Genomic DNA, 53,230 nt, shown 5'->3' with positions numbered 1-53,230 from the left:
GTAAAAGTAAAACATCTAATTAATTAATTCGAGTAAAAAAGTAAACGTAACTCAAACCTTGGACTAGACATTCACATTTACAAAAGCGCTCACAGTCCTCGTCTATAGTGTAATAAAAAGCAAAAGTATCTCAAGAGGATCAATCTAGACGCAAAGAATTTAAGGGAGTCAAAGAGCATTTCGACATCAGAATACCTTATCAAGTATAAATCCAAAATAGGCAGAAGCGTAGTAAAATACAGATACGAGTCGCTTTTGATTGCAGAGTAAGGAAGAAAATTGAATCCTACACAGCCAAGTAGCTGAGCTGGGCTCTTTATGACACTGAAAGCATAATACTTGTTTCCTAGGAGGCAAGCTTCATTATATCCAAGACAGGCAGGGCGGTGGGGGCAATATAACCCATAAGGGTGTGTTTGGAATAACTCTTTTGGTGGGGTTTGGTGATGAGGCAATTAGGGTTAGGTAGTGATTGCCAAAAACTTTCGCAGAAATGGCGTGGGATAGGGGAGCAACCCATGCTAAATGACCCTCCATCATAGATAGCGTTTCGTGAGGTCCCCTAGCTATCTGCCTCGCCTTTGATATAATATTAATAACCCCTTTGATTTTCGTTTCATGGCACGGAGAATTTAACCAAGCTAAGAACCTTTATTTGTGGGACAAGAGGCCCATACTGTGTTTGCTTCTTGTGACTTTCTTCGCCTCTGCAAAAGATTGCCGACACGTCTGGATGGGTGCGTTTTAAGCTAATCATCTCTCTTTCTGCAGTGTCTGTGTGCAGAATAATTCTGATGGACTCTCTATTTTTAATTGAATCCTGACAGTGGTTGGTGAGAGAGAAAAAAATAGAAGAAAACGACTTCTGTTAAATAGGTTATTAGAATATAATGTGGTCTTCTTGCACATCAGATTCATTCATCCCCTGACTACATCACCCATGCTCGAGAGACTTCTTAGCTGAGAAGAAGAAAATACACAAAAATGTTGCGCTATTGTAGTACAAGCGCAATGAACGCAGAGTTTGAAGGAGCCAGCAAGCAAAACGAGAGGGAAACGGTTAAGATTTATCTTGTAACACATTCAGAAGTGTATTGAGGAAGAGAATCTATGTGACACACATATATGAATCTTTTGCATATAATTAATAAGCTAAGTAATTAATTACGTCGGGTAAGGAATTAATACTCGGTCCCCCCCCCCCCACCAAAAAAAAAAGGAAATAGATGCTTGTAGTTGTATTGTAAGGCTCTAGACATGTGATCTTGCTGCAAATCTCCTTGTTCGATCGGCAGACGCAAGATTGATCAGTAGGAAGAGAAGAGAAGAAAAGAAACTGAAGCTCTGAAAAGGATCAGCTGGCAATGTGAAGCTAATCTGGCATTACATGGCCACGGAAGAACGAGAAAAAGAGGTTACAGGCAAATAAAAACACTACTACAAAAAATACTCTAAGAGAGCACTTATTTTTGTCTTATCAAAGTGCTTCCAGAGCTTCCAAGTGCTTTGTAAACACTCCTATAGATTAAATATACAGGAACACTTTGTAAACACTTCTATAAATCAAATGTACAGGAGCACTTTCATTAAAAGTGCTCTAATAGATTTATTACTGTAAAAAAAAAAAAACATACAAGTACTTTACAAGAGTGCTTTTAAGAAGAGCACTCCCGTATGGTGCTATAGAAGAACGTACTTTTTTTGAATGCTCCTCTATCATATAATTTTGAAAGCGCTCGCTTAATGAGCGTCCTCGTATGTTTAAATTTTTGTTGAATAGTTTATGGCTGCATACCTTTGGTCATAACATAGAGCATAGGCCATAGACATTCTTAAAAGTATTATTTCCCTTTTACTTGAACAAACTTCACCATAAAAACTGAGCGAAAGGAAGGAGAAAATGGAATGAGTTTCGGATGATGAAGAACACCAAATTGGACTACATTAGAACAGGAGAGATTTCTTTTCAATTGCAAAGAATGTAGGTGGAGGGAGGGAAAGAAAAAAATTTGGATGGATTCACATATGTCAAGTGTGGCCCACCAACCTTCCCCTAGACCCTATTATTAAAAAAGTCCAAAAGTCAGAAAAAGACACTTGATAAAGTTATCAATTAAGATCTATTGATGAAATGATATATAAAAGAGTTGGCAATAGCACCATATCATTTATGTTGTCCATTTTATTTAATGGAAAATAAAGTCCTATATATTGTTGTTTAAAGCTTGTAATGAATTGTTTTCCTATGAACCATCGTTAAATTAAAGAACAAAAGAAAAAAACAGAGAGAAATAATGGAACATATAAAAAGACATACTTGATATGAAAGCTTATGTGCATTATAATTGTAGAATCGGAGCAATGATTGATAGAAAGATAATTGAGAGACCATCTTTCATTCCTCAAACTTCGTATAACATATGGGATTAATCTAATTCTGAGAGCAAACATTATATTGACATGTGTGTGATTTACTAATTTCATTTCACTTGGTTTTTGTTATTAAAAAAAATATTGTGGATATCCCTGGTGTAGCTTAGCAGATGAACGTGCTCAATAGGAATGAATTTCAACGTAAGAATGAACTGCAAAGTTTTTATTAAGACATGAAAAGTACTGTGGATATCTCCTAGTATATGTTTGGAATTTTTGTTTTTTGTTTTTATTAAAATGATGATTCATTCATAACCAGATATTACGAACTCAAAGCACCTTTATATGACTATTTCTCTCTCTTTCCTTCTCTTCTTGAATAAAGGAGGGAGGATGGTTTATATGTTTGGAATTTAGATAAAGGATTTATTGCTTGTTTAGATGTATACAGTGGTAGAGCTGGACCTTGAATTAGGAGGTGCAGACTGCAGAATAATATAATTTTAAAAATTAATAATTAAAAAAATAATATTATAATTTTTTAAAATTAATTACATTAGGCAAAAATATAGTAACATAAAAAAATTATGCATATTTTTATTTGGGCAAAATATATTGAATTTTTTTGGCCAAAATATGTTGAGAAGGTTGACATATAATTTAAATTTGAACCCCTAAATTTTTTTATTGAATATCTAGAAAGTTCAAAATATTAAAAATATTGATAAATTTTTCATACTCCATATGTAATTTTCTTCATATGAGATGATGCATTTTGTCCCCACGCCACTGGATGTATATATGCCTCCACTCTTTTACAATCTTCTCCGTTTTTAATACATGACATTTTCCAAAAAAACTATATTTGATATAATATATAAGATATTAATTAGTTTTTATATATTTTTAAACTATATTCATATTTCATTTTTTTTAATAAAATGATGCACACAATTATGTAACGAATTCCGTAAGTGTACGAGTCATAAAAATAGTACGCGATAAATCAAAATCGATCTCACAAAAAATCAAGTTAATTGGTAATTAGGCAACAAATTTTTCATTTTCATTTAAATCAAGCAAAACAAAATTTAGATTTAATATTGCAAAATAAGGAATTAAAATTATATGAATACACTAAAATTAAAATTCCAACAACTACAAATAGTCAAGGCAATCTAGGGTATTAATAAATTTACTTGAACTACAAATAGTCAAAGCATGTAATTTCTCAAATAAATTTACTTAATATTAATTTATTAATCTAGAGTATTAATAAAAATAATTATCTTTTGATTAATTACACCGCTCTCTTGAACTAATATGCTATTCCCAACACAATTACTCAAGAGACAAAAATGCATAAATCTACTTTAATGTGATTATATAGGTCCAATAGGTATATTCCTATCTTATTGACAAATTAGAATAAATTTTAATCTCACATTACTCAATCTAATGGTCTAATACAGATATTTCTTTTCCAAGGCAAAACCAAAACCCCTAAATTCACACTCAATGATGGTCAAGCATTAAGTAGACAAATAAATACAAGAATAAGTAAACAAAACTAATATTAAGCTGAAGTAAATGGTTCAAACATGTTCAAGTTAATAACCACCCTAGATTAAGAGAAAAGCAACCACACATGGCTTTCATGACAACAAAATTAATAATATATAAAGCAAAGTAAAGAGAAGGAAAATAAAAGCTTAATCAAAATAATCTTCAGCGAAATCCTTAATTTTCTATTAAACTCAAGCTTCTCCAATTTTTTTTTTACTCTTTTTTTTCTTCCTAGATGTTTTGCAATTGTTGGAGGTGAAAAATACACGAAAATGAGGTGGCCAAGCTCTAAAAGTTCTCTGACAATTAAAATTATACATTTTATTAAAATTGCGCTTCGCTACAACGAACATGGCTTGTTCAAATTTAATTCCTTGAACTCTGAAATTTTTTCTTTGAACCCTTAAATTGAGCCTCTCTACATACATAAAATTCAAAATTAATGCTAGAATTAGTCCACTAACTTTTAACATATTTTCAAGCTCATTTTCATACATATTCATTCACTTACTCATATTTTTACTAACAAAATTTAAATAAATAACTTCTAATTATATTAAAAATATCAATAAATTTAATAAAATATTAAAAGTCATCATAAAATGTCACTGGAATTTAAATGGTCACTATTAAAATATTTAATAATATAACTAAAAAAATTTACAATTTTTTAAAAAGTTAATATTTCAACAAACTTGTTTTGGTAACCGTAAAATAAGTATAAATATCCTGTATTATGAGCATGAAGGATTTTTCTTCTTTTTTTTGGCCAAAAGGAGGGTGTATTGTAAATTGGAGTATTGTTTCTTAATATTATTATTGATATTGATTTTTTTTTCACAAAAAACAAGAAATCATTATAATTGAAATAAAAAAATGTAAGGGCATCCATTCGCAGGTGTCCGTCACGTTGACCCCACTCCTAGTGACGATTTCCCAAACAGCCAGTTGATTGGCATTTTACCGTTGAAGCGGGGCTAAATTTCAAAAAGGACCCATCTTTCTCCAACGGCTACTACACGCTCAATGTCTACATTCAAGAACTTCTCCACGACAAACCATAAATCTTGCCACCAAATTTCCAGAAACTCCATGAAAGTTTTGCTACTAATTAAATTCGCCATCAGATTTCAGGATTTCAGTCATTAATGGCTTCTTCTACGCCTCCTTATCATCGTTCCGACAAGTCTCGAACCAAATCCTCCTCTCGCCTGGCCCGGATTGGTGATAAAGCAAGCCAAGAGCCTCTACGTATTTCTCTTGACCTCGTTCCATCTCCCACCAAATCCCTGTCACCTTCTGCCTTATCTCTTAAATCTCCTCCTTCACTTCCCATCAAAGAACTCCTCCTCCTTCCACCTTCGCCTCGTAGAAGGTCTAAGACCCGCCTAGCTGATCGGCTTGAAATGGCCGAAGAATATGTGGAACCTGTTGGGTTACATAGGCGCTGCAAAAGTAGAGGAGCCCAAATGGGTTTGCTGGCATCCCCGAGGAATTCCCGGAGGTCAAGGAGGCGATCGGAGCTTGAGATTCGAGAAGAGAAAGATACGGGATTGGCAGATGAGATTGGAAAGCCAAGGAAAAGAAGGCACAGTGGGCGATCTAAGGAAAAGAAGGAGAAACTGAGTTTGGTCCCCTACGTACCAGCTTCGAGTTCTTCTCCAAGTAGGTCTAAATGATTTTTTATCTATGTACTTCAGATTTCAAGTTATAAACATATCGGACATAGCAGTTAATATGCGCGTGTCTGCTTTCTCTCTTCTTTTCTGCGTGGTTTGTTGTTCAGAACCTGAGGGAGAAAATGGAGGTAATCTAGATCGTATTGGACAGCTCACAACTGATTTGATTATGTGGAAAGATGTATCAAAGTCAACCCTATGGTTCGGCTTCGGCGTCCTCTGTTTCTTATCATCTTGCTTTACTACTGGTCTGAACTTGAGGTTGGCAACCTTCCTCTCTGCTTTGTTTTGTTTTTCCCCCCTCCAGTTTCTCCACTTTCCAATCAAGTAGAGAAAAGTCTAAGACATTCTTAAACTTGTCATTCCAGCGTTTTCTCAGCCATGTCACATCTAGCAATTCTATATCTGGGTGTTTCTTTCATCTCCAACTCAATTTGTCAAAGGTGAAAGCTTCCAACTTGTATAGTTATCCGGCAAAGTCCAAACTATCCTTGTTTGAATGTGTTCTAAATCTTCAAAATTTGTATTTCAGAAACCAGATCAAAAAGAAAGGCGAAGTCAAGCTGAAAGAAGTTGACATTTTACGTCTCGCAAAATTGATTCTTCCCACTTTAAATCTTGCAATTTCAAAGATACGAGAGATTTTCTCAGGGGAACCATCCATGACCCTAAAAGTAGTCCCCAAGGCCAATCTTTCAGTTTCAAAATCATGTCTTAAACTGCTCAATATGTTAAAACAACTGGTCTTTAATGGATGCAGGTAGTTCCTTTCCTTCTTCTAGGAGCAGAGTATGGCCACCTTCTTACAATTTGGAGGCTGTGTGCCATTGGTGAGTACCTAATGAACTCCATGGCCAATTTGCTGAGAAAATGAAACAGCAATTATCATGTTTGCATTCATACATGAGTTCCGTCAACAAATATCTTAGCTTTTCTGCGATATGGATTCACAGGATTTTTTGTCAGCTTCAGTGTCCCAAAGCTTTATTCTTGCTACTCTGCTCAGATAAACCAGAGAGGTAGTCCTCCTGCTTAGAGGAAATAATATAGGTCTTTCCCAATTTTCGATACTTGACTAATAATTTACAAAAAAAAAAAAACTGCGGTGCAGCTGAATGCTTCAAATTGCGGTTGATGGACACATGGAATGGTTGTACTCACAAGAAGTTAGTGGTAGTATCGGCTGTCACGGTCTTCTGGAATCTATCATGTATGAAGACCCGAATCATCACAGGTAATTCCGAGCCAGAGATTTGACTGTAATTTATTGCACCACGGATAGTTGGGTCAGCTACACTAATCAAAGTCCAAACACCACGTCACTCGTTCATATCCGCCTGCAAAAGGTTGCATGACTTATTATCTTAAAAAATGTACAGAAATAAGCCATTTTGCTTAAATTAAAATCAATATTTAGCTGGGCCAAAAATGTTGGCTGCTAATTCAACCTTTTTTTTTTTTTTTACTCGGATTATCATAACTCTGGAAGTCGATTCTTACGATACGATACTCCTTGCTTTGCAGCATTTATAGCGCTCGTAATATTTAGATATTTTCGGCAACATGTAGTGCAAGAAGTAGAAGATGGGGAAGACGTAGGAGAGAAGGAACAACAGCAAGCCTTGGTGGTGGCAGAAACAGAGGAAAAGGAACAGCAGCGAGCGATAGTGGTGGCAGAAACAGAGGAAAAGGAACAGAAACCGCAGCAATAAGTCTTTTGCTGCCAATACTAGCACTTACCTATATGCTGACACTTAACACACCAATAAGTATGTTATAGATATACATGGAACCTTTCTTAGTAGTTCGGTGAAAGGGTTGAAAGTGTTTTGGCCTATGTTCAATATTTTTTCGCCATGTATAATTTAGAAGTATATTTTGGTTGGTTATCGATGTGCACAAATACTTCCAATATGCAAGGAAAAATCAATCCACTTGACTTCACAATTTATCAACGTTTTAAATTGACTTGACTTATTCACAGTCAGGGACATGAATGAGCATATTACCACTGAGTATAATAGTTGCAACATTTCAGAATAACAAGATTTACCTGCACTGAAATTTGTTAGGGATAGCTAAAATAACTAGCTGGAATCCTCTAACTATCGTTGATTATTATTTAATGTTCAGATGCAACACTAGAACTTGCTCTTCTCCTTTCTCCAAATATTTTGAATAGTCACTTGGTCGAGAAGGGGAAAAATTATGTTAAATGAACCTTGCTGAATGCTGGAATTTTCTGAATTCCAGTCTGCATCATTTCTTTCCTAATATCAGCAGCATGATCCCATCTTTCCTTATCTGCGTTGATGCTTGATAATAATACATATCGGCCGCAATGTTGAGTCTGCAACTCAAGCAGCCTTCTTCCTATTTCTTCTCCAAGGTCTATAGCTCCATGAATTCTACAAGCACTCAATAGAGCCAATAGAACAGATGTATCAGGCTTACAAGGCATATTATTTATGATATCAGCTGCTTCCTCCAAATGCCCTGCTTTTCCCAAAAGATCAACCACACACCCATAGTGCTCCATTAATGGTACTACTTTATAGTAATTTGACATTGACCGAAACAAGTACAATCCTTCTTTAACAAGTCTTCCACGAGAACAAGCGGTAAGAACTGCTACAAAGGTGATACTATTTGGTCGGAGCCCTTCAGCCTTCATATCTTCAAACATACTGAGAGCCTCCTTCTCTCTACCATTTGAAGCTAGTGAAGAAATCATCGCATTCCAAGTGCAGACCTCTCTAACATCCAAACAGTTAAAGACATTCAAGGCATAATTGAGGCAACCCATCTTCCCATAAACATCTACTAGTGAAGTTCCCACAAAAACACCCAAGTTGATTTCATTAACTAGGGTGTATCCATGTACCTGTTTTGCACAATTGAGTGCTGCTTTGCCATCAAGATTGGCACAGGATGAAAGGACACCCACATATGTAGCCTCGTTTGGCTTGACCAAATGATCCAAGACATCCCTGTGAGCCATCATCTTCGCAAAAAACTGAATAGCCTTGCCAAATTTTGCATTCCTTGCAAACCCGTTTATCATAGTTGACCAAGAAATAACATCCCGCTTGCACACGTGTTTGAAGAGTGAATTAGCAGACTCCATATTCCCATTTGTACAGAAAGCATGTAGCATTGCATTACATGCCACAGTGCAAATATGAGGAATTTCATTGAACACCTTACAAGCATCAGCTAAATTGTAATTACCCGCATAGAGAGCAATGAAAGTGGTTTGTACAAATGGGTCACATAGAACACCTCGCTTGATCACTTGAGCGTGGAGTACTCTTACCAAAGAAGGCGAGTGAGAAGCAGCTTTGATGAGGGGCGGAAACGTGTGGTCGTTTGGCAGGACTTGGCTAGCAAGCATGTGAGTGAAAAGAAGAAGAGCCTTGTGAGAGAGTCCAGAAATGTATTGAGCTCTGATCAAGGCGTTGTATAAGAGGGTGCTCGTCCATTTTAGATGTGACGGTGTATTGGAGTGATGGAGGAGGTGACCACTGGTGATTACAAGGGAATGGATTTGGGAGACCAATCTGGAGTGCTTGATGAAGCGTTGCAGAAGTGTAAGCAAAAACTTAGGTGAGTGAGTCATAAGAGCCACTTTGCATTCATCAAGCTTTGATTCTCTTCCAAGGGCAACGATTGTCACACTCCAAAAATATAAGTGTGACCAGCCGGAATATGAGATAACCCATATTCTTTAAGCCTTAAAACATTGAGAAACCCGGACATAATAATTACAAGAACACCAATATCATGATTCATATATATATAAGCCATAGATTCTTGTACACAGAATATGAAGCTCATTGTAGAAATTTTAGCAAGATCTCATCTATAAATTAAACTTTTCAAAAATTCTACAATAGCCTAAATAGACGAGTACAACTTGCATAACTCTACTCCATGACAGTATATAATTAAGAGAAAACATAATCTTTGGTCCCTATAGTTTCATTGGATTTTGCTTTTAGTTTTTGTAGTTTTTTTCCAGTGTTTTCAGTTCCTAACTAAAACTACTGAAAAATAAAAATTATAGGGACCTGAAAAACAAATGTCACCCAATCTTTCTGAAACTATAGAGATTGAAAACACTGAAAAAAAACTATAGAGACTAAAAGCAGAATTTGATGAAACTATAAGAACCAAAGATTATGGGGCCATTTAAAATTGTTTTTATTTCATTGTTTTGAAAATTGGTGTTTTGTAAAACATGTTCTGAGAACAAAAAAAATAATGAAAATATGTGTTTTTCTTATTCTCCTTTATTCTTCAGAACAATAATCCTAGAACACCTGAAAGTTATTTCCATTTTTTTGTTCTCCAAAACAATATTTTATTTTATTTTATTTTATTTTTTTGTTTTCTAAAACACTTTTTGAAAACACATTACCAAACAAATTTTTTTCTTTTTCTATTATGAAGAATAGAAAATTATTCCCAAAACTGGCCTTATATTTTCCCAGTAATCAATATGCAAAAGAAGACATAGATCCTACCAATAGACTATGAACTACAGCCCCACCTACATGCTAACTTAAACTATGATCCTGTCAGGCTTAGGGACATCCCTCTCATCTTACTTACTTTAATATGCTTCAAGATTCAATTCAGTGACATCAAGTTTTATAGTCTCCAAATCACCATAATATATTTAAGCATCAAGCATCATTGTTCAAGTTTCATCAAGTATCATTCTACATACTCATCTTCTCAACACATCAATTTCCTTTCTCAAACGTTCCATCAAACATTTGGTATGCATTCCAAAAGCTAACACAAGAATAGGTAAATTTAGTCCTTGAATTTCCAATCAATCGTGTCTGCAACGTCATTATAAGGTCACTAAACTTTCTTATCTTAATTCCAAGAGAGATTTAAATTGAAAATCGATTCAAACATGACTCAAATTCTTCCTCTTCCCTCAACAAGAGCTAAAAAATAACGAATAGGAATGCTTACCAAAATTAAACTCCTTGTCTTGTCAATTTCAGTTTACATTAAACTCCTACTCCACTCATAGCCACTGCCACAACAAGGAAAACGAAGCTCTATCCTTAAACCTCCCACGACACGCACAAAGCAGGTAAAAGGAGGAAGAAGGTCCACATACCCTCATCACACCATCGTCACAGAGGAAGGAGGAGGGAAGCTCGACGATTACGCGCCCACAGCAGCGGCGCACGAAAGCTCACACACACCCCGGTGACGGAAAGGAGAAGAACGACGACGCTGAGCAAGGACGGAGGAGTTCGAACACGGTGAAGAGGCTTCCAGAAATCATTACCCTTCCTTCTACATTTCTTTCTTCGTTCAATTCTGCCGAACTTGAGAAAACAGGGCGGGAAAAGGGGTTTTATTTGGGGAAGAGACAGAGCAACTAAAACTCCTAATGGCAGTGTTAAGTCCATATATGATAGAGCAGAGCACATCTCTACATTAAAATGTTAATCGGAAATAAAATTATTATTACAAGTATTTATTTATTTTTGGATACTAGTATTTATATTTATTTATTTCTATTTTTGGACCATTAGACTAATGGGTCCTCCACCAGAGGTGGTGATGGAAACTCACAAGTCATAATTGGTTGTCCGAGAATGATGAACCGGAAAAGAAATTAGCGGCTCCGATTAGACATTCTTAATGACAAAAGAGAAATTCAGAAAAGATAATCTGCTCTATGTATTGAATACAGGTTCTTGATTAACCAAGAACGAATTTGATCTTCGTGGTGAGAAAATTAAGGATTGCTGACAGATATTAGAGGACGGCGCCATCTATTTGCAGGAAGTCCGCTGTTTCAGAGTACTCTACGTGATTTGTTTTGGGCTTATCCCCAGGTCAAGGTAATGTTTGATGCCTGGCCTGGTACTAGGAACTTGGAACTGGAAGTTGGAAGGCCTCCCAAGCAAAAAACGGTGTGAACTCGTGAAGTTTATACTCGAAACTATTAACAGCTCCAAATTAATTTTCCAGAAGAAGAACAAGAGTTATGACTTTAGAGTCTTTGAGAATTGGAGATTGTTAGTAGTTACAGTCCACTTCGGTGATTTCACACAGTGTAGTAAGGATTATTGAACAATAAAAAAAGCTAATATTCTTATTCGTCAGGGATATTATTTTTTATACTAAAATAATCTATTTTTTAAAAATACAGGGTCACAAAAAAATTGTGCAAAAAATAAAAAGTCACGTCATATTAAAAATCATTAGGTTTCTACATTCTAAAATGGGTCATTGTAAATAACAATATTAAAATTATCTTTAAGTGCCTGATGAGTAAGGAAAGGCACACCTATTCGCTTTTCTAAATAGATAATCAAACGTGATAATTTAATCTCTCATAAAAAAATTTCTAATTTTGTTAATGATCTCAAGAAGGGAGTGATTCTTGCAGAAATTATGTTAGATGAGTAACAGAGCTTTTAAAGAGTCAGAATATATATGAATTATGGTAAGTTTAGCATTACAACAAAGCTTGATTCTTTTCAAGATACCTAAGATTTTGGCAATTATGCTTGGATGATATTCGGGATATTTGGAAAAGCCCTTAATCCAATTCCCTTGATTGTCGTGTATGAGGCCTTTGCAAACACCAGCCCTATTGATATTAGTTGCACTGTTGATGTTGAGTCAGACCTAACCTGCTTTAGGGGTTTCCATCTAGTTTTAAATCTTTCACTTCTCTTCCTCAGGAGATTAGTTATACGTTAGAGTTTGAAGTCATTTAGAATTTGTTGGATGGAGTAGAAAGCAATATTAGTTTCTTTATGATCTTTTTCAGAGAATATTAAGTTGTATTTGTTTTTTCATATGTTTCAAGAGACTTGAGTAAATAATATTTGTTAAGGTGTTCTTCTTGTTTTTGAGTTCCCAACATCATTTTTTGCATTTTAAATTATTCAATTTTGCACAAATAAAGAAAAGAAAGTGTTAATCTTAAAAGGATTAATTATTTTTTAATATTAAAATATTTTATGTGAGTTGAATCTTAGAATAGGATAAGTCTTGTGATTTTAAAATTATTTTTAGAAATACTTTCATATTATCAATTAACGAATTTTTTGCACTAATTATATAGTCGTGTTGTGCTCCGTAAGTGCATGAGCCGTGATAAATAATATAAAATAAGTAAAGTATTATTCTTATAAAGATTTGAATTAAAAATATAGTTAAACAAAAGGTATTGTAAATTTAATTTAGTTGAGCGAATTTAAAACACGATTGATTTTTAAAAGATAAATTAAATGTGTAAAAAAGTATGAAAATATATAAAAGAAATTAATTCAAGACCTTTTAAAAGTAATTAGGTCTAGAATTATTATTTTTTTCATTTATACTTCAAGAACACTCAATCCACCCCTAATATATTTTGCTCTTAATGATGTTACCCACAAGTGTTCTCTCAAATCTCCAAGTAGGTGTTGAGTTTAATTAATCATTTAATATCTTAATTAACTAATTAAACTTCAATTTTTCATGCAAATCCTATGTGATTTTGTGAGGTTAATGAATGTATCCTTATCTTATTAACAAAACTATCCTTTTAACTTACAAATTTTAAATTTTCATACAATTTAACCCAAGTTCTACACTTAACCTAACTCTATTGAGCATTAATCAAGTGAACCTAACAATTTAGTTGATGGCCAATTAATTATAAGCATTAAGTATGGAGTAAAATTAACATAATCACATCGCTAATCGCAAATACAAAGGGAGAATGAGTATTTAATCCATATAAAAGGTTTAAAATAATCTTAAAATTAAGGATTTAGCTACAAATATTTATAAAACCTATGAGAAAATACAAATATATTAGCATGAACATTGAACAAAAAGAAAGGAAGGAGAGCGAGGAAGAAGAATCAAGATATGAAGCCAAAATCTCTTCTAATTTTTAAACCCAAGTTCAACCTCCACCAAAATCCATGCCTTGATGCACTCAAAACTTTAAAATTTTTTCAAGAAGTCCAAAATGTCAGCCAATATTGAGAATGGATCATATACAATCCAAAATCCTAATTTTATTAGACAAATAAAATGCTTAATTTTGCTACTATGACTTTGGAACAACTTTGTTTTGTTCTTTCAGTTAATGAAACTTATCATTTTTTTTACTTGATTTCTCCATTCAAAAGCTTTCAAAAAGCATCAATAAAAGTCCAAAAATGCATCTAATCAAACTTTAAATCAAAATAACAAAAAATTAACTAAAAAGCATTGAATTAAAAATAAATGTACAAAAAATATATATAATTGTGTCAAAATATATTAGAAACTAAAAAAATATGCTCAAATAATATGAAATTTTAGAGATTATCAAGTTGCAATGAGATTCATTATCAAAAGTCTTTTTTGTTTTTTCCCGCCTGCATTATCAAATTTCTTATCTGTACATAGGCCGCAGTCAACATTATTATTATTATTTTCTTGGGTCAAAGTAGCCAACATTATTCATTGATCGACATACATTTAAAAAAAAAACATCAGGTGAGTTAATTATTTGGGAGTAGTATTTGTAAATTAATACTCACTCCGATTCTAAATGCTGGAGATTAAGAGGACAGTGATGAAGAGAGATCAGTAGGAAAATGATAAAAATAAATGCAGAGATGAATAATCTTATAAATGGAATAACTTTACAGTAGTTGACCGTGAATTGAAATAATTTCATGGGAATATTGCATATTGAGAATGCCAAGATATATATGAAGACTATATGGTTTATGAATGTATATAATTCGCCTAATAACTCTCTTTCCCTGTACACAAAAAAATATGAGACATGATATATATATATATATATATATATTCATATATAGATCAGTTGCCGGTGCGGCAGCCTTCAGCAGATTCGCAGCCTCGGTTGTAAGGATTAGCAAGAGGCAAGTTGCATTGTGAGCGCGATCTGGGTCCGCATCCCGTTGCTGTGTCCCGAGTCACCGCCCCATAATTGATGTAATTTCCCTCAGCCCCGCTCATCAGCACTCCCATTATCACCACCACACATATCATCGCTCCCATCATTTCCCTTGACGCCATCCCCTTCTTCTTCCCCTTCTTCTTACAATGATCTCTTCACTCTAATTTCCTGCCTCCAGATTTCCTTCCTTATATAATCATATTCTAACGTAAAACAAGTTCAATCCTGTGGTGTCCGTCCCCATCTCTCCTCCTCCATTCTGACCCGGTCCTCCCTCCTAAACATAACCTTTGGACTTGCATGGCTAAACGGTCTGAGATTTTGAACAAAAAGTTAGGACCTTGATTAGCCAAAGAAGGACTTCTAATTTAATCTTTATTGATGAGAAGATTTACTTTTTCTTAAAATCAAAAGTTACATTACAGAAACTCTCCCGTCTATTTTCAAGCGTCTATTTTAATCCATCTGGCCATAATGGAATTTAAGATAATATTTTACCCATGGCAATCCATATACAATATCTTACAGGGCAATCTTAACCACATGTGACATCCCCTTATGGCATTTGCATGATAAGTGGGGATACACACATTCAAGTTTTAAATGACAAACGAAGGTGGATATATAAGTTGGAGGTATGATGACCAGTGGAGGTCCGCGATGAGTTTAGTTGTTCAATTTGAAGACCATGCACGGAAGGTGGTCATGCAAGAGGCCAAGAAGCGTTAATATTCAGCTCAATTCAACCATAAAAGCCAGTACTGTTGCGTGCCCTCGATCTCTTAGTTTAATTACGGTCCAATTGTTTTTTTAATCTGTTTTAAGGTTTAATGGGCTGATCTTTCAATTTATTTAATTAGAAATCCTAATTAGTCTTCTAGCTTGTCTATAAATTTTGTAATACAATTTTTTTTTAATAAAGTCACGGGACAAAATTGTCTTTTTATTTGACGTTTTAATTAAGTGTCTAATAACTATCAGTTTAATCAAGTACGCTAGTAAGGTTTCAATCAGGGTTTTCTTGACTTAATTTTTAGTTAGGTCTTCAACAGTCTAATATAGGATAGAAGTCTAGTTAATTAAGGGTTCTTTGCTTATTTTAAGAAGGCGTCAATTGTAACCTTTATTTTCAATGGATGAGTGATGTTTGGATTTCTTTTGTGATCGAGTTTATTTTTTTGTGCTTTTGTGTTATTAATCGAATGTATTTTGGTTTTATCGAGACTTATATACTTTAAATATATATAGTTAAATTAAAGTTGTAAAACATCAGTTTTCTTGCAATCCAAATTTGTTTATCATGATCATCTCAACTCGTGGATGCCACTTCCAGCACCTCAAAAGTCGTTTCAGGATTAACTTTCATATTATTAAAAAGTTGTTTGGCTTTCAAATGCTATTTTTCAAAAGTCCATTGAACAATAAAAAAAAAAAGCAGGATTCCAATTTTTCAAAAGCTAGTGAAGGTTGGTTTTGAGTTTCAAGAGTGGACTTTTGTGTAATTTCAAATCCGATCACCCTTTGCTCCCATATTATTATACCCTGTGAATTCTGGCCACCCTTCTCGTTGTCCATGACCTGGTACCGACCATGCAAATCTCCTCCCTTGCATCCTTGATCCTCCAGGTTTTTCTATGCCAAGCTAGACTGTATTTTCTTGGTTTAATTTTAAGATAGGTTTTTAGTGGGTTAATTTACATCACCATTCATATGTCGACATTGACTCGCTAATTTTTTTTTTAAAATATTAAAACGTGATTTCCTAGCATAAATGTTTATCTAGTGATATTTTTAACTTATTTTTTCAACGTTTTAACTGTCATGCATGTCTTTCACTTTGTTGAGGTTTAATTTAGGAAAAATAGCCCTAAAATACCAGACCACAAATTTATTTGTGGTGAGGAACCTGAGAATTAGAGAAGGATTAAAGTCCTACGGTGGCATTAAACGGACTAAGCTTCACCGAATTCTCTCCCTCTTTGTCCCCTTCAACCCATCCCTATGATCGATTTTTCGCAGCATTCTGGCCAATCATGATTCCAACAACAATAGTGGTGATTGTGAGTGAAGTGAGGTCGATGACTGGTGACTCTCAGCCACCTATCTCCAACACTTATCTCAATCGTGCACCGTCTACTCTAAATTCTTTTAAACCTTAAAATCCTCGCTACTTCAATCATCATCCTTCATCATCCTTGCCAGTTGAGGACTTGTGGCTTCCACTCTGCAGTCTTCTCTACTCGATTCATCCTTCTCTATCTTCACTTCGTGGCTTTGTGCTCATGGTTCTTCTCTATCTTCACCTGGTCAGGTAATCCTTCTCCCTCTCCCAAGTCCCAATCTTGGAAATCTGGATATCCTATAGTTGTGTAGGCATCAACCGGGCATTTAAATTGGTATGGGTTATTAGTTAACGCTGCTGAACTTAGGAGGTCATCCAATTCATTATATTGTAATTATATTTCTCAAATTTTGATTGAATTCGTTGTGTGCATAATTTTACAGTGGAGTGTACTCCGGAGCTACTCTATGTATGGCTGGGTCTAGTAATTAGCATGGACTGTGGAGTATTGATCATACTTTGATAATTGAGCAGGACTTTTTCAACCTAGGAAGTAAAGAGGAAAATGAAAAGCTTGAATTTCGATTTTTTTCATGTTAATCAGTCTTCAAAAGTTTTGAGCTTGTGAACAAGAAGATCAACAGAGTTTTATGCATGTTTAGACTTTAAGATTTATATGGAATGCGGATATCAATAATCATAATTTTGGAATGATGTTGATTATTGGCCAGCTTAGGTCAAACAATGTTAACTAGAAAGTTGCTTATTTGCTGTGTATGTTTGACTATGAAAAATGATCATGTTCTCTTTCAATTATTTTGTATTGGTTGGCTTCAGGAAAGAAGTAACTTGAATCGGCATTGTAGCTGATGAACTTGGAATGCTTGTCAATTGTTTTGTCTCAATTGTTAATTTATCTCCTTTCCATGTGCTGTCCTCATCTTAAATTATTTTAGCATGACTCGTCTTTCATCTTGCTTTTTTGAAATGATCAGGAATACAGTTTGCTCTTGACTATAAGGAGAGAGCAGCATATGCATGATTTTTATGATGCATATAGCCCCTGTAATGATGCTGCAATGCAGAAGAAAATGCTATCTCTAGCAAATCTTGAAGGAAACCTTGAAATTGTAAATTTGAAATTGTCATGGTTATTAGAAAGATTGATCCTGTGTTGGAAGAGTTGTTGCAATGCAGAAGAAAGATTGGTCTTGTAAAGGATGCTTATGTTGTATTGGCAAAATGGACACTAGGGGCAAGAAACTTGCAAGTACAAGATTTTTTGATGTTGGGATGTTTGAAGGATCACTTGGAGTGATTTCTACATTTCCTACATTAAAGGCTATGCATAGGAGTTGCAACTTCGGTGGAAAAGAGAGGAGGAGGACATTTTAAGGAATTGAAATAAGGTTCTAAAAAGAATTTCATTGAATTATATTCTCAAAGATTGTATAGATGATATTTTGTGAAGATTGTATAGATGATTTTTTTTCCAAGTTTTATCTCCTATGGATGAATCATTTTTCCTATGATTATGTGTATCATATATTATCTTGTTTTGAGGTGATTATTATATTTTCAAGAAATGTAAGAACATATTATTGTTTAATAATAAATGAAGTTGTTAGTGTTCATTTATTTTTCTTTATGCTTTAAATTGGAGTTGGAAGCTTTAATTTGGTACTAAAAACACAATTGGAATTGCAAAAAAAAAAAAGGCCTTATTGCACAACAAGAGGAGCAAGAGATTGGAAATATCTGCACTAATAATGTTGAAAGTGTAAAACTTTTTGAATATTCATGGGTATTTTCATGAAAAATAAGTAAATTTTTAAAATAATCATTTATGTTTTTAGAATATTCATTAGTGTTTTCATGAAAAACAAGAAAATTGTCATAATGTTAATTTACATTTTCAGAATATTTATATGTATTTTCATGAAAAATGAGCAAATTTTCAAGAATAACCATTTGCATTTTTAGAATATTATTTGGTTCTTTCATGAAAAAAGGGAAAAAATTTCAAAATATACATTTGTGATATTTTGAACACAATATTGGTGCAAATATTCAAACCTCAAGTTTTAAGCCACATTATGTTCATTTTAAATATCTTGAAAATGTAATTTTTTTTATTTATTCGAATAATCATTTTAGATATCTTAAAAATTTATATTTGGTGTCATGTTTTAGGACTATATATAAGTATCTTCAATCATATGTGACTTTTCTGTTTCATGACATGCAATCATCTTTTAAGAAAATACAATTTTTATTTCATTTATTTGAATAAGTAAAAGTGGCATTTGAATATATGCTTCCAACATGCTTTCAAGATTAATAAATTACCATTGAAGAATCTTATTTGATATATTGACACCAAATGACCTTGTATTAAGTGTTGAGATGAAATTACTGATAGCAAAAGATCTTGTATAAAATATCGATAACAAATCATGTTGCTCTATTTTTTTTCTTTTTTTTACTACAAGGGCATTTATGTCATTTAGTTCTTAAAAATTAATGCCAACAAAGGACCCAATTTCAGAATCTAACTCAATTCCTTCTTAGCAAATAAATATGTGGTGAGGTTTTTTTGGACAATTTTTCCTTTAATTTATTAATTATCTTTTTTTTTCGATTGGAAAGATGTAATGAATATATGCAAGGTAAGCAAGAGAGGAAGAGAGAGTAGGAAAATGATAAAGAAAAAAAAACAAAGGAATGAAGGGAAAAATTAGACAAGTTTAGAGATTGGCATTAATGAAAGAGAATAGTACATTGGCACAAGATAGGGAACATGGCATGTTATGTATATATGAGTTAAACGCAATGAGTGTGAGAAAATGTTACCATGACCCATGACCTTTCACCGCTCCCATTATTCCTCTCCACTTTCCCATCTCTTTCTTTGTTTCTTCCTTTAATTTCCTTCCCTCTCTCCGTCTCTCATTTATCTGCTTCTCCTCCATCCTAAATCAAGATATTCCTCTTTATATCAATGGTGTCCCATTCATTATCACTTTACCCCTCCTTCCACTGCAAGTCACATTCATATTTTATCATCCGTTTCTCGTTTTTATCTCCGTTAAATATTCATGTAAATTATTCAAATTTTAATTTCTTCAACTTTTTACTCTTTCTTTCTTAATTAGTAGCGAACTTCAAAGTTTATTCAATTTCATGGCAGTGTTAATCTATTTTAATTTTTTATTGATTTCAGAAAAAAATTATAAATAACTCAAACTTCAAGTGATTTTTCTTGACGTCCATGTCGGGAGCTTTTTCATATGCGTGCACCTTGTTTTCACCTTATTTTTGTCTTTCAATGCATGTGTTCCTGCAAAGTTGTACTCCCTCTTGTATTATTTATAAAGCAGAAAGGTAAGTTTTTTTTTCATATTTATATGTCACATTATTAAATTTTTATAATAAATTTCCTCATTTGATCTTATAGAGTTATGGAGAAAGAAAATATAAGTTGCTAAAATATTTATATTTAATGAGGACAAAGTTAATAAATTATTAAAATTTTTAGATAAAATTAATAATGAAATTAAGATTTTTTTTTTGGTTTTGGTAAATATATGTGTGAAGTGATTTATACATAAGACGAAAAGAATACTCCCTCTGATCTAAAATATAAGTATTTCCTCAAAGCTAATCTTGTTTCAAAATATAAGCAACCCAGCATATGAAGAAAAAAAAAATTTCTTTTTACCCCTTGTACTGATTAACATAAATATTTATGTAAATCTATCTCTCACTCATCATAGAGTGCCTTGATAGTTGGGATTAGGGGTAAAAAAATAATATATATTTTTATGAGAGTAAAGACTTTATTGATATGCAATTTTTTTTAAATCTACTTATATTTTGAACTAGAAAAAAATATCTTGCAATTCAACTTCTCTCTCCTGCGTGATTTAGGACTTTTTTTTTTTTTATAGAATCGTTTCATTTTTCAAAGAACAAGTTATGCATAAATCCTAAATAAAGGATTCGTCCTACAGATAAATATCACAAATTTATAAAAAAAAAATACAATCAAATTAATAGAGACCTAATTGTAATTTGTCATGACTGTAAAAAAGCTATACCGCTCCACTTTTAGACACGTTGAGCTCTAAATTACAAATTTATATATAAAAATTATAATATTTCAATTGTAAATTTATGAGGAGCTGTTGTAAATACACAACTTAATCCCATGAAAATGATATTTACAACAAAAATATTGTAAATTACATCTAAAATATAATAATTTACAATTGAACATGTTTAGAGTTGGGATGCTGTGCTCTTTTCACATTCATAAGATCACTGCGACAAAGTCTGGAGGAATTAGGACTTGACTATCTTTCTACAAATTTAGAGGACTTATTTATATTATATTATTTATTTGTTACTTAATTGGTGTATTTTCTTGATCGATTTTGATTTGTTTCTCTACCTCTTATTTTACTTAAATAATTATTTCTAATTTTACCTTTTTTAATCTAATTTTATTTGGTTGGGATTGAATTATTCAATAATTATCAATTTTCATTAATGTTAATATTCTCTCATGTAAAAAAAAATGAAAACCCGACTTAGAAATAGAAAGATAAAAAAACGACTTACATGGGCTCATTAGTCATTACATGTGATTTTTTTGTTTTGCGCAAATTATAAATATTCTACGCGACCTGGAATTATTGTATCTCATAGAATACAGATATGACAACTGATGCCATGAGATTACTACATCCAATAATTTCTTGATGAGGATTTAATTAAATTTTAAAATGTTACCCACTTTGTTTAGGGTCAGAAAATATTTCCCACTTTATAAAAAAAGAAAAAAAGAAAATATTTCCCGCTATTATTTTTTGGCCAACAATTTCCCGTTTCTGTTTCCGTTTCATTCAAATGGTTCAATCGCTGAAAGCCCTCGAGTCCTTAACGTGGGTTGGTAATGCATCAAAATTTCGTTAAAATTAATTTGTTAGTAATGGTGGTGAGTCTTTTCTTTTGTACGTGAATTATGGGATTATGTTCTACTATTCCTTCTATAGTAAAACTGTAAAAGGAATGGTACATTTCCATTTTAGGAAAATGAAGGGGGTGACAATGCATTTTATTCTTACATAAAATGTGATATATTTTTTTTTTTGTTTTAAAAATTGTCATGCAGTGATGATATAACAATATTAATATAAAACAAATGTTGGGTGTATAATGAAATGGGTTAATTTTTTCTTGACATGATGAATTTTTATTAAAAGAAGTGTTTTACATTTAGCAACATCGGATTGTATTTCAAACAAAATTGTACAAAATAAAATTAAGATAGAATAAGAGAAGGAGAGACAAAGAAGAAAAATGATAAGCAAAAAGAAAGAAAGCGAATAATTTTTTTTTTTAGAAGCACGGTCAGAAAGGGAATAAATATATTATTATATATACAGGGACGCATTTACACTGCCAAAATAAGGAGACATGTCAAAGGATAACATGTGTTATTAAAATAGCAACTTATGAAATAAAAATTAAATTTGAGAGAAGGAGAAAAAGTGGGCCAGATATGATGCGGGGTGGATCAGGGAATACCGGTGCGGCAGCCATTAGCGGGATTGCAGCCTCGGTTGTAAGGATTGACGGGCTGGTCGTGGCACGGTGCGGGCGATGTGGGTCCGCATCCCATGCCGTTGTCGCGACTTATTGCGCCGTAACTTATACTACGACCTCCTTCTACCCCTCCCATTTTTGTTCCCATTATCACTAACCCACATATCAACACTACCATCATCCCCCTCCACTTTCCCATCTTCTTTTCTTCTCCAATCTCTTTACTCACTCGCTCAAATCCTCTTTCAAAATCTCCCTTTTTGTATCCTTCACATTCTTCTATTTCTTGTATTACCTATAATAAGCCTCATGCATGCATCTCCAAATATTTACCGCCAAATATGTCGCGCGCCATTTGCATGTGGCTACCCTTCGTTTCCTGCTCCTCCTCCCAAGCTCTGACTCTGTCCTCGCTACTAAATATAGATATTATTGTAATGCAATGTATGCTCAAACTTCCAGTGTGATTTTTCTTGACGCATAGATTAACAGTGTTAAAGTTTTTAATTTTTAAAGTATTTTTGAATATGTGAGGCAATATTTTAAAATTTAACCATGATTGAAAGTCAACCTGAGTGAACCTAATATTAGCCTCTCTGCACGGTTTTTTCCGGAGCTTTGTATTAAAATAAAAAGTCAACCTGAGTGTAAGAATTTTTGTAGTTATAGGAAAATGGGGGGATGTTTATGTATTCTACTGCACTAAATGTGATGTGATGATAGAACAATATTAAGAAAAGGTTAATAATTTTTGTAAAAGACAGCAACGCATAAAAGTTTATACGTTAATCTGATCATGTCATTAAAATTTTGTAAACATTAATTAATTTGTTAATAATAAATCTCTTCGTTAGTGAATTGCATGATGTTTTACTATCCCTCATTCGTTAAAAGGAATGGTACATTTCCATTTTCGGAAAGTGAAGGGAGGGTATGATGACTTTCAACTCTTTTTAATTGATGTAATATATTTTACTCGTGCATGAAATGTTATTAATTTTTTTTTTTTTGGGTTTACAAATTGTTACGCAATGATGATAGAACAATACAAAAAAAGAGTTGATAACTTTGCAAGAGACAAACGTATAGAAATGTATTATCATGTTATGTTTATCATGATATAACAAGTTAATCAACAGTGGTGCTAAAATAATAAAAATAAATAAATAAATAAATAAAGCGAATGGAGTCAATAAACGAGGGTAGGCTTAATATAGCTGAGCTAAGGTGTTAACTACTTTGGAAACTCTCTCCAAGCCTGGTGCTTGCCTTTTTCATTCAAAGGAAAAAACTTAATTAGTAAACAGCTGTACAGGCGGCCTTGAATGGGGAAATTAAATTAGATATGTACATTGCCATGATACGGAACCATAGCGATTTATGTAACAAGAAGTAAAAAAGTGGATAAAAATGGATTTGAAGATTGGGTAAATTTTATGAAGCTTGCGTGTTTAAAGAAGAAGGAAAAGATGTTATAATGTTTTAAAAAATAAAAAATGAAATGAAAAAAAAAATAGTTAAAAGAAATCATAAAAATGAATGAGTAAAAATTTGAGAAGATTAGGGGGGAGGGGGTTGATCCCCGGGACGGCAGTGGGTGGCGGGAGAACAGCCACGGGTGTAAGGATTGGCAACAGGCTTCTGGCACTGTGATGGAGATCTGGGTCCGCATCCTACGCCTCTGTCGGCACCAAGAGCCCCGTTCCCTATATTACCATCACTTGCCACTGCTCCTATTATCAGCATCCCCCATATCACCACCCCCATTATTCCCATCTCTTCCTTTCTTTTTTCTTTCCCTTCAATTTTCATCTTCTACCATTTCTTATACTCTCTCTCTCTCTGTGTGCATATAATATGTCGTGACCGTCTCCTCCTCCTCGCTCCTAAATATACACATTACTCTTTATATGAGTGGTGTCGCATAACTCACTACCTTCTCCCTATTTTTGGTCAAAAATTTCAACTTCTCTTTCTTCATCTCCGTGCGTGTTGCCAGTTTTCATGAGTCCTTTATTTGTGTCTTTCATTGCATGTCTATCTTACTCCTGAGTTTTTACTCTCTCTCTTGCCTTTTCTTAACACATTTTTCTTCACTTGTTTCATTTTTATCATATACTCCACCTGTTATTGTTTTTTTTTTTTTACAAAAATTTAATGAGTGGCATGAAATCAAACTTAAGAGTAATTTACTATTTTTTTTATAAATTGTTATGTTTTTGGAACCATTAATCTGAGGCAAATTTGCCATACTTTTACATATTTATTACCGTCATCCCTAATCTGTGATAATCTTTAAAGATAAAATATGCATGATGAAACGAAGGGAACGAGTGTTTTGCAGAAAATAACTATACGTCAAAATACTTTTCATAATTTAGTGGAGAGAGAAGAAGTTTGAGTCAGGGTAGACATAAACATGAATTTTTTTAATTATTATTATTTGTCTCAAACCTCCGAGTACCATAAAGGCACAAATTTCCCACTGACAAACGCGTTAACATTTGAAATTCTACCGATGCAACCTTTTCTTAGTTTTATAAATGGCTCTATTTCTCCTGTCAAAAATTTCTAATTGGACCCGTAGAAAATCATTGCTTCTATTTTATATATTATTCAAGAAAAATTTTTCATTATATTTTAAGATACATAAAATTTTAAATTTTAAACTTATAAAATCCAGCCATATCACATCAATCAATATGCTATAACAGCGTGAGATTATTTAGGGCTGCACAAATACCGGACTGGACCGGGTTGGATGTCAACCCGAAGTCTAGTCTGAATGGAGACCGGGTTAAAATTTTCAGTCCAAAGACTGGTCTAGTCTTGTTGGACCCGGGACCTGGACCGGGTTGGACTTGGTCCACCGGGTTACTGGACCAGTCCAGTTTCTTGAATCCAACTCTCTTCAAAAAAAAAAAGGTCCTCATATCCCCTTTCCTATTCACTTGTATCAATATCATAAGCTTACTACCGTTTGAGTTTCAAAGCAAGCACTGTTTAATTGCACATGATCCTTGTTATGAGATTAATTATGTTTCTTTCAGTTTTTTAGAGTATAAATAATCATCTTTCTCGCGTATTATATGAAGTACAAAAAAAGTGTCATACTATTCAATACCTATAAATATTACTACTGTTTTTTTTATTCTTGCAAGTGTCAAAGAGCTAGTTAGAGATTTGTGTTAATTATAAATGTAAGATTTTCATTTTTTTTGTCTCTTGTATTTTATTTTTGTCTAAATTACCCTATAATCATATTTTCATGCGATATGGAGAAATGGAGAAATGACAAATGAGGCTATCAGACTTCAGAGTTCAGAGACCGAGTCTGAAGCATGCACGTGAGGTGTGAGGGTACTGTTACTGGGTTCAACTAAGTAAGATCTTTTTTTTTTTGTAAATAATATAATTATTTAATATTTAATATTAAAAAAATAACCTGGACCGGGCCGGACTGATTGGTCCGAAAGAGCAGTCTCTAGTCTGGTCTGACCCGTATGTGCAGTCTGACCCGTTCAGTCCAGTCTTTTGTTCGGGTTGAATTTTTCAAGACCGGGTTGGACCGGGTCACACCGGGTCGGACCAAACAGACCGGGTTTGAAGTTTTTTTTGCACAGCCCTAAGATTATTTGGGGGCAAAAGTCAAATTCTGTAATACTATAAATAAAAATATATACAGCTCGTGACAATCATGATTCCCATCATCATGTCATTCTACTGAATACAATTAATATTGATTTATCTTGACCAACGTAACGCCCTGAATCTCGCCTAAGGAATATTTACATTCACAAGATTACAATCAAATCCTAATTAATTCCAGCACTCCCCCATAAGTTGAAGCATGTAGATTCACAACACCCAACTTGCTTATTGGAAATTTTAATCTATCCTTCCCACGTGCCTTCATAAATATATTTGCTAACTGGTTCTTCATCCATACCTTTCTAGGTTCAACTTCCTCTGATTGCACTCTTTCTTTTACAAAATAACAATCCATCTTAACATGCTTGATTCGCTCTTGGAAAACAAGATTCATTATTATATGTAGCACCGATCGATTGTCACGATACAATGGTGTTGCCTTGTTTTTTGGTGCTTTTAATTCTCGCACAAGCCATCTCATCCATATTATTTCATTGACCGTTGAGCCATTAATTGGTCAATATTTCGCTTCCACTGATGATCTTGACACCACGCTTTGCTCCTTTGACCTCCATGACACTGGTGCCCCCACCAACTTTGATGAGATACCTAGTACATGATCTTCATGTTGCCGAACATCTTGCCCAGTCCACATTGTACTAGGCTTCAAGTTCTAATGATCCCTTTGACGCGAGCACAATTCCTTGTCCTGGTGTGCACTTGAGATAATGCAATATTATCTCAGCAGCAACCATATGTACATGTTCTGGGGAAGCCGCAAGTTGGCTCAAGAGGTTCACAGCACATGCAATGTCTAGGCGAGTGATTGTTAAATATTGAAGTTGACCTAGTATTTGCTTGTACCGTGTAGCATCCGCCAACGCGACATCATCATTTACCCTGTAACTTGCAAAGCTGCTTTATTGGGAAACCACTTGGATGTCAATGCTCCATTTTTCCTCCTTCAATATATGCAACGTGATGATTGCACAACTTCAATCTCGATAAAATACTTCAATTTTCCCAAGTCCTTTAGACTAAATCTTTTATCCAAATGCTCCTTCATTTCTTGTATCTTTTGCAAGTCATCACCTGGAAAAGAACATCATCCACATATACAAGGCAAGCCACATAATATATTGAGTTATTGTATGTAAATAAAGAATGGCTTGCCCTGCTATTCTTGAATCCAATTTGAAACTTTTGATGCCAATTTCAAGATGCTTGTCGCAACCCATATAAGGATTTCTTTAACTTGCATAATCTTGTCTCCCCCTCACGATAGAACCCTTGAGGAATCAGCATCTAAATATCTTCATCAAGATCACCATGCAAGAACGCATTATTGACATCAAGACAGTGAACAACCCAATCACGTTTAGCAGCAATAGCAAGTAGAGTCCACACCATAACCAGCTTTACAACAGGTGTGAAAGTGCCATGAAAATCAATGCCTTGGACCTAAGTAAAACCTGTGTGATCAAACAATTAGTTTTTCTATATATTAATCTTTCATCAATAAGTATCCATTCAAGTTTTAACAATAATTTATTTTAAATTTATAATAATTCATTCAGAATTTAACATTCTAGAAAAGTAACAATTCATTAAACTTGTGCTTTTAATCATCAACTACAAGTACCTATTTACATTTTGATAATAATTCATTCTAAATTAACAACAATCCATTTGATCTTTAACAAGTTAGGAAAATAGAGAAGATGAACTTAATTGTATGTGTTAATCATTCATCAATAAGTGTACATTTAGATTTTTATAACAGTTCATTTGAACTTAACAATACTCTATTCTAGTTTTAACAAGTTAGAAAAATTAATAGAATGAGTTTAATTGTACGTGTCGGTCATTTATTAACAAGTATCCGTTCAAATTTTAATAACAACCTATTTATGACTAATAACAATATATTCAAACTTTTAACAAGTAAAATGCATAAAGATTTAAAGCTCGCAATTTGTGATTGTTCATATCATATTAACAAGTAACATTTATGAAATAATAAATTTTATTCAAAAATTAATAACACATTGTTTTGTTATGACATGAAAGTGGTTATAGAAGATTGGTTTACTACTTATATATATATATATATATATATATTGTATATATAATTAAAAGGTTTGGTGGTTTAGGTAGCTAAGGGTCATGAGATTAAATCTTCCCTTGACCAATTAAACCAATTATTTTTTAAATAAAAGTGTCATTGACATTGGAGTTCCGATGATTGGCCACCAATGACTCCACCAGCAGTAAGGGCTTTAGCAACCTCATCGACAACAGCAATTCAATAACTAGTGATAGCAGAATTCTTTTTTTCTTTTATTTTTTAATTAGAGGGGCAGTTTAGACTTTTGATTTTAAAAATTAACATCAGCCTATGATTAAGGAATTGCAGTATAATTTTAAAATTAATTAGTCGTTAATTGATATTAATTTATTATTGAGGCCCTTAGTTGCTATTTTTCCAAAACAAGAAAAACGCGGTTTGATTCTCCAGCGCACTAACTAGAAACACGCTCTCCGATGTCCGATTCAACATTTTCTTTTCCACCAGAAATGGACGCCATAGGCAGTGGACATGGCGGGTTCTGGAACTGGAATCCTTCGCCTGGGAAGCCCAATTTAAATCGCCCTCGACGGCAACGACGCTTTGATTCCAAATCCGAATCCTATGGTTCGGCCGAGTCCGCGGGTAGCTCCGGTTTTCGCTTCCCCCTCAAGCAGGCCGTGGCCGCCAGCTCCCTTGCCCTCACCGGCGATACAATCGCTCAGCTAACACAGCGTTGGAGGAAAGCAGAGGCTATCAAGAACTCTGTTCTGGATTCTGGTGGGTCCAAACAGGTCAGTGGAAATTTATTTCAATGTTTGGTTTTATTGCAATAAAGATTTTATTTGTCAACTTCCAATTAATTATTCATTCATAATGCAATGAAGATTGCACTTGTCGACTTCCAATTAATTATTCATTCATAAGAAGACTATGGGAACGTTCAGCTCATGGACACCATGACTAATTGGAATAAAGTTAGGTCTGGTAATTAAAAATAAGTTGTTTGAGAAGTTGATAAATTTGGGCTTTACATGAAACTAATCCTACAGTGTTACTTGCTTCTCTTCGTCTTTGGGCAGGGTATTTGGAATTTGGTGGTGCTTTAGTAACATTTCCATTGTCGACTTTTGAACTGCTTACTCTGGATTGAGATAAGAAAGAACATATAAATCTACACTACTTTTTTATTTGATTGAGATGATGGACTTGCAGGGATTTTTTCCCCTTGATAATATTGAACTGGTTAAATATAATGGCACCAATATACGTGAGCGTTGTCTAGAAACACTGCGATTATGCAATAGAATATAGTCATGTAAATTCATATTGGCCTTTCCTCGACCTGACATTGACTTTGAACGCTAGCCTTTCCTTGGATGTGGAATTTGGTCCGACAGATGGTTGAGAAACTTGATGCTACAAGGCCTGACACTTGGCGTTATCACTTCAAGTTATCATTCTACTTTAGATTAGTTTTAAGACATTTCAACCTATTGTTCATGTACAGATTACCAAAAGTTTTGGACATTAACAATCAATGCATCGTGGGATTATGTATAAAATGCAACCGTAACAGTTAAATCTTGTCAAAAGCCTCGTATAATGTATCTGGACATTTTGAGGGTAAATGAGGGCCCTTAAGATTTACTTTGCTATTGTAAGTTATGTTATTCTTGATCAAAAGCTTTCTGTTAGGATGAACTGTGGAACCACCTCTTAGACCATGATTGGCTACGTGCCTTGCGGATGACTTCCTACGGTTTCCTTTTATATGGCCCTGGATCTTATGCCTGGTACAAGTATCTTGACCACATTTTGCCTAACCCAACAGTAAAGAATATAATGCTGAAGGTATGTTTAGTTTACACTTTTTACAGCCACAGAATGTGATATACATACAGGAACTGCATTCAGAATACCTAGTCATTTCTCTGTTTTCCTCTCTTGGCAGGTTTTACTAAACCAGATTGTTCTGGGTCCTTCTGTCATTGCTGTTGTTTTTGCTTGGAACAATTTATGGCTGGGAAAACTCTCAGAGCTTCCAGAAAAATACAGAAAAGATGCCTTTCGCACATTGCTTTATGGTAGAAACTGCTGTTCATGATCATGATTTGGCGATGCATATTTCTTATGTGTTAATGCCTTTTGATTTTATTTTTCTACGTAGGATTTAGATTCTGGATCCCTGTCAGTGCGATAAATTTCTGGTGCGTATATACATATTCTCCTTTTGAATCTTTTATTGTTTTATAATCCTTTTCTATCTCTTAGCCGTGCTGGGTAAATGATGGAATATTTTCTGATATCATTAAGGGGTATAGAGAGACTACATCTATTTTAAAACTTTATCACCAACATGAAGGTATTGAAGTTCACTTAAAAATACAAAGTAGTGACTTACTGATCAATGCTGGTATTGTTTTGTGACTTGAACATTTTCTTATATAATAGATTAGCGTTGAAAATTCTGTTTGATGCATAACTTTCATAATTATTTATTTCCCAAAGTCAGGAGGCTTGCATAAATTAGTTTCATTTTTTTTTTTGGGTAAAATTAGTTTCACCTGGAAAATGAGCGCTGTTGAACTTCGAGAGTCAGGAGTTGTTTGGAATATCATTATAAAAATGAAGCTTCAAGTTAAATTACTTGTCTATTTCCCCCCCCCCAAAAAAAAAAAAAAAATCACACGTCTGCATATTGTAAGAAGTTTAGTCTGGAGGGTTAGTTTAAGTTAGTCTTATTTATGATTATGAAGATTCTAAAACCGTTTCTGCTGGTCTAACTTCTTAAAACTTTCGGACCTACCACTTCATCAAAGATTGTCTGGGCTTGAAGATTGTTGATAACACATTCTTGCTTGGATTAGGGGAAGCTGCGTGTCGTAATTATAAATCCATTCATGTCAAATTTGTGACTTGAATAGTTATGGTATTAAATATATATTGACGCCCTCAGATTTGCTGGGTGATTTTAAAATTTCTTTTCTAGTTTAAAGTTTGGCCTCTTAATCAGCGTTTTAGTAATTATTGAAGTTCAAAATTAATGTCATCACTATTCATTTAGATGCCAGTCGGATATGCTGTATCAACTGTCAATACCATCTTACTTATGACTATGACATGAGTTCAGGTTGGTAAAGTGAGTCAGACTTACAGTCGGTAATCCAACATCAAGATCTTTCTGTTTTTTTTTTCATTAACCGCAAAAATTTAATACTTATTTTTTACATCCGCATTTTTATGCTGTAAAACTATTCTGCACATTTTATTGGATGAAAATGGAAGATGGTATTCTAATCTTGAAATTGCTTGAGGAGGATTTTGTTCTGTGGTTACTTCTGAGTATTGATTGTGTTTGGCAAAATGTAATGGGGAATATACTGATTTACATGTTTTTGCTGTCTGCTTGAGCATTACCACGTCACTACAACTTAGCGATCTTAACCTGGTTTATTTATATTAACCTAACATTCATTGGCCATCTGCTCTGCATCTGAGCAGGGTGATACCACTTCAAGCTCGAGTGGCTTTCATGTCTATGGGCTCAATATTCTGGAATTTCTTCTTGTCGTCAACAATGAGCAAGTAAAACGTATGGAGGAAATTTTCCAGCAACTTCATAGTTCGAAGATTTCAACATGAGGTACTAAATCATGACTACATTTACTTCTTATTAACCATGGTAATTATTATAACATCAAATCTTGTCGTGCGTGTAGATTAGCTCATGGTCTTACGGACGAGGGAGAGGATAGTTGTGCAGAAGAGGCAATGATTTCATGGCACGTTTGGTTCGAAGAATCTATGGAAATGGAATGAAATGGAATGGAATGTAATAATGATTACTGCTATTTTGTCTGGTATGCTTTTAAGGAAAGGAGATGCAATAGGGTAAAAATGTTTGGTTCAATTACAAAAAACATGGGAATAGGCTGTATTAATGAATCAAAAGATAAAAATACCCTTGTATATTAAAATCAATCAAAACACTTTCCAGCTCTTTTCCACTCTAGTCCCCGTCCTCTTCAATAGTAAGGCTATTTTAAATGTGTGTGTATAATGCCATCTAAATATATTAAAACTAAATTATAATATTTAAACCAAACATTAACATATGCTTGTGTGTGCGTGTGAAACAAATTACCAACAGGCACAATTTTGCAGCAATAAAAATGCTTCCTACCAATAGCATAAATTTATTAAATATAAAGATATTCATGAGCACTAGTGTAGCTTCTTCATGTAGCAATAAAATGTTTCCTATCGAGTTATCATGCAGAAAAGTTGAACAGCCACATCCAAGAGGTAGAGTATAACATATTAAAATTAAAAAAAATACATAATCAAAATATAAAATCTACCTACTTGTATATATATATATATATAATCAGAACAAGAACACCATTAATAGCAAAATATATAAACATTTTCAAATAGTAGATTATCAAAAGCAGGACATAAAAATTCAACATATGACTTTACGAAATGTTGAGGTACTAATTAACTATAACCTCCTAAATATTGACAAATGCAATACAAGCTCACTCTACGACAATACAAAAAATGATATTGAGGCACTATCTACAATTTCCAAAATATTAACAAAAGAAAGACTTAAAATACATACTACTACACCTTTATATAAATGGAGTAGTATGTATTCTACATAGCCCATGGTCCTGCAAAGCAATCCATATAGAAGTCCTATAGAGCTAAATATATAAAGGTCCTACACATTTATTCAAGAAGGCTACACACCCAAGCAGTCATCTCGTCTTCAAGAATTAGTGTGAAAGCAACCACTAATGATGGAGACTCAGTAATTTTCATATGAGCCTTGTTTATCCCACCCCATGTGTGTCCTTGTACTCTCATAAGTTGCTTATATATTTCCTCTACTCTGTCTAAATCAATAGGACAAATCTTTTTTTGACTCTTTTCACATTTCAACAAATTTCTTACATAAATTCTCTAAGAATTTTATCATTGAGTGGTCTATATGAGAAGATGAATCCTTTATAGCTTCAGCAAGGACCTCTATAATATCATGACTACTCCTTCGCTTTCATTTTGTAGATGATTGGACCTCAGTTGACTGCGCAGGTTGTTGCTCAGATGCATTAACATTTGTATTTGTGTTAATTCCTTGTTCAACATTGATCTCATATTCAATTCTATAATCCTCTTCATCATCTTCAGCAAGAGATGAAGGTATCGAGGTAGTCATTCCAATTGCACGATCCTTACCCCATGTATACGTTAGATCTTTAAAGTGAGGTAAGCATTTATTCCTAAAATTTCCAGCTTGCTTCTTAACCTGAAAATGAAGAATAAATGGTTCATATATATATATATATATATACATATATTAAATAAAATAAAATAAAAATAATAATATAACATATAAAATCTAACTTTATATAACAGTGACTCTATCACCTTCACATATTTAGCCCATACATGATCTTCAGTTGTCACACACTTCTTTTCAGTATCCCACCCAAAGCCAGAAGTGTTTTTATTATTCACCATATTATATACAACTTGCCATGACTTCTTAAATGTTTTTAACCTTGAAGCAATATGAGGGTTAGCAAGTAATCCATAACCTAGAGCCTTTGCCTCTAGCATCTCCTCTAGCCTATTCAAATATCCCGCACTAAATCCTGTATCCGCAACAAACTTCTTATCGGTTTTTAATTGGACCAAGCATTCAACAAGCATGCTGTCTTCTTGAACTGTCCAAACATGCTTGCTACCCTTACTAATATCTTCTTGTGTTTCCATTCTATGTAATAAAAAGTGAGAAAAGAGCAATAAGAGTCTAAAAGATCCCAACTCATAAAAGATTTTAATATATAAAATATAAATCATGCAAATGTACTAGACATACTAATACAAATAAACTAAAATCATAGTAGCTAAAACATTAAAAGTCATTTCATTGAACAATTCATACTAGCCAAAGGCTTTATCTATTAGTCCTACGAGCTATAAATGTATTAAACATTTTATTAGCCATGTTTTCCCGAAAAGCACTCCAAGCATTTGATAGTTCCATGGTTGAGATGGGATTAATGTCCATTTAGGGATTCAGTAAGTCAATTGCATCAAATTCAGCCTCAATAAGGTCGTCTACATTGTCTCGCATAATGAGATTATGCAAGAGGCAACAAGAGAGTATATATCGATTTTGAGTTCGAATGGGATAATATGAAGGACTCCTTAATATTGCCCAACGCATCTTTAAGATCCCAAATGCCCTTTCAATGACATTCCTAACAAATGAATGTCGCATATTAAAACACTCTTGTGGAGATTCAGGATGTCTTCCATCACACCAATCACTTAAGTGATACCATTGTTCTCTATATGGGGCAAGAAAGCCTTCATAATTTGTATTCCCCATATCAACTAGATAATAATTCCCTGCAAATAGCATGTTACCACTATTACAACCCGTAAAATAAATTAAATTATATAAATACAAAGCTGAAAATCATACCTTGAGGAACTTTAAAGCCATTTGGTCTACTAAATGCATCTCTCAAGACTCTACTATCAATTGCAGACCCTTCCCAGCCCGAAAAACAAATATAAATTCACTATTTGGAGAGCACACACCAAGAACATTGGTAGTTATGTCTCCTTTTCTATTTCGATACCTATCCTTCATTTGTGCAGGCACTTGAACCCTTATGTGAGTTCCATCCAATGCACTAAGGCAGCCCTACGATTATTTGTTCATTGATAAAAAAGAATTAACTTTAAAACTATGGAAACATGTGTTTTATGTTTACCTTAAATCACTTCCATCTCTCATCTGTTGAATCTTTAAGGATTGGCTCTGGTATCTTAAATAACTTATATTGAAGGTGAACAACTACTTTTGCAGCTATATTGAAATATCGACTTATGGTTTCCCCTTACCTCCTAAATTCAAACTAAATAACTCTATTTTTCATATGGTGAGCAAGTATATGCAAGAAGATTGCAACTTGTTCATCCATTAACATATGTCTACTTGGTTTTAGACCACCTATGGTCTCTAACATGCCACAAAGTCAAAAAAATGTACATCTATATATCGCAATTTGGTTGAAATAAGTTATATCACTTCCATGTACCATCAAGGGTGTATGGCAGATCATGAATGTATCTAGTACTATATATAGCCACACTAAACATTATGTCAACAAGCATTTTACAAATAACATGCATAATCATAATGTAACATCCCAATTTAAATTTTAATAGTTAATTTGGGTTAATAGAAATTTAAAAAATAATAATAATAATATTTAGAGGTAAGAAAATTAGTAGAAAATAATTATTAAATCTAATTTAGGATATAATTCTAAATTAAAAAAAATTTATTAAAAATAAAATAATAAAAAAATATTATTAAATTATTATTATAATAAAAAAGGAAAAAGGTATGCAAAAAAAAAGAGAAGAAGAAGGAAGAAAACGTGAATGCTTTCGGCGCCGCCTCAATAGTAAAATAAAATAATAATAAAAAAAAAGAAGAAAGAAGAGAGAGAAAAGAAATAAAAAAAATGTGTGGGACCCACTGAATTTTTATAAAAACTCACCTGTTCCTTCATTTCTTCATTCCTTCTTTCGTGCGTGAGCTGAGGCAGAGAGAACATCTGTGAGCCAAGTTCACCGGTGCTGGGCTTTAAGGTAAAAGTTTTTAATAGGATATTTAGGGTGTGATTTTAAGCTTTTCAAGACTAAGTGTTCTAAAATTTTTTTCTTAGTCATCCTTCTTCTTTAGTTTCTGAGTTTGTAGTAGTAAAAAATTTAAGATCTGAAAGAGGGATGAATTTATGTTGAATAAATATGATTTTTGAGGTTGTCAGTAGTATAATAAATGTTCTAGAGTATAAATTTATTGATGATCTTTGAATCTGTGGCTTATGGATCAAATTCTAAACTAGATCTGAAAATATATGTTGATTTATTGAGGTTTAGATGATTATTTGGGATGAGAAATGAATTATTATGGTTATAGGATTATGATTCTAAGCTAGAGACTCAATTTTTAATTTTTGGGTATTTTAGGTACGAATTTATGAAATAAAAAGAAAATTTTGATAATAGAAATTAGTTTAGAAGCTAATTTTTTTGATTATTAATGTTTATTGATAATTAAAAGAGGAGTTAAAAATTTTACTTAATAGTATTAACTCTAAATTTGTATTAAGATTGAGATTAGAAATTATGTTATATTTTTAATTCTATTATTAGAATTATTTTATTAGTTTCAAAAATTGAAACTAATATTTATAAATAATATATTATTTGTAGATTGTATTACTGGTGAAGATTGTGGTGAGAGAGAAATTTTAAGGAATAATTTATTGAAAAAGCCACAAGGTAACCATGCTTTTAATTTGTGATTAGTGTTACTTCATGTTAATTGGGTGATTATTGAGAAAATTATGAATTTTGTAATATTTTATAATTGTGCAATATTATTATGAATTTGTTTAATTATTATGAGAGGTGTTGGGAGACTTGTTATTATTATTGTATTTATGTGCCACGTGATACGCCCCTATTGGAGCTCAATAGGTGGCTTGTAAGGGCTCGGGCTAATTTACCTTTGGCCGGGTAATTTAGCACCGAGTGAGGGTTACGGCTCGAGGTTAATGGAGGGATATAAGGATGGTTGTTTGTGTTTATTATAATATTTCTTATATTTGTTGGAATTATATTATTTTTAATTCTTACTTAGTAAGCACACACTTAACTGTTTGTATACACTATCATAAATTGGCTTTGGTTACTGGGACTTTTGAGTCTCATTATGTGGTTAACAATTTTCAGGAGAAGAGCCACGAGTAACACGTGGAGGAGTCCCAGAGGCTTAGTGGTATAAATCCACTGTCTCTTTTAGGTATTTAATTTATGATTTATAATGTGTTATATTGCCAATATTAGGGCTTTTTGTTTATTGTCAATTATATGAATATATAAATGTAATCATGCCTTTCAAACTATTTCTATTTTTGGTACAATTTGGATGACTGTAATTTTAATATTTGGTTTACTTTGAATTGGTTATAATGGCATGATTATAATGCCAAATAACTAGCTTGTATTGAAAATTTATTAAATTGCTTATTTTACTTGTTGGGAGTATAAGGATGGACAAATGTGATTTAGCCTAATGGCATGTGGGAGGTAAAAATTTATCTGAAATGCTATAGTGTGTGAATTGAAGCCAATTATAAAATATTTTATATTGAAATTATTGATATAAAAATGTGTTGGGTAACTGTAACCCAACTATGATTGAGTTAAATTATTTAAAAAAAAATTCTGGTGTGTTACACATAAAGCAGCCCAACATTGTATGAAGTATGAATTGCTGTCGGTCTTCATTCATAATTGTGCCCAACCAAAACAAGCTTATAGCATCCATTGCAATTTTATAATGATTCAAAATAAAACACCCACTACAATATTATAATAATTTCACAATAGTATAAAGCACCAACTAAAATATTATAATAATATTATAATATTATATGCACCCACTTTTTTGTAGATCAAAAGAGTTGATGGCAACAAACTGACGTGAAGAACCATATGAAGTGAATAAAGAATGACTTGATGAATAGCTATAGTTGTTGTAAGCATATTACTGTACAGTAGGAATTGATGGCAACAAACTATTGTGTAGAGTAAATCAGATAAAGATTTGCAAGCAACTTTTGTTCAGATTCGACATTAGCATATTAAGTAGAGAAAATCAAATAAAGCAGATTTTGCACATATGAAGTAGAAAAAATAAAAACTGACCACGAGGATAGATTGTATTAAATAGAGAACACTCACCCACAAGCAAATTTGGCAAGCGTGATTCTCTCCAAAAAATTTTGCACATAGGGTTTCTTTTTCTGTGTGATTCTTCATATATTTGAAAAAAAAAGATAATATAGTCATAATAAAAAATTATAAGGGCAATAATGTCTTTTAAAACCCATTACAAGAGGCCGCATCCCCTTTCATTGGGTCTTACTATATAATCCCATTGCAGTCATTTAAGAAATGTTATTTACATCTTGTAATCCTGTTTACATTAATGAGTGCCAACCAAACGCTATGAATTCATGAAATTATCAATCTCAACATTCTCGGGTTTCCATTCCCATTCATTCATGTCAGTTGAATGTAGGTTTCTGTGATAGACCTGCGGAATTTTGGTTCTTGTCTGTTCTTAAATGAAAGCATACAGAGACGATGATGGCTCATTTCCTAGTTGTTTCCCGTCTCATATCCTCCCTCATTGTATCCCAGAATTCGAGGTCATTAGAAACGTATCGGTGAGAGGCCTTGGTCAAGTTAAACGATATTAGTGAACGAATAATTTTTATTTTTTTATTTTTTTTGCCAGAAGGGAACGAATACATTTCAGGTAGCAAATTTCAAATAGAACAATCCTTGTTTCTAATTACTAATAACTCTTTTTCTTTTTTGGTCCAATGAACTACTAATAACCTGGAACAGTCGAAAGTTCGAAACACAGATCATATGCGTGCTGTAATTGATTTTTATGAATAAGTAATCAGATTTCAACATTTTTGTATTTCATATTTTTATTATTAAGCTGTAAACTTGTAATCGCGTATTTCATACAATTGTCAATATTACTATTCAATTTTGACCCTGGAACTGGCCCGAAAGAAAATACTTTCGAAAAAAAAATCTAATTTGGTTACTCTCTCTCTTTTTTTTTCTTTTGTTTCAGTGACTCACACATACATGTACATATATCCTAACGCCTGCATTGAACGACATTAAGTATAGGTTTAAACGTTAAACAGGTGACCTCCTTCACAACGAGGAAAGGTTTTGTGTTGTTAGATTCAAAGATTTTTAGCTTTCGTTTCGTCACTTGTCTTAAAAAATAAAAAAAGAAGAAGAAGGAAAGAAAGAAAATAATCCTTGATGTTGGTCGGCGACCCCGAAAAAACACTATTATTACTGCCAAAAAGTGGCGCACCCTTTGTTTAATTGAAAATCCTAGTTATGAACAATACATCTGTTTAATTGTACAGTATCTAGAGTCAGTAATTTGAATATTGTCTATATTTTTTAAGTATTTCAAAAATTATATTTTTTATAATAACAATAGTAATTAAGAAAAATTGAAATTGGCTTAAAAACAAAATAAAAAGGGATAACAATCCGGATACTCTATTAGCTTGAATTTGAATAAGCGTGAAAGCTTGAGTGATTTTAGAATCAGACTTAATTGTATGTTCAAGTTTATTAGAGCCAATTCAAATAACTCTGACTTGGTTGAATTACAGATTCTAATAATATCAATATTGATATATAAAAATTTGAAAAAAGAAACATAATGTTGATGGTTTTTGGGTAGTACGATGGGCCTCAGGCTACTTGGACATATATGGTATGGGTATTGGGTGGCTGGAACCGCCCACTAATTTCCGCTCAGGAAATGAATCAAAATTCCCAAATCCGAAGACAGAGGCACTAGGGTTAGGGTTTTACTTTGAAGCCTTCGATCGATCAATCGATTTCATCCTCAGTCTCTAGAATCTTGTTGCTTGAAACCATGGCTACGCCTGCTACAGCAAAGAGAAAGCCAGTGTTCATCAAGGTGGACCAGCTAAAACCCGGCACAAATGGCCACACGTTGACCGTGAAGGTAATCAGCTCTAATCCAGTGAAGACTGTCAACAACAAAGGTAGTCGATCGTCAATAGTCCTTGGTCGGCCCGTTCGTCCCACTCTCATCGCTGAGTGTCTTGTAGGTGATGAGACTGGCACCATCATTTTCACAGCTCGTAACGAACAGGGTATGTTAACGTGTTAAAGTTTGATTATCATTGAATTATTCTCATGAGTTCAGTTCGATTCGTTTGAAAGGTTACATCAAGATTTAGGAGTGTTTTAATTGCCTGGATTATGATTACTCCCTAAAACCTACTAGATATGCCCTGAGAAATGCTCAAGACTGGGCCGTCGTATTTTTACTCCGCCCAACAGAATCACCAGTGTTGTGTCCTTTTATTCTTTTCATGCCTGTGTGTCATTTTTCTGCATTTTACACTGTTCATTAAGTTATTGTAGTCGCAGGAAGCATCATGTTGTAGTAATGCTTAGTCGTCTTTGCCAATGATGGAAATTGGAACTTGTGCTGCAATTAGCGTTTTTCCGAGTTAAAAAAAAAAAAGAAAAGAACATGGGTGGAATCATGCATTATTAGCCTCTGTTGTTAAGATATAATATTCGGGGAGTCTTTCGAGATCTCAGTCTCAGATATGTCAGTTGTGTAATCCTGCGATCTCTGGAACAAATAGTTTCATTGATAGCTCGTATTTCTTCGTATACTCTTTGCTAAATGCAAACTTTTCTACTTTCGTTAGAAAATATGGTATATGTTCAATCTACATGTTGCAGAATGATCATTAACTCGTGACTTTCGTACAGTGGATATTATGAAGCCAGGCTCCACCTTGATTTTGCGAAACGCAAAGATTGACATGTTCAAGGGATCTATGAGGCTTGCGGTTGATAAATGGGGGCGTGTTGAAGTAACTGAGCCTGCAAAATTTGAGGTTAAAGAGGATAACAATCTTTCTTTGGTTGAATATGAATTAGTGAATGTTGTTGAGGAGTGACTTTAGGGTCTGGAAGCGAATGCTTTGTAGTAAGGAGAGTTTCTATCTTTTTTACGTGACATTGAACAATTAACTGCAGCCTGCTGTGCAGAGCAGTATTCATGTGGTACAGCCTTGATTGATTTAGTCTAAAAAGTTGCTGTACTAAAATCAAAATTTTTTATCGAAGGGTGCAAATACAGTTTTGATTAGTCATGGTGCCTGTGTTTAACATCCTTGATTGAGTTGGTCTAAGAGGCTAATGTTACCATGCAAAATGAAAGATTTTTTAACCCTGCAGATTCATTGACATTTTAATTTGAGGGCACATTCCATGTGATTTACGAGAGATTGATGACAGATTTCATCCTATATATAACTACTGTGAACCCATAGTGGCGGAGTCCAATAATAGCAGGTACGTTGTTGCGTCATTGGCTTGCATCCTCACTCTTTGAGAGGTAAATCAATGCATTCTTATCGGTTGACAACAGAGCTCTTTATTATGAGGCAATGGCCAATTTCCATAGTTCAGTTTTTACGCATTTTGTGAAATTTGGGAGGAATAAGGAATAAAAGCAGGGAAGGATGACCATTTATAAGAACATGTAAATCTCGTACAAAAGTGAGAAACTAAGAAAACCAGCATGAGACTTTGGTTAATCCTGAGGTCCACTGGGGGCGAACCAAGTTGTAAACCCAACGTCAGGCAATTTTTGAAATGAAGGTGCCGAAAGCATAGTTCTCCAACTCCGGGCCAGAGTTGCGTTTAGGGAAGGTCACAGATCTAAATAAACAAAACACTGGATTAGATTTTCAAAGAGGCGTGAGGCAGAGGCAAAACCTGAAGTTAAAGAGTTCAAATATACAAAGCTCAGAACCATCCCACTTTGAGAAAGGAAATCAAGCAAATCAGGTTAGACTTAGAAGGCAGAACCCATCGCTGACCCCTTTATAGAGGAAGATAACATGTCATAAATAACCAAATGACGAAGTTAACAAATAGTGCCGACCAAGCAAAAAAGATCTCGTGAAGAAATGCCTTCAACCTCAACCATAAGTCTACATCGCCGACTTATTGAATCGAAGTAATTGATGAAAAGAAAGCATTTCAGGTATGAATCTCGTATCAGTAACAAGGGTTGACTGTCAAATAGGCATTTCACTAGTAAATGTTATTCCTACTTCGGCCGGCACCATATTTCTCACCTCTGCAATTCAAAGATTTCATTTTCACTACATACTTCTCAAATATGACATTCATTAAAAATCTTTACCTGATTCAACGAGAATTCAGGATAAGTTAAAAAGAAACTTAATAAATATTCAATACTTTGCAACACATTTTTCCTCTTATTCAGTTATTTGCCCAAGTTCTAAACTCTGAGCGCCATGGACGGCATGGATAAAAGTAGCAACATTTATGCATCAGAAATAGAGAAAAATACAACTGGTGTAAGCGTCAAGTATCATAGTCCAATTTACTCATCTTGCCCCTCCAATGGCTCAGTCAAAACTCCTAATTTTTCAGCGGTGACGGTTTCAAAACTCTGATTTGTACATAATAGATTGCTTGAATCTTCTGAACACTTATCACACATCATCATTGCAATCTGATTAAACAAAATTCATCAGTATAACCTTTCGTTATCTATTGCCCTCAGCATGCAAGAAAATCAAGGAAACGGCATGGATTTGAATCAAAAGAGTAATTATGAAATGTTTTGACCAACAGCACAATCACGCTACACAGAAGTGTGGCTTGAATATTTAGATGTATAAAGAACGTTCCACTGACAATAATGAACATGGCACAAACCAATGAATCATTTCATATATACCATTACAGAAGTGGCGATTCTATCTTGCTGTTCCATCAGACATTCCCACATATATTGACAAATTTTTCACATGATGTCAGCCGCTCTTCAGTTAAAATGTAGCCATTTTATTTTTCATAATTCCTCACATTTGTACTCTACAAGCGTAAATACTTTTGAACAATATAACTGAAACATAGAGAGATTATTATATTCTATCGCGCAATATAAGCTAGGAATATAATGCATCCATTCAAGCTGCCAAATCAGTAAAAATTTGGAGAGCACATAAATTGCTCTAAATAATTTTTAAGCCGTGGTTATAGGTATCTAGCAATTCTTCCTAATGATCTAGAAAAATTTGTTTAAAACCCAACACTCCAAAGAAGTCCATATCATCCATCTTTGCTTCTTGATCTTCATCTAGTCTTCTGTAGGCCTACAAACAAAAGGAGGAGTGTGTATGGCTTTACTAAAAGCTTTAGATGCAGGAGCCGGGAATACTTAAGATATAGTCCATCAAATTGATGCAGCGGATTAAGTAATATCATAAACATGTGTTCAAGAATCAATATGCAAAAGGCCTCCTTCATTATGTATATCAATAGCATTTATATCATTTCTCGCCAGACTCTGGTAAGTTTAACCCAAGGATTGAAAGAAACACTAACCTGAAATTTAAATTGAAGAAAGAACATCAAGGAATCCTACAGATGTTTAGCTACCTAATTCAAAAGTAAAATCCAATCATCAGGCAACCTACTAGGAGAACTACCATCTTCAGTGCACGTGAGCAAAATATGCCTGCAATACTAAAAACTTTTGCTCCAGTAATCCTAGCAGCCCAATGAAAAAGAATAAACAAGCTTATCTTGTCAAAGCAATCATACAATTAAAATTGACTAAGACTAGTGACCCAAATAGTCGAACAGTGGGGCCACATTACATAATCTCTTTGCTCCAAATTTTATATTGAGTTGAAGAGTAGGGGGATCTTAATTTTAATTCTTGATCCAGAAAATCATCTTCTCGATTAAGTCTCCATAGAGTTCCAACCATCATGGGCATCCATACTAAATCTACACCAAAATGGGAACAAAAATATGTTTTGCAAGTCATCCATCGAAGACTGCAGTCTGCAGACTCTTATTGTTACTTTAAAGCACAAAATATTAAAAAAGAGAAGTCAGTGGATTAAGCTTCAAGTTAGAAGCATGCTTCATTTTAAGGAGCGACAATTTCCTATCAACCTTCCCTTCCCCACCCATTATGAAAATGAATATATATAAGTTGGCCAAGATAATCTAGAATGAATATCAAACCATTGACATTGAATCTCTAGCAGTAAATGAAATACCGCACCTCAGTCGCTTAGATGATAAACATTAATATATATATATATATATATATTATAAAATTAGAATCCCTAATGCCTGTTCCAAACTTTACAAACCAGGTTGTGTGGTTTTTACATTGTTTTCCTTTTTTTCATGTCAACTTTTCCTATTTTAAAATTATTAAAAAAAATTGGAAATCACTTGCAAATGCAAGAAGGTTACTCTAGCTCTTAATAAAAATCGAAATAAGTAAAGGATGATGTTATCAACTCAATAAGTCAAGCTAATCACGACCACATTAACTACCTTTCACATTTTAACCTCATGAACGAAATAATCACTCACAAAGGAACACAATCATTGATATCAACGGTATGGAATTTACCTTCAGGAAGCCACCCACAACTGCGGCGAGAGATGGAGAGCATTGAAGTCATCAGTGCAGAAGCAGTTACCGTATGATATGGCAGCATGGATTCCGCACAGAAACTCAATTCAACAGGACACCTAATTTAAGTAAATATAAGAACTTCCATCCATAAATTTGTCATGCAAAACGCTCTAGGCATTATAGTGTGAGAAAGACGCATAAACCATTCAGTTTTAAAGACCCGACCCTTACTATCATTAAGAAGATTCAAACGTCAAGGTAATAATCTACCACCCTGTTGCAAGGATTCAAAGTACATTTTATTTTTCTAAAGAAAAACATGGGGAGAAAAATCCAAAGGCTTCAATTTTTAATTTTTATGTGGCTTGCATTTTCTCCTAGACCAGAAAATAGTAGCAATGTTATGCAGGTTACCTGACCGTGGAATGGGATAGAGGTTTTCGGGAGGGGAGGCGGAATGGAGAACGAGTCGCTCTCGCTTCCGACGCAATACGAAAAGCGGAGGAGCGAGACGAGTAAGAACGGAAGAATGACCTAACGGCAGCAGAGGAGGCCATTTTGTGATCGGAAAGGATAGCTGATGCTTTGCTTCAGGAATGGCTAGGGTTTTTGGGGTAATGTTCCGCCGCGTAGGAAGCTAAAACCCTGCGTGAGTGTTTGGCTACAGGGCTTAGGAATTCCTGGCCCGGAAAAGATTACCACCGGGTCTATTTCGGTTCGGGTCGGACTATGCGGAAAGATCCAGAAGTCGTTTTCAAGCCCGCCATCTTCGGTGTCCGTGTCCCAAACGCCTCTCTGAGCTTCAATGGTTGTACGGCTCCATTTCTGCCTCCTCGTACTCCTCCCCCCTGTTTGTTCTTGTTTTCATACATTGTCTCAGCTGTGTTTTTGAGGAAAAAGGGGCTTCGGTATTCAAGGTACACCAATCTTTTCATTTGTTCCCCAAAAATATTCAATGCTTCTTGTTTTACCAGTTTCAAGTCCTTCTCGTACTGATTCGTTTTCCTAATTTCAATTTTTGAATAAGATTGGAATAACTGATAATCTCAGTTCCAAATGTTGGAGTTCATCTATCGCATAATATTCGCACTGCTGAGGGCGGAGAAACTTAAAAGAGGGCTTTGAGGATCCTGAGGAACAGAGAAGTCCTCTAAAATAGTTATTGAAATGCCAATCCACAATCTATCTGTCTCTTAATCAATTCAATGTTTCTTCAACTAGATCAAGGCATATAGTAGAAATGTGACTAAAATAGCGTCAAATGATCAAGCAAAATAACATTAACCTCATACACGAGACCATTCATCTGCAGGATGGGATCAAGACTCAGAGCTGGTTGCCATTCCGGCTGCCGCTTCAATGTTAAATCCTCATATATGACTGCAAAGATGTTTCGAACATATCAAACATCATCTCAAAGTTGAACGTAGATTCTATTTCAGAACAGGAAAAGGTGGACCTATCCTTTTGACTCTCCAGATATTCTTGTTGGCGCCTGAGGTAAAATTTAAGATGGGGCGCCATTGTCAGCACAGGGCAAAAGTAAATCTTGGATGAGAAGTGATTAAAATTTAGAAGAGAAACACCGAAGCAGGAAACAGTTAAGAAACAAAGAAATGGAGGTCGTGCTGCAAAACATCAAAATGGAGGGGAGTATACTATTTTTATATTAATTTATTTGGTTTTGTTAAATGGAAGAAGAAGAGTGATCTTTTTAATAATTTTTTGTTTAGTTCAAAAATATAGAGAAAGAGAGATAATAATTAATTTATTATTATATTTACATATAATTTTTTTTTATACTTTCTCTCATGTAAATCTATTTTATATCCAAACACAAATTACATCATTTTTAAAAAATTACTTTAATCTTAACATATTGTTTATACATGTTTTTATTTAAAAAATTGCGAACTACTTTAATCTTAATATATTTTTTATATATGCATTAAAAAATTGATGCATGTTTTTATTTAAAAAATGTTCAACTTGGGTATGGCCTGACTGCCACCGTGCTGTTTATGTCTATCGGCTTCATACCCAACTCAAAATTCATATTTGCCATCATTGTATTAGAGCAACATATAACCAATGGGCAATTTAAAACCCTGGCAAGTGAAATCTAAGATCTAGTGATAGAGAAAATAAAGAGTGAGGGTGTGGCTTACTGTGGGAAAAGGAGGAGGAGAAATGGAAGTAATGAAGGAAGGAGGGATAAGAGAACGATGAAGGAGGCAATGTACTTTTTAAAAAAAAAAAAAAAAATAGTCATGGAATATGGCAAAATTAATGCCAGTAGATTAGCCAACAAATTTGGCTTCCTTCCCAAAAAACCTCTCCTTTCCTTCCCTCCAAAACTCCCAACCAAACATGCCGTTAATAACAAATACAGGAGCTCAATTTCAAATTGTTAAAAGGCTGATGGACGTATGTGGAGTTTGTTTGCTGCCCACAATGTCTTTTATTTATTTATCTTTGGAATTTTAAAAAAAGAAAGAAAACAAAATTTGGTAATAAAAGAAAGAAGGAAATTGTATTAGCACCCCACGAACACATTTTCCTGGACTTCACATGGGCGTGGCTCAAATTCAGGAACGCGTTTACAATAGGCCTCATTTAATGAATGGGCCCTCCTACGTGAGTTAAGTCTGGGCTTGTCAGTTTTTTATTTCATAAAAAAATAAAACGTAAATTAGGCTCAACTGTTGCAAAAGGAGAATAATTGTTTTTCCCCTGAATGTAAGAAATTTGATCAACATGAATTCACAACCATCCCATGCGTGTTTAGAATCCGTTTAATAACTGAAAAATAATGAGAATGGAATGGATTAAAGAGATACGAATAAAAATAAACTGGATTAAGTAGGTAAGAATATAAATAAACTAATAAGTTACTTTCTTTCTCATAACAAATATAATAAAACTCAATATCACAGATCACATATGTGAGAATCACTATAAATTACACTCTTGACAAACCTCATAAATCATGCAATTATATTCCAACTTCATGAATTAAATTTTTCTCCCTTCATCATGAACATGGTTAACCCATCTCTCATCCATATTTAGATAATTTTTATTTTTATTTGTAGTTTTTAAATCTGTTTCATTTCCTTCCTTTCCTGTAACCAATAATTCACCCCTTATTGTCTGCATATACAAAGGTAAATAAACTAATAAAGGGATCTTTGAAGAGCTTCTCGGCTTTAATCCTTTAATGAGGGGACTTGGAATTCCATTATTGGGATTTTCAGGAGAATTATGCAAAACTGACTCACAAGTATATTTGATAACTAACTGAGTTCATAAAATTTATTTTGGCCGAAGATTATACATATATCTTTTCTTTTATTTTCGTGTGAATATAGATGTTTCAATTCCTGAGCTACATATTATATTGTTGAAGGATTTCTGTGAAGAACGCATAAAAATATAATCCTAATAAGGCCCAATACTACTTGTCATGTTCAGCAGAGCCTAGAAATTAAACTTGCAATATGCACCAATAATGACATATAGTTATTGGAAAATTAAAGAACACATCAAAGGTCTCTCACATTTTTTTTTTTTAATGTATGCATGACTTGTCCGCCACGGTTATAATCAAAATAATTAAGCGTTTGTTCAAGAGGCATTTATCTCTGGCTTTGCCTACTGCTTCTTACACCGATCCTTTCATGGGGTACGTTGTATATTTGAATGCTTGTTTGTCTCGTATAGTACTCCTTCTGTCTCAAATTATAAAATATTTTTGAATAAAATCTCATATATCAATAAACCTCATTAAATACACTTAACAATTTTATCTTTTTAAAATAAAAATATAAACTTTCAAAAATATTCATCATTTAATATATTGAAAAGAAAAAGGACATCACAAATTAATTATAAATAGAAAAAAGGGTAATATTAAAATTGATGCATTTAATAAAACTTTAATTTACTTAAAGTATCTTATATTTTGGGGTGAAGAAACTTTTTTAAAAATATCATATAATTTAAAACGGAAGAAGTAATAAGTTCACCTTTAGCACTTACGTCCCCCCATCATACTCATGTTCATGATTCTTTGACATCATACAATTAATTCATTTTTTATTTTGCTTAACTTAATTATGTTTCGTCAAATAGGATATTATATTGATTTGGTTCCATGCACATAGACATGGGGGCATATGAAAACTAAGATATCTCAAGTCTCTAAAGTTTTTTTAAACATTTTTTTGAAGTGCTTTTATTGCCTGATCTATCTCTCTCTGAAATAAACTACGACTAACACAAAAATTATTGCTTAATTATCATCACAAATACACAAAAAGGCTAATGAAGAAGAGAACTTTGAAGAAAGAGAGAATCCTCAAAAGTAACTCTCTGAAGCAAATGAGAAGTCGTCGAATTAGGGTTTTGTGGTGGGGCCTTCACACCACAGCTAGTTAGCATGCTCAGCAACAACCCAGCAGGAAGGGGAAAAACCTCTGAGGTAGAGGACATTACTGTTGAAGAGGTCAAGCACAGGAGGGTGGAATTTTTGGAATTCCTTGTCTCTGCAATTCACCCATCACACTGTCAAGCGCTGGAGCTTTAAGCCCAAGAGGAAGTGGCAGCCACGGCTTTGATAAAACATCTCCAATAGCTGCATCTACGCTCTCCTTTGACTGCACACACACGACACGGTATTTCATTCCCCGTGATATAATATATGATTTTGCACACTAAACTGTGTTTTACGTTCAAGCTATAGATTTCTTTCTTAAAAAAAAAAATTGTTTGTTTCATGAGTTAACTGCTCCAACAAGTTTCTGTTACTATTGTGGCTAAATAAGGTATATATGGGAATATGTATAAGGTAAGACAATTTTGCAAGGAAAAAGCTGGAGAAGAGAAACATTGAAAACAAATGCAGAATTACTGGTTTGTTTCTTGTGTTTAGTGGGTAAATCAAACGAAAAAATTGTATAGACGTCGGGTACAAACATGTTTGCTTATTGAGGGAGGAAAGATATTTATCACATGTATGAAACATTACATACCAGTAGGTACAGCTTTATGAGAGACAAGGACATAAAGCTAACGCAATTTTTTTCTGCTATATGGTAGTAAGGTTCAGACTTATGAGATTATATCGACACCTACTTTAATGTTATCACATAAGTTATATGCATTCGGGTGGCAAAATCCAATTATATGAGAATGTACAAGGAGAGAGAAAAAACTCACAGGATGAAAATCAATGAGTGGGCGAGGAGCGGGTTGGCCGGTGGGGACGGCGATGCCAGGATCTACCTTGTACATTACAAGGGGTGGGATACCCGGGACAGGTGGAGAGGGAAATCTCTGCACATACACGGAATTTCTTAATTTGCCATCCTTCCTCTATATATGGCGTGCGAGGCAAGTACGTATTGCTACATATTTTTGAGTAAACATGCTGACAACATTTGTGTGTTTCATCTATATGGTGATTATAATTTGTGAAGGGATAAAAATGAAAAGAAAAGGAAGAAGACAGCCAGAGTGGCTCCAAAAGAGTCAGGAATTAGTAGTCACGTACCGCCGTAGTCAGAGGCTGTGGAAAGCAAGGTGTTCCCGGCGTTAGTGCATTGGTAGCCTGAAATAGTAAACATGAATATATATATATATATATATATTGCCTATAGCCTATTTAGACCCGGAAACTTAATTATATGTGTCCATCGGATTTCAAAATCTAGCTATACGCTTTGTTCTTTTCTGAAATTTCGCACACAAGCCAATTATTTTACTAGTTGCCTTCTTTCAATCAAGCCACCATAAGTGAATCTTGGTATATGTCAAGCAATTTTAGTTTATTAATTTTATTGAAAACTTTAACGTGATCTCAAATTTTTTTTTAAAAAAAATTATAGCATGGACAAAAATTTAAAACTGTCAAATTAATCTCCTAATATCTATAACGAGATGGCGTCTATTATGGCTTGAACTTGCCAAATAACTAACGTCTTGCCCCCCTTAATTATTTCATAACCTTTTGTTCTCAAATTTATAAGCTATAGATTTCAATATAAGATTTTCATTCACATGCGAAAAGATAAACCTAAATTTTTGAATAAGGATAAGAGATTAAATACTTAGTGATTAAATTAACAAATTGAAGTTAAAGAATCGGGGTACAAAGTACTAACCGGTTGGTGCCAGTAGGAAGGATCAGGAGGCGGAGGGGCGGGCGAAGCCCAAGCGAGGGGGGGCGGCGGCGAGGGGGAGTGAGGAGGGAGATGCTTAGGCCACAAGGGCATGAAGGAGTGGTCCATGGTGGGATGGCCCCACACATGTAAGGCTCCGAAATGCTGCATTGGCGGCGGCGGCGTCACCGGAGGAAAACCCATGGTCGGTGCTACTGCCAGCCAAGGGCTTCCCTCCCTCTTGCCTCCTCCTCCTCCTCCTCCTATACCGTAACACTGTCTTCTTTTATTCCAGTTCGCTGCTTCTGCTTCACGTGCCAACAGATGTTTCCTGTGGGATCGATATTTCTGCGAAACAAATCTCCACCTCTTAGACTTCTCTCCTTAATTATACCTTCAATTTTATACATACTGGTGTTTATACATTTTAATTATTCCTGTTTTTTTCCCTAAATCTACCCAAAGCAACCAAACAAATTTGCGTATGTTTTAGCAGTAAATTCAAGCTTCCCGTATGAAAATTAAAGAAGTTATGGATGTTTTTTTGGTAGCTTAAATTGAAAAAAAATAATGTTATCATAAGATATTATAAAAAGCGTCCTTTTTTGGAAGATGCACGCAAGATGAAACCCCAAAAGGGGAAGAAGAAGGGTACGTACTTGAAGATGGCTGGCTATGTTATGGCGAGTGAGACAATCTATTCCCATAATCTCCAAAATTCTCGAAGGCACCGCCTTATCCACTCCTAGTTGCTCCACTGCTTGCACGAATCGCCTGTGCAATTCTGGGGTCCAATCCACCTTTACATCACCCAAGAACAACAAAAAAATTAATTAATTAATTCATAATACGATGATGAAGATTGAAGGAGAAGAAGCGTAATAAATAATAATAGTAATAATAATAAGTCCGTGTTTCTATCTCTTCTCTGCTTATGGCACCCGTGATCTCTTTTGAAACCCAGGCACTTTGTAAAAGCACAATCATTATTAATGAATGAGACAGAGACAGGAGCTTCAGGACTAGCTCAGCTAGCACACGAGCTTCGTCGAAACCTAAGAAAGCGGTTAGGGAGTTACATAGGTTAATTAATTAATTACCTTCACTTTTCTCTTCCCTCGAGAATTCTTCGACTCGGCTGATGATTTTCTTCCCTTATCAACTTCACTCTGCGACGGCTTAACCGCCACGGATTCATCCCTTCGGCTCACTATCTCATCTCCGGAGTTCGACCCCGAACCGGAGCCCGAATCCGAGGACACTTTATCTTCCTCTTCTTTCTTTGTCGACGTAGCTATATTCTGGTCAACTTTAAAGTTTTCCACCGAGAGCGATGACGTGGCCATCTCCGAGTCCTCGCCGGTGCTGAGGGAAAAGTCGGCGAAGATCTCGGGGTCCATCTCCAAATCCGGCAAGACATCTCCGTCGTTGATACCGACAAATATATCGTCGAAGCTGATGCTTTCCAATAAATTCCCATCGGAGAGGTCACCGAACACGTGGGACTCCATCGAGAGCCTCTCCATCTCTCCCTGCCCCTCTTCATCTTTCGTGCTTCCAAGAGGTGACACAGAGAGCATCAATAATCCCAGATTCCCACCTCTAACTAGCAAAACAAATCTCAATCTTCTAACTTACAATTAATTAATTAATTAATAATAAAGCACTCCTCTCAAAATACTCTAAAAAACCCACACATGCTCGCTCAAGAAGTGCAATTTGAATTGAATGAATCTAATGGGATAGGCAAGAGAGAGTAGTATGCGTGGAAGAAACTAATGAAGAGCTCTGGTTGAGAACCACAACTTGGAAGAGTTTTATAGACTCGAGAGAGATTTGCTTTATGTTTTTGTTTGGGAGCGTACTAGTTGCAGTGTGCGTGTGTTGGTGTGCATGTATAAATTATGGGTTTGTGGATGGTCTTTTTTTCGCAAAAGAGTTTTTATTTTTTTGTTGGAAAATTCTGAAAGTGATGGTTTTAATTATTGATACACTATAATTAATAAAGGGATATTAATAACTGAATATATGTCTGAAGCAGCCAGCAATAGTACTGTGAAAACGAAAGGGACGTGTGCCTTACTGTTACTGAGGTTGATGATCAAATAATTGACCGCTGTATTTTTGTGGCTCACTGATGAAGTTTATCCATTCCCGGTCTTATCTTTGTTAATGCTTCCAAATGCTGATGTTGGTAAAACCTATGTTGTCTATTAAATTAATAGTTGCAAGAATTTTGTTATAATCAAAATAAAAAAAAACACTGAATTTAATCCATTCAAATCTCCTAAATATTATTATGTAATAAATATCTAGCTCATTTTTTTGCTTAAAATTTAGAATTTTTTAAACAGTCTAAAATTTTCATGCTTCTTTTGTACTGTTAAATTTCTTGCCTATTGTTAGTATAAAATCTTTCTCTATTTTCTATGACATTGAGCAACGTAGGAAAAAAATAATATAATAATATAAATTCATTCATGAATAATATACAATACAAACTCATATATCATAATATCAAAATTGTAACACACCAAATTTTTTTTTTTAAATAATTTAACTCAATCCATAGTTGGGTTACAGCCACCCAACACATTTTTATATCAATAATTTCAATATAAAATATTTTATAATTGGCTTCAACTCACACACTATAACATTTCAGATAAATTTTTACCTCCCACATGCCATTAGGCTAAATCACATTTGTCCATCCTTATACTCTCAACAAGTAAACTAAATCACATTTGTCCATACTTATACTCCCAAAAAGTAATTTAGTCAATTTTCAACACAAGCCAGTTATTGACCTTATAATCATGCCATTTTAATCAATTCAAAGTAAACCTAATATTAAAATTACAGTCATCCAAATTATACCAAAAATAGAAATAGTTTAAAAGGCATGA

General features: G+C 34.0%; 8 protein-coding genes across 14 annotated transcripts; 3 read left to right on the top strand and 5 right to left on the bottom strand.

Moving 5' to 3' along the window:
* The first annotated feature begins 4,941 nt into the window (after positions 1-4,941).
* Positions 4,942-7,567, top strand: LOC129296587 (reticulon-like protein B17). Its single transcript, XM_054935171.1, has 8 exons — positions 4,942-5,604; positions 5,726-5,879; positions 5,987-6,061; positions 6,151-6,292; positions 6,379-6,448; positions 6,572-6,637; positions 6,730-6,852; positions 7,143-7,567. Exons 1-8 carry the CDS (start codon positions 5,088-5,090, stop codon positions 7,328-7,330), a joined length of 1,335 nt encoding a protein of 444 aa, XP_054791146.1. The 5' UTR covers positions 4,942-5,087; the 3' UTR covers positions 7,331-7,567.
* Positions 5,867-11,045, bottom strand: LOC129296585 (putative pentatricopeptide repeat-containing protein At1g10330). 4 transcript variants are annotated; one of them, XR_008589841.1, is made up of 3 exons: positions 10,608-11,045; positions 7,672-9,351; positions 5,867-6,955 (listed from the first exon to the last, which is right to left on the bottom strand). XR_008589841.1 is itself a non-coding variant. In XM_054935169.1 (3 exons), exon 3 carries the CDS (start codon positions 9,235-9,237, stop codon positions 7,825-7,827), a length of 1,413 nt encoding a protein of 470 aa, XP_054791144.1. In that variant the 5' UTR covers positions 9,238-9,351; positions 10,608-10,671; positions 10,759-11,045; the 3' UTR covers positions 7,554-7,824. The 4 variants fall into 4 exon arrangements, 3 of the variants coding, with proteins under 3 accessions (XP_054791144.1, XP_054791143.1, XP_054791145.1); XM_054935169.1 differs by lacking the exon at positions 5,867-6,955 and having other exon boundaries at positions 7,554-9,351; positions 10,608-10,671; positions 10,759-11,045; XM_054935168.1 differs by lacking the exon at positions 5,867-6,955 and having other exon boundaries at positions 7,554-9,351.
* A 15,511-nt stretch (positions 11,046-26,556) lies between these two features.
* On the bottom strand, positions 26,557-27,307 carry LOC129296590 (uncharacterized). Its single transcript, XM_054935174.1, has 3 exons — positions 27,226-27,307; positions 26,911-26,989; positions 26,557-26,812 (listed from the first exon to the last, which is right to left on the bottom strand). Exons 1-3 carry the CDS (start codon positions 27,305-27,307, stop codon positions 26,557-26,559), a joined length of 417 nt encoding a protein of 138 aa, XP_054791149.1.
* Positions 27,308-28,407: 1,100 nt separating this feature from the next.
* LOC129296591 (protein sym-1-like) lies at positions 28,408-31,980 on the top strand. The gene is made up of 6 exons (XM_054935175.1): positions 28,408-28,759; positions 29,664-29,819; positions 29,920-30,052; positions 30,136-30,175; positions 31,470-31,611; positions 31,688-31,980. The coding sequence occupies exons 1-5, from the start codon at positions 28,442-28,444 to the stop codon at positions 31,555-31,557; spliced, it is 735 nt and encodes a 244-aa protein (XP_054791150.1). The 5' UTR covers positions 28,408-28,441; the 3' UTR covers positions 31,558-31,611; positions 31,688-31,980.
* Positions 31,981-33,033: 1,053 nt separating this feature from the next.
* LOC129296589 (L10-interacting MYB domain-containing protein-like) lies at positions 33,034-33,755 on the bottom strand. The gene is made up of 2 exons (XM_054935173.1): positions 33,408-33,755; positions 33,034-33,285 (listed from the first exon to the last, which is right to left on the bottom strand). Exons 1-2 carry the CDS (start codon positions 33,753-33,755, stop codon positions 33,034-33,036), a joined length of 600 nt encoding a protein of 199 aa, XP_054791148.1.
* A 5,673-nt stretch (positions 33,756-39,428) lies between these two features.
* On the top strand, positions 39,429-40,828 carry LOC129296583 (uncharacterized protein At4g28440-like). The gene is made up of 2 exons (XM_054935163.1): positions 39,429-39,808; positions 40,443-40,828. Exons 1-2 carry the CDS (start codon positions 39,565-39,567, stop codon positions 40,631-40,633), a joined length of 435 nt encoding a protein of 144 aa, XP_054791138.1. The 5' UTR covers positions 39,429-39,564; the 3' UTR covers positions 40,634-40,828.
* Positions 40,829-41,244: 416 nt separating this feature from the next.
* LOC129296584 (protein NUCLEAR FUSION DEFECTIVE 6, mitochondrial-like) lies at positions 41,245-44,918 on the bottom strand. 4 transcript variants are annotated; one of them, XM_054935167.1, is made up of 4 exons: positions 44,575-44,918; positions 44,155-44,276; positions 43,104-43,157; positions 42,540-42,871 (listed from the first exon to the last, which is right to left on the bottom strand). In XM_054935167.1, exons 1-3 carry the CDS (start codon positions 44,715-44,717, stop codon positions 43,150-43,152), a joined length of 273 nt encoding a protein of 90 aa, XP_054791142.1. In that variant the 5' UTR covers positions 44,718-44,918; the 3' UTR covers positions 42,540-42,871; positions 43,104-43,149. The 4 variants fall into 4 exon arrangements, with proteins under 4 accessions (XP_054791141.1, XP_054791140.1, XP_054791142.1 ...); XM_054935166.1 differs by lacking the exons at positions 42,540-42,871; positions 43,104-43,157 and adding an exon at positions 41,245-41,399 and having other exon boundaries at positions 44,575-44,909; XM_054935165.1 differs by lacking the exons at positions 42,540-42,871; positions 43,104-43,157 and adding an exon at positions 41,436-42,225.
* Positions 44,919-48,436: 3,518 nt separating this feature from the next.
* On the bottom strand, positions 48,437-52,180 carry LOC129296588 (probable transcription factor GLK1). Its single transcript, XM_054935172.1, has 6 exons — positions 51,422-52,180; positions 50,981-51,121; positions 50,325-50,669; positions 49,715-49,771; positions 49,381-49,497; positions 48,437-48,818 (listed from the first exon to the last, which is right to left on the bottom strand). Exons 1-6 carry the CDS (start codon positions 51,899-51,901, stop codon positions 48,669-48,671), a joined length of 1,290 nt encoding a protein of 429 aa, XP_054791147.1. The 5' UTR covers positions 51,902-52,180; the 3' UTR covers positions 48,437-48,668.
* Between the last annotated feature and the right edge of the window lie 1,050 nt (positions 52,181-53,230).

This window comes from Prosopis cineraria, unplaced genomic scaffold (assembly GCF_029017545.1).
Source record: "Prosopis cineraria cultivar Desert tree isolate PC_DT_omini unplaced genomic scaffold, ASM2901754v1 PC360, whole genome shotgun sequence".
NCBI lineage: Eukaryota > Viridiplantae > Streptophyta > Magnoliopsida > Fabales > Fabaceae > Prosopis > Prosopis cineraria.
The sequence above is the reverse complement of the archived record's forward strand: the minus strand, read 5'-3'. Positions and strand labels throughout refer to the sequence as shown.

Excerpts from the sequence above, each read along its gene's own strand:
- LOC129296587 (XM_054935171.1), top strand. The coding sequence starts at position 5,088 with ATGGCTTCTTCTACGCCTCCTTATCATCGTTCCGACAAGTCTCGAACC. Across the intron at positions 5,880-5,986 it reads ACTACTGGTCTGAACTTGAG|CGTTTTCTCAGCCATGTCAC; the intron begins GTTGGCAACCTT and ends TTGTCATTCCAG. Across the intron at positions 6,449-6,571 it reads TTGGAGGCTGTGTGCCATTG|GATTTTTTGTCAGCTTCAGT; the intron begins GTGAGTACCTAA and ends ATGGATTCACAG.
- LOC129296585 (XM_054935168.1), bottom strand. The coding sequence starts at position 9,237 with ATGACTCACTCACCTAAGTTTTTGCTTACACTTCTGCAACGCTTCATC.
- LOC129296590 (XM_054935174.1), bottom strand. The coding sequence starts at position 27,307 with ATGGTGTGGACTCTACTTGCTATTGCTGCTAAACGTGATTGGGTTGTT. Across the intron at positions 26,990-27,225 it reads CAATAATGCGTTCTTGCATG|GTGATGACTTGCAAAAGATA; the intron begins GTGATCTTGATG and ends GTTCTTTTCCAG. Across the intron at positions 26,813-26,910 it reads AAGGACTTGGGAAAATTGAA|CTTTGCAAGTTACAGGGTAA; the intron begins GTATTTTATCGA and ends CCAATAAAGCAG.
- LOC129296591 (XM_054935175.1), top strand. The coding sequence starts at position 28,442 with ATGTCCGATTCAACATTTTCTTTTCCACCAGAAATGGACGCCATAGGC. Across the intron at positions 28,760-29,663 it reads ATTCTGGTGGGTCCAAACAG|GATGAACTGTGGAACCACCT; the intron begins GTCAGTGGAAAT and ends GCTTTCTGTTAG. Across the intron at positions 30,053-30,135 it reads CTTTCGCACATTGCTTTATG|GATTTAGATTCTGGATCCCT; the intron begins GTAGAAACTGCT and ends TTTTCTACGTAG.
- LOC129296589 (XM_054935173.1), bottom strand. The coding sequence starts at position 33,755 with ATGGAAACACAAGAAGATATTAGTAAGGGTAGCAAGCATGTTTGGACA. Across the intron at positions 33,286-33,407 it reads TATGGGCTAAATATGTGAAG|GTTAAGAAGCAAGCTGGAAA; the intron begins GTGATAGAGTCA and ends CTTCATTTTCAG.
- LOC129296583 (XM_054935163.1), top strand. The coding sequence starts at position 39,565 with ATGGCTACGCCTGCTACAGCAAAGAGAAAGCCAGTGTTCATCAAGGTG. Across the intron at positions 39,809-40,442 it reads CACAGCTCGTAACGAACAGG|TGGATATTATGAAGCCAGGC; the intron begins GTATGTTAACGT and ends ACTTTCGTACAG.
- LOC129296584 (XM_054935165.1), bottom strand. The coding sequence starts at position 44,717 with ATGGCCTCCTCTGCTGCCGTTAGGTCATTCTTCCGTTCTTACTCGTCT. Across the intron at positions 44,277-44,574 it reads CTATCCCATTCCACGGTCAG|GTGTCCTGTTGAATTGAGTT; the intron begins GTAACCTGCATA and ends TACTTAAATTAG. Across the intron at positions 42,226-44,154 it reads TTGTGGGTGGCTTCCTGAAG|ATTGCAATGATGATGTGTGA; the intron begins GTAAATTCCATA and ends TTGTTTAATCAG.
- LOC129296588 (XM_054935172.1), bottom strand. The coding sequence starts at position 51,901 with ATGCTCTCTGTGTCACCTCTTGGAAGCACGAAAGATGAAGAGGGGCAG. Across the intron at positions 49,772-50,324 it reads CTTCCTACTGGCACCAACCG|GCTACCAATGCACTAACGCC; the intron begins GTTAGTACTTTG and ends TTACTATTTCAG. Across the intron at positions 48,819-49,380 it reads CACTCATTGATTTTCATCCT|TCAAAGGAGAGCGTAGATGC; the intron begins GTGAGTTTTTTC and ends GTGTGTGTGCAG.